This window comes from Muntiacus reevesi, chromosome X (genome assembly GCF_963930625.1).
Source record: "Muntiacus reevesi chromosome X, mMunRee1.1, whole genome shotgun sequence".
Lineage (NCBI taxonomy): Eukaryota > Metazoa > Chordata > Mammalia > Artiodactyla > Cervidae > Muntiacus > Muntiacus reevesi.
In genome coordinates this window covers 119399143-119471231 of record NC_089271.1, presented here as the reverse complement: position 1 = coordinate 119471231, position 72089 = coordinate 119399143, and the positions used below count along the sequence as shown (strand labels likewise).

Below are 72089 nucleotides of genomic sequence, written 5' to 3'. Positions count from 1 at the left end.
TGTTTGTAGTATATTTGATTCTTGGATTATCAGGTTTAAGACAATTATATTATTTGTAAATAGAAATCATCTTCTCTCTTCATTTCTAATTCACATAACACTAATTTCTTTCTTTTGTCTATTTAGATGGCCAAACATCCAATGAAACATTAAATAATAGTGCCCAAAGTGGGCATTCTTTTTTTTTCTCCTGACATTAGTGGGAATGCTGCCAGGGTTTCCCCATTAAGTAAAACGCTGGCTTTTGAAGGAGATATTTTCTAAAGTATGTTTAAACCTGATTGGGCAAAAGTGCCCAAACACCACCCTTTGTCTATACTGAACCAACTTATTCTATGTCACTAAACAGGCTGGTAAAATTAGACCAATGAAATGCTGTCATCTGATGGGCAAGAGTGCATAGCTTTGATAATATTTTGATTGCTCACAGCAGTCTCCACAACAAGTCCAAGTGGAGAGTCAGCTGTGAAGCTGGTGGGAAAAGCACTAGCTTAGGAGGAGAAGGGGGTGACAGAGGATGAGATGGTTGGATGGCATCACCGACTCAATGGGCATGAGTTTGGGCAAGCTCCGGGAGTTGGTGACGGACAGGGAAGCCTGGCGTGCTGCAGTCCATGGTGTTGCAAAGAGTCAGAAATGACTGAGTAATTGAACTGAACTGAACTGGTGGCCAAAGAATCTATTTAAAATCTTACAAGCAATGTGACCTAAGCCAGGGCACTTGAGCTCCCTGTGCCTTAGTTTCCTAACTTATAAAGTAAGGTGACAATTCTAATTCATAGAGTTGTTGTGAGAAAGAAAAGACCTAGATATGTGAAATCATATAATTCAGCACCTACCACATAGTAGGCACAGAATAAATGTTTGCTGAATTAATATTAAGGACATAAATATAAATTATTTACTTTTTGTTGAAGTTTAAAATGGTAAATCAAGAATGAGCTCTCTCTTTTCCTCTCTTTTTCCACCTAGACTTTATTCCTTCAGTTATTACTGGCAGAATGTTACTAATTGACTGTGATTCAAAACAGGAAACTGTCCTAAAGGAAATTTTCATATTCTACTTTAAAGTAAAAATCCAAAGTTGAGCTCACCCTTGGAAAAATTATCCTGGCTAGTCTGTTTTCACTTTAGTCCCTCCACACATGGGGAGGTGGAGAGGGAGAGCTGAGCGGGAGGCCAGAATAGGAGCAAAAAGAGATTGGGGGATGGAGTCCAGGACTGGTGAGCTAGGATGGAAAGAGTATACTAGATAGCTTTTACCATTACCATTTAAAAAGAAACCTAAATCAAAAATAAAAAGCACATCATTGTTTCTTCCTAAGATTATGAGTGATCTGTGATACAACTTTAAGGATAAGAGTTAAGAATTCTGACCAAAATTCTGGCCCCAGTTCCTGGCATTTTATCATTAGTATCTTATTTCTTTGGGGTTGGTTAAAGACTGTTCTTTTTCAAAATTTCCTTATTTTCTCCCAGCTTTATTGAGGTACAATTGACATATAACATTATGTAAGTCTGATGTATACTTGATTTGATACACTTATACATTGTGAAATGTTTACCTCAATAGGATTAGTTAACACCTCCATTACCTCACATGATTATCATTTCTTTTTTGTGATGAAAGCATTTAAGATCTACTCTCTTAGAAATTTTCAATCATATAATACAGTATTGTTAACTATAGTCACCATGCTGTAGATCCCCAGGACTTATTTATAAGTGAAAGTTTGCAACCTTTGACCAACACCTCCATCTCCTCCCCACCCAGCCACTTACAACCACCTTTCTACTTTGTTTCTGTGAGTTTGGCTTTTATAGATGCTATATAAATGATATTATACAGTATTTGTCTTTATCTGACTTATCTCACATAGCACAATGCCCTCAAGGTCCATCCACGTTGTTGCAAATGGCAGGATTTCCTTCTTTCTCATGGCTCAGTAATATCCCCTTGTGTATACACGCCTCACCTTCTTTATCCATTCATCTGTAGACTGACAGTAAGTAGGCTGACTGTATCTTGGTTATTGTGAATGATACTGCAGTTAACACGGGAGTGCAGTATCTCTTTGAAGTCCTGATTTCATTTCTTTTGGATATGTACCCAGAAGTGAGATTACTGGCTCATATGGTAACTCTACTTTTAATTTTTTGAGGAACCTTCACACTGTTTTCCATAGTGGCTGCACTAATTTACATTTCCACCAATAGTGCACCAGGGCTCCCCTTTCTCCATATCCTTGCAAAAATTTATCTCTTATCTTTTCTATAATAGCCATTCTAACAGGTATGAGGTAACATCTCATTGTGCTTGTGATTTGTATTTCCCTGATGACTAGCAATACTGAGCATCTTTTCATGTACCTGTTGACCATTTCTGTATCTTCTTTGGAAATATGTCTACTCAGTTCCTCTGCTCATTTTTTAATCAAATGTTTTGTGTGTTGTTTTTGCTACTGAGTTCCTTATAAACTTTGGATATTAACTCCTTATCAGATATATGATTTGCAAATATTTTCTCCCATTCCATAAGTTGCCTTTTCATTTTGTTAATTGTATCTTTTGCCATGCACTAGTTTACTTTGGCTTTTGTTGTTTGTGATTTTGGTGTCATATCCCCCCAAATCATTGTCAAGACCACTGTCAAGGGGGCTTTCCCCCTATGTTTTCTTCTAGAAGTTTTATAGTTTTAGGTCTTAAGTTTAATTTTTTAAATTCATTTCAAGTTAACGTTTGTGAGTGGTTTGAGATAGGGTCCCTTTTATTCTTCTGAATGTGATTATCCAATTTTCCCAATACTGTTATTGAGAGACTGCCCTTTCCCCGTTGAGTTTTTTTGACTCCCTTGTCAAATATTGGTTGTATAGGCAAGGGGTTGTTTCTGGGTTCTTGATTCTGTTCCATTGCTTTTTGTCTCTATTTTTATGCCAGTACCATACTATTTTGATTACTATAGTTTTGTAATAACAGTTTGAATTTAAAAAGTGTGATGCCTCCCACTTTGTTCTTCTCAGGATTACTTGGGTTATTCAGGGTCTTTTGTAGTCCCATACAAATTTAGTACTTTTTTCTCTATTACAATGGAAGATGCCATTGGAATTTGAATAGGAATTGCATTGAATCTATAGATGGCTTTCAGTAGCATGAACATTTTGACAATATTAATTCTTCTAATACATGAAGATATATTTCCTTCTGTGTCCTCTTCAGTTTCTTCAAATTGAACAATCACATGCAAAGTAATTCAGTGTTTTTGCAGATTATATTACAAGTTGTTACAAGACAAATGACTAAAATTCCCTGTGCTCTACAAAATATCCTTGTATCTATTTTATTCATAGTAGTTTGTATTTGTTAATCCCTTACCCCTAATTTGTTCCTCTCCCCTTTGTTAAACATAGACTTGTCCTCTATACCTCTGAGACTTTCTGTTTTTTAGATTCCACATATAAGTGATATAATACAGCATTTGTCTTTGATTTATTTCACTAAGCATAATATTTTTAACATCTATTATTAGCATTGCAGCAAACAGCAGAACTTCATTATTTTTTATGGCTCAGTAATATCCCATTGTATATATATATATATATATATATATATATATATACCATATATACATCCTATATATATATCCTGTATACACACACACACACACACAATATCCCATTGTAATATACAATATCCCATTGTATATATTATTTGTATAATCATCTGTTGATGGGCACATAGTAATCTCTAATGATCTTCTTTATTTGTATGATATCATTTGTAATGTCGCCTCTTCATTTCTGTTTTTTTTTTTTTTGAGTTCTCTCTTTTGAAATTAAGTCTAGCTATGGTTTGTCAGTTTTTCTTGTCTTTTAAAAAGCACAACTCTTAGTTTTGTTGATCTTTTCTATTTTTTTGTCTCTATTTTCATTTGTTTCTGCTCTGATCTTTATTTCCTTTCTTCTACTTAATTTGGGCTTAGTTAATTCTTATTTTTCTTGTTCCTTGCAATTTAAAGTTAAATTGTTTGAGGTTTTTTTCTTAATGTAAGTACCTGTTGCTAAAACCTTCCTCTTTTAAGTGTTTTTGCAGCATCCTATAAGCTTTGGTATGTAATGTTTTCATTTTTGTTTGTTTTCAAGATATTTTAAAATTTTCCTTTTGATTTCCTCCTTTGACCCATTGGTAATTCAGGGGTGTGTGTGTCAGTGCTTTGCCCAGATCCCCTCAGATACCTTTTACTATTTTTGTGAACCCATCTTCCCACTGTCTGTGTATTTTGCTTTTAAATGCCAGCACTTGCAAATGTTTTTAAGAAGACTGTACTTGGGAGACTGGAGCCATTTTTCCTAAAAATGCAGGATAATCAGAAAATCCTGGGAAATTTAAATCTCTCCAGGGCAGCCCTTAGCCAATGGCTGATGCAGAAGTGTAAAAGTTCAGCTTTGATGTATAATTTATGTGTCAGAGCTACCCTGAAGAATAAAGCTAAGAGATTGGGACTTACCTCAGAATTGCACTCCCCCCCCCTTTTTTTTCTTCTCCTTTTGTATCCCACTTGCCCTACTTTTTCCAGTTCTTCCAGGAGCAATTACCCAATAAACCACATGCACATGAAACTTTATTTGCTTGTCTGCTTGTAGGGTACCAGCCTAAGACATTCTGGCTGCTTACCTCACAGGTTGTTGTCAAGATAACTCAAGAAAGTGAAAATGGATACTTTTTGCTAGGCAAAGGGCCCTCCCATGGCATATTTCTGCTTTCCTTTTCAAGAATGAGGTATATATAGGACTGACTCTTTGCAGAATCACCTCTCTAGAAATAAGTCTCGGCCCGTATTTAGGGTTGAAGAAATTACCACTCTTTCTAGCCCATTCTTTCCTTCCAGGTGTTTTAATCCCAAGATACTAATAATTACAATGGCTGTATATAGAACTCTTACCATCTTCAGAAGGTTTGAATGCATTATCTCATTTTATCTTCAAAACAGCCTCCAGAAGTCAGGATTCTTATTATCATCTCCATATTATAAGTAAGGAAATATGGATGCCCAGAAAAAATAAGTATCAGCAAATACCAGGGCTGGAATTGTAACTCAGGTCACATATTCATGACTTCAGTGTCAAGCTCTTGATCATTACACATATTGCCTCCCACTTTTCACCTACCTCTCACTCAGGGAGCTCAGGAATCCTGGTTTTCCTCTCCATATGAGCATCAGAATCTCATCACTTAAAATATGCCTCCATTATATTTTAACATTCACCCCTGACCAAGTCTCTGAATTTCTATAGTATACATCCTTAATATTTCTTTTGGGGCTTCTATATAAAACAGTCTATCTTTACATGATTGTTTTGAGACTCCTGGGAAAGTGAGCTTTTCTTGAGTGTTCAATTATGAGTTAGGCACTTTGTTAGTCAGTTAGCTAACCAACTCATTTAAGTTCCACATAAACCTATGATACGGGTAATATTTTTATCAGACAAGGAATGAGGATCACTTAGTAGGCTAAAACAACAACAACAACAAAAAAACAGGATCAAAGAGGTCTTCCCTAGAGATCACCCAAGCAATCTGAAGTTTGGGGCCTGTTGACTACCAAGTTTAAATTTCTCTTTTCCATCAGGCTGCCTGTTAATTTTATTTGTCCAAATTTCAAATTTGACTTGTTGGCTACAAAGCCAACTGTATTGCCTCTGTTCTTACTGTGTGGTAGTTACTCAGCCGAATCTGACTCTTTGCGACCCCTTGGATTGTAGGCAGCCAGGCTCCTCTGTCCATGGAATTCTCCAGGCAAAAACACTGGAGTGGGTAGCCTTTCCCTTCTTCAGGGATCTTCCCAACCCAGGGATCGAACACAGGTCTCCTGCATTGCAGGCAGATTCTTTACCTTTTTAGCCAGCAGGGAAGTGTTACTATTGAAGAGGGTGTTTGATGTATATTCATGTTTAGCCAGGTGCTCAGTCTGATTTTTGCAAGCTCTGTCATAAGCCCAGAGGTTTTTGAGGTGAGAAAGAACTGATGAGGCCAAAGTCACTCCATCTGATGTCTTTTTCTCCCTGCATAGCCAGTCTCCCATTACACACTTAAGTGGTCTAAGAGAATAGCAGGAGGGATAACAAGATAGGTGGGTGAAAAGGGAGGACATAAGTCTTCTCCTGGGTGGGAGTTTTTATTCTTACACCAACAAAATATTGCTCAGTTTCCTGCAGGGTTTTAGTTAAGTAAAAGGCACAAAGATTTTGTTTGTTGCTTATTATGTGCCAGCCTTCTTCATATACTATTTCTCCATCATTCATTCAAAAATATATGTTGAGCCCTGTTAATGATAAAGCATCATTTATTGAAGACACTGGAAATGCAGCAGTGAACGTAACAGACAAAGTTCCTGCTGCTCTAGAGCTTACTTTTGAGTAGAAACCAAAGAGAAGCCTCCCTTTCTTCCCCCAGCTCCAGCTGCAGCTCCACTTCACTCATATTTACTTTTATTTATTCAATATATCAGGGTTCCAAGTGAGGAAACACTTGAAGAAAGAACCCTGCTGCCTAGAAGAAAATGAAGTTAGAGAAAAACCATGCTAAATAAATCAGATAATTAGATCTAAAGTAGAACTATAATTTAAATACGGTTCTTTGGATTTTTTGTAAAACCTTTTTGTTAGAAACTAAACAGATGCTTTTTTCAGACAACATCATTCCAAGTATGAATCAGTTCTGAGTAAAGTCTTCTGGTTTAGACAGCAAGAAAGAGATTTGAGCATTTTTATTGTGAAAGCTGCAACAAAACCCCCAATAAATTAAAATACTGTATTTTAAAATTATCAAGAGTGGGTAAATGACAGCAATATTGCTCTCTCATTTCATTTTCTTTATCATTGCATAAAGCAGCTGCTATGATTATGCTGTTTCTTAGATAAGGAGAGTAAAGCTCAGAGAGATTGAGTTCCTTGCTGCTGAAGAACATAAGTGGCAGGGCTTGCATGGAGACTTTTCTATGTTTCATCCACACGATCTGCATGTGCAAGAGCTGGGATTTGAATCTAATTCCCTTTAACTCCAAAGACCAGACATTTGTCTACTTGAGCAGATACTATCTTTTAGGACCCTATATGTTTGTGTTTCTGCTCCCTACCCTCACACTAATGAAAGACAGAGTTCAAGAGACTTCACTAATGCTTTTTGGCTAGAAAACAGGAAGAGCAGTGTGGATCCCACAGCACGCATCTAGGCTGAGCTTGCCAGGGTGTCATCTGACCCGAGGTCCTTTGGTTTGACCAGGCCAGGCGGGCCTGCATTTGAAGGAAAGCAGTCTCGCCTCCTGTCAGATTCCAGGGATTGAATTTCAATCAGCTATGAAGGAAAGAACAGCCATTTATTAGGTCCTTTCCACTCCTGGGAAATTTCCTGTGATCTCTGCAAAGACAATCCAGGTTCAAGGAGCCACGATGAAACTCTTTAAGAACAGGGCCATGGGGGGCCCATTGTGCTGCTGAGAAAAACCAATCAAGCTGTAGAGAGTGCTGACTGTGTGCCAAGATTTCAGCTTAGAAGCATGAAGCATAGAACAGTCTTCCTTACTTGCCCCTCAACTCTGGCTTCCTCAAATACCAGCCTCAGAGCCAGTGTACAGCTGGAATATCCAGCATGTCCTGGATGCCCTCAATTGGCAAAACACAGCCTGGTCTTTGAGAGCAGATACAGTGAAATCCACCAGATGGTGATGTTTCCAAACAAGGTGATGTGGCCCATGACTCAGAGCTGCCTGGGAGGTCTGGAGTGTTCGCTGATGCCAAACCAAAAGAAAGCTGCACATGTTGCTCAAAAGTCAAAGGGCATCTCATCTCTAGAAACCATGAAGGTGATGGGTCTCTGCAGAGACAACTGGGGCAGGCTGCTTGGGGCCAGGAATTATCCATTCTCTACACAAGGAGCCCTTTAGCTCTCTGCGGACTAAACCTACCCTCCCTGAGGCCCTGGGCCCAGTACTTGATGTCTTGGGGAAAAGGATACATGACTAAACATTAAGGCTGATGTCAGACATTTCAGCCAGAAAGCAAGATCCAATGTCTGTCCTAAGAGCAGCCCAGATGAGGCCCCATGTCCCACATGATCTATATCAGTGGTTGGCAAACTTTCAGAAAGGGCAGGCCACAGCTTTATTTAGCCCCTCTAATTTAAGGTTGTGCATGCCAGGAATACATTTGAGCATTTGAGGTCCCTTGACTCAACTCTTCACATATGTACAGCAAATATGATTTCTTTAAGTGTTCAAAGGCCTTCTTTTACAATTTTCAGCTGCAAAGGCAACTTGGCCACTTTTGTGTGATTCCCTGCTTTGATTTTCCTTGCAGAATATCTTCACGGATGCTTTAATCTACCTTGACAAAATGTAGCCCCCAGCGGTCACTTTCCCCCTGGGCTGTGCCCCTCTGCCTTGCAATTTCCCAGGGGATTAGAGGATTTGTTTCCATAGGGCAAACCGCTGGAATTCTCTTTTCCTTGGTCCTCAAGGCCTCTTAATTGTGAAGCACATGCAGTTCTTCTCTGTGGGCGGCCTCAATTCCTGCTAGGATTGTGGACCAGTAGGCTGAGCACCCTGGACCTCAGAGGCTAGCAAAGCATCCTGGCTTCTCTTCTCTCAGCCTCCTCCTATCTTTTAGCCCCCTTCCCTAGGCTAATTTACTCATTCTCCACACTGCAGCGGAGATGTCTTGCCTGATAACCTGGACTAGAACAGGTTTCTCTCTTAAGCATGCTCATCAGTCTTGTTGTAGCACTAATTGTAATTCTAAATTTAAAACTATTTTAATATTGCCTAACCTCTACCTTATGTACTAAACTGTAAGATCCATGAAGGCAGGGAAGTATCATTTTTACTCACCATCATATCCCGAGTAGGTAATAAAGTAAAGCATTACAATGTTCAGTGATAGTAAACACTTAAATGTGCCAGACATTGTTCAATGTGGTTATGTGTGTATTCTGTGTATTTTAATTCATTTAACGCTCACAACCATCTTATATGGTGTGCACTATTATTATCACTGAAAGGTGAGGAAATGAGAGCGTGGAGAGGTTAAGCATCGTGCCTAAGGTCACATAGCCAGGAAATGATAGAGTTCAGATTTAAACTCAAGTCATAGGGCTTCAAAGTCAATGTTCTTAACCATCAAACTCTTGTGCCTCTCCCTGAGACTAAGACATGAATGGAACTGAGTGAAATAATCCATCTCCAACATATTCCCCAGTTATGATCAAAAGTAGTTCTCTTCTTGGACCTGAGAAAAAATCTTCTGTGCTTGAAACTGGAAGCCAGATGGAAGTAACCACACATGTATTGGCAATCTTTGTTTAGAGAGGTTCATCCAAGTAGAATTGTTCTTTGCATGGTTAGCAAGAGACTAGCTTGGACTCAACTTAACTTCATTTCTCACATTGAAAAATACATTCTTAAAAATCAAACAGGGATTTAGGAAGATCTTATCTTTAAGAGAAGGCAGAGAAGGCTGAATAATACTGTATTATTGGGATTAGGTTTAGTTATAAGCAATGGTAAGTCCCCAAATAATAGATGTTTATTTTTCATGTTCAATAAGTCCAGAGGCCATCAGTTCAGGATGGGGACATGGTGTTTAAAGGAGCAAAGGACATGTATGATTAAGAGATCAAGGAAAAGGACAGTGGAGGAGTGAGTGGTTTAAATGGGTTTTGAAGCATGGGAAGAATTTTGTTGGGATAGATGAATTCTAAGAAGGGCGTTTTAGATAGAAGGAAGAGTAGAAGCAAAGGCATGAAGATTGAAATGAGCAGAACGTATTGTCTTATTTGTAGCTAAAGGTTCAAGTTGAGTAATAGGTGAGGCTGTAATGGAAGGTTGGCATCATTTGGGGAAGGGAACGTTGGAGCAAAAAGTTTGTATTTGATTTGATGCTCAAGAGGGAGTAACTAAAGGCGTTTGTGCAGAGCAGTGATGTGTCCTGAATACCGCTACAGCAGGAGTGTTAGACAACTTTTGAGCAGGAGAGGGAAGAGATCTGAGGCTATAGCAGCAAAATGTAGTTTGGAAAAGAGGCAACAGAGACGCAATGAGGCTATTGTAATAGTCAAAGCAAATGGTAACATGGTTCTGAATCAAACAGGCATAGTAGGCATGCAGAAGAGACACAGGCACACTGCAGAGAGGGAATCTACTGAAATTTACTACTGATTGTGGAGTGGAGGATCATCAATGATTTGACTCCTGATTTCAAATCTAAATGGCTTGAAGAAAATAAAAGCATTTGTCAATTAGAGAATACAGGAAAAAATGCTAGGACAATAGAAAATGGCAGGAGACCTAAACAGACATTTCTCCAAAGAATGCATACAGATGGCCAACAGACACATGAAGAGATGCTCCACAAAGCTAATTATTAGAGAAACAGAAATCCAAACTACAAATCAAAACTCACACCAGTCAGAATGACCTTCATCAAAATGTCTACAAATAATAAACTCTGGAGAGGGTGCAAAGAAAGGAAACCTTACCACACTGTTGGTGGGAATGTAAATTGGTGCACAACTATGGAAAATAGTATTGAGGCTCCCTAAAAAACTAAAAACTGGACTTCCCTGGCAGTCCCGTACTTAGGACTATGCACTTCCACTGCAAGGGGCCCATGTTCGAGCCCTGGTTGGGGAACTGAGATCCCATAAGCCCACAAGCCATGTGGCACAGTCAAAAAAAAAAAAAAAAAAAAACCCTAAAGCTAGAGCTACCATATAATCCAGCAATCCTACTCCTGGGCATATATTTGGAAAAGGTGAAAACTCTAATTCAAAAAGATCGGTGCATCCCAATATTCATAAGCACCACTATTCACAGTTACTAAGACATAGAAGCAACCTAAGTGTCCACCAGCAGATGAATGTATAAAGAAAATATATGTGGAGACATATATATATATTTATATGTATGTATGCATATACATGGTGGTGGTGATTTAATCACTAAAATTGTGTCCAACTCTTGTGATCCCATGGACTGTAGCCCGCCAGGCTCCTCTGTCCATGGGATTTCCCAGGCAAGAATACTGGAGTGGATTGCCATTTCCTTCTCCAACGATCTTCCCCACTCAGGAATTGAACTCGCATCTCTTGTGTCTCCTGCATTGTAGGCGGATTCTTTACCACTGAGCCACTATGGAAGCCCGTGTATATACACACAATGGAATACTACTCAGCCCTAAAAAGAATGAAATATTGCCATTTTCAGCAACATGATGAATCTAGAGATGATCATACCAAGTGAAGTAAGGCAGGCAGAGAAAGACAAATATTATATGATATCACCTATATGTAGAATCTAAAAAAAATAATGCATATCAACTTACTTATCGAAAAGAAATAGACTAACATAGAAAACAAACTTATGGTTATCAAAGGGGAGAGGGGAGACAGGAGGGATAAATTGGGAGTTTGGGATTAACAGATACATGCCACTACACATAAAATACATAAACAATAAGGATTTACTGTATAGCACAGGGAACTATGTTCAACATCTTGTAATAACCTAAAATGGAAAAGACTCTGAAGCTGTGTACCTGAAACCAACACAATATAGTAAATCAACTATAGTTACATTTAAAAAAAAAAAAAAAAAGGGAGAGATGTTGAAGTGGAGCATAGAGGGAAGATGATGCATTCAGTTTGAAGTATGCTGAGTTTGAAGCTCCTTTAGGGTATCTAGATGGAGATCTGTATTAGAAAGTAAGATATGTTAGAGGACTGGACTACAGATACAGCTTTGAGAGTCTTCATCAGAGAAACAATAACACAAGTCCTTGGAGGGATACAATTTCAGAATCTGAAAGTTTATACTTTCAGAAAAAAATGGTCAGTATCATGAGGTTTTTGAACTAAGAATTTCAGGGAGGAAAAAGAAGATCAATAATGTCAGCTGTTGCAGAAAGCTCAAAGCGAATGAAAGCTAGGAAAGTGACATCAGAGACAAGCAGCTGAAACTGCACTGAGCAATCTTGGGTGGTGAAGAGTTGTGGGGAGTGTTGCGAACATGCACGCGAGTGTGAAGGCAAAGTAAAGCAAGGAAGAAGGGGAAAGACCCAGATTGCAGGGTACCAAGAGTGGGTGAATGATAAGTAAGCCTGGGTCCAGGTTGTAGACCATGCAGTGCAGTAAGGCTTTGATGTGTGAGTGAGACGCAACAGAATACGCTCTCTTTTAAGAAAAGCATGGGATTTCAGAACTGGAAGTGCCTTTAGAAACTTCACCTAATCCTTATGTTTTTTGGAGTTGTTGCTATTTATTATCTCTTTAAGAATACTAACATCTCAGGAAAGGAAGGATTCTCCCCTAGAACTTTCAGCAGGAGCATGACCCCCTGACTACTCACCAAGTCTTAACAAAGTGCTTGTTGAATAATAGTTCCTCTCCCTCTCTGATGAAACATTTAAAAAGAAAAAGTAAAAGGAGAACTATCTTGACTAAAAACTGGATTTGATTTGTAAAAAACCACCCAAAATAAAGACATCAATTTTGATTTCCAGTTCAGACTTTAGGAATTATGAACCAAGCTAGCTTAAATATCTCCAAGAGCAAACATCATCCAGAATCCATGGAGTGACACAGATTTTCACCACTCTTTGGGTGGTGGTGGTTTAGTCACTAAATCATGTCCAATTCTTGCGACCCTATGAACTGTAGACTACCAGGGTCCTCTGCCCATGGGATTTTCCAGGCAAGAATAATGGAGTGGGTTGCCATTTCCTCCTCCAGGTGATCTTCCTGACCCAGGGATAGAACCTGGGTCTCCTGTATTGCAGAAAATTCCTTACCAACTGACCTACCAGGGAAACTCACCACTCTGCAGTTTGTCAGTTCTTCTGTCAAGTAGCCAGAGGTTTCAGCCTGAATGGAATAGTTATAGTAACTCCTCTTGTGAGGGCTTATTCTCAACTGGAAGCTTGTCCCTGGAGTAGTGGTATTCTTTTATACTCCCTAACTGTATGTTTTCAAAGGCCGCCCTAACCAATTATCACCAACAGGGTGACTTAAAGCAACAGAAATTGATTCACTCTTAGTTCTGGAGGCGAGAATACTAAAATCAAGGTGTCAGCAGAGTCATGTGCCTGAGACTCTGGGTAGAATCCTTCCTTGGCTCTTCCTAGCTTCTGGTGGTAGCCACCAATCCTGGGTATTCCTTGCCTTAAAGCTACATCACCCAATTTCTGCCTCTGTCATCACATGGCCTTGTCCCTATGTGTCTCTCTGGGTCTCTTCTCTTATGAGCACACCAGTCATATTAGATTAAGGGCCCACTCCACTCCACTATGACCTCATCTTAACTTGATTTCATCTACAACAATTCCAACTCTATTTCCAAATAATGTGCCATTCTGAGGTCCTGAGGGTTAGGACTTTAACATATCAGCTCACAATATTAACAGAATCATGAGGTCAAGTTGTGGGCATGTTTTGACTTTCAACCAGAAGTAAAGCCTTCTCAGAAATGAAACCTTGGACTTTCCTAGTGGTACAGTGGATAAGAATCCACCTAGCAATGCAGGGGAAACAGGTTCGATCCCTGGCCCAGGAAGATTCCATATGCTGTGGTGCAACTAAGCCTGTACACCCCAACTACTGAGCCTGTGAGCTGTAACTACAGAAACCTGAGCACCAAGAGCCTGTGCTCCACAACAAAGAAGCCACCAGCAATGGGAAGCCCACACACTCCAACAAAGAGTAGCTCCTGCTTGCCACAACTAGGGAAAGCCTGCATACAGCAATGAAGACCCAATGCAACCAAAAAAAAAAATCCCTCTTTAAAAAGAAAAAGAAAAAAAAAGAAATGATACCTTCTATTATTGAGAACAACCTTGGGATTCTAGATGGACCAAAAGTCCAATTCTTAATACCATGTACAGTCATGCTTTCTCAAACAACAGATGGGAGATTCATTCAGGGGTTCTCTATCTATAGGTTAATAGCTCTAAAGAGGCTTTTTAAAATTAGCCTCACTGGGCAGGACTGTGTAGCTCCTTGAGGCCATCAATCTAACAATTCACACCATATAGGTATCATCATCCAAAACCAGGCCTCGATCTGAATTATTCACAGCTTTAGTTCTGAACTTCCTGTCCTAGACTTCCCTCCCCACTTTTATCTGGTCCTTTCACAGCTTCTGATCTCATGATTCCTCTTACTGATGATGGTTATACTTGTCCTTTGGGTTTGATGCTTAGCACCATTTCTCTGGCTTTCACCAATATCTTTCTTCCTGCACCCCAATTTAAACTTACTGAAGACCAGGTTGTAATCATGTATAGTAGGCAAATACTCTGTAATGTCTATCCATACACAGCACAGTTATCTGCAGTTAGCACTTGCATTGGACTATATGAGTCAGAGCCAAACATCAAGCCATGACCTCTAAGGTTCTTGGCCATTCCTTATGCTACCGTGAAAAACTGGACCTTCTTTGTCTCAGGCAGAACCATCCTTTTCCCACTGGGAACATATTTCTGCATTTATTTTCAAAACTGAAAGTGCATTTTTGAAATAAACATTTTATTTGCTCATGGAATTCTGCAAGTTTTATACAGTTACGATGGAATGTCTTAGGATATAGAAATCTCCTTTAGGTTCTTAATGGTGTCAGTCTTCTGCCCTCACACCTTGCCAGAAATAGCCCTAGGAAAGGTCCCCAGTACCCTCTAACTACTGCATGTAATCACATGTTTTCAGTCCTCACCCTGCTAAACTTCATAATGCCATTTGACACCATTGACCCTTCCCCATATGTCAAAAATCAGCCCTCTCTCGACTTAAGACATAGAACCTCCGCTATTTTCTCTAACTTCAGTCTACTGCCTCCTCCGACTCTGACCAACCTTTAGACTTGGTCATTCTCTAGGCTCTCTCCTTGGCTTTTTGATGTCATGCTATACCTTATGTAGGTGATGTTATTTACTGTCAAGGCTTCAGTTATATCTGTTAGTGATTTCCAAATCTGTATATCCAACCTTGGCTTCTTTCCTGAGCTCCAGACCTATGTGCCCAATGGCCAACTGGATAGCTCAAGTTCAACGTGTCCAAACAAATATCATTGTTTATTTTGTCCACCTCAATGGAAGTACCATCAGCTTAGATTTGTTTCCACTTTTTACCCCTCACCTCTGATCTGCATGGTCTGTTTCTCTGAATTGACTCTTTATCTGTACTGACTAGCTTTACCCTAGTTGGAGCCTTTATTACACTTTGTCTGGACTATTTTAATAGCCTTTTGCATGGTTGGTGTCTCACTTCATACCATTCTCCATCTGGCATTCAGAGCGAAAATGTCACAGCATGAAAATCTTCAGTTGATTTCCATTGCCTACAGGATAAAGTTCAGTTCCCTTGGTGAGCCATTCAAGGGGTGGTCTTTTGCACTTTGAACCTCATCTTTTGGTTTGCTATGTCTCCTCACCAAAGCTTCAGTCATATGAAACTACTTCTAGATCCCAATGTGTATTATTGTTTCATGCCTTTACTTTGTTTTCTCTGCTTGGAAGGCTTCCCCTTCTCCACCCTTGACTACTTAGAAAAGGCTCCAGACCTCCCATCTGAATATGAGATAAGAAAGGTGGGCCTCTGTAACAGGTCTTCCCCATGGACATCCCAGCAGACACCATGCTGGGCAATCATCCCCTTTTTCATCTGGGCCCTGGAGCGCCGTGGCACCGTGACCCTGGATCTCTGTCAGAAGTTGCAGGGTAGAGACGACTTCTGTCGTGGTGGACTCTTCCAGATGTGTGCCAGCTCCGGGTGAGGTTTGGAGGCTGCCAAATTCTCGGGCTGGATCTCCGTTAGCAAGCTCACAGCTTCTCCATGCCCTAGGTGCCAGCATTGTGAAGGTTTCTGCTGAGGGGTTCCAGTTTTCCACAGTTCCACAGACAGCTAGACCTACCCTAGTCTTTGGCCTGACTCAAAAGCAGATGGGTGAATAGGACTGTTCCCATCCCCAGCGGCCCCTGGGATACTTTATGGCTAGCCCACAGGATCCATCCTGCAAGAGGCCTCTTTCTCTAAATAACTTATAAGATGGTCTCTCTCTCCTCAGCATCTATTTCATCAACCAATATTTAGTGACCAAGAACTATACACCAAGCAGTCTACTAAATACTGAGGACACAGCAATATACAAAAAACAGGAACCAAAAAAATCACTGTCTTTTTTGAGCTTACAGTCTGATGTGAGAGACAGACATTAAGTACAAAGACATGCAAATATTTCCTTAATAATAGTTGGGAAGAAAACAGTGCAATGAACAAGAAGTGCAGGGTTCTGTGAAAGAAGCTGAGTTTTTGTCAACCTGATTTGTTGGAGAAGTGAAATCCCTCAAGTGAATACAAAACAATAGCTTTTCTCTTGAAGTTTTAAGTTTTTCTTCTCTAGTTGTATATTTCTCACACGTGAAATCTATTAGCCTCTTGCATGATAAAAAACTGATAAATTTGAATATTACAGCCATGCTTTGTAGCTGTCCCCTATGTCAGTTTGTCTAATGTTTTCTCATGACTAGGTTCAGGTTATGCATTTTTGGCACAATTATCACAGAAGTGATGCTTTGCACTTTTCATTGCATCCTTTCAGGGGCACATGATTTCAATGTATTACCGATCATGTTCACTCTGACCACTTGGTTAAGGTTTTCCACTGTGAGGTCACTCTTTTTCCCCCTTGTCTTGTTATTTTGGGGACTCCTTTCTCATTTGGCATGGACTCCAACACCTTACACCAGGCTGCTCATCTATGGACGCCTTCACCACCCAGGAATGGACAACCTTCTCACCCCCTTCAGGCTCTGACACCCCATACTGGGCCACTCCCGTGTGTGGATGTCCTGCTCACCCTACCTGGGTCCTGACATCCCGTGCCAAGCCTTTGCTCCACACAGATGTCCTCTCTTATCCTGCCATGGCTCTGCCTCTGCTTCAGGGAGGCCCTTGTCATTCACTTGGGCTCCAGCACCCTATGGCAGGTGTTCCCTGTGGCAGGACACCCTCCATTTGGGCTCAGACATCCCATGCTAGGTCCTCCCCCTCCCCAGACACCTGTCCACACCAGTTAGGTTCTGAAACCAAACCTGCTTGGAGTCTGACTCCACACACATGCTGGGATTCTGCAGGGACGCCCTTCTCACAGGGACCTGGCTCTGACCTCTCACTCCAAGCTGCCTTGCCACGCACCTTACTCCATCCCTCTTAATGGCACGGGGACTAAACTACTCAGAAGGAAAAGAAAAAGGAACAGAAGACAAAAAAGTAGAGCTCTACCCACTCTGGTACCACCAGAGTCTAACTGGTGGTCAACTCTCATCAAGATTACCTGGATTACTCCAAAAAGCATCACCTGCTTAAAGGGTGCATTTAAATGCCATTTCTTTTCTGGGCATTTTCTTTTCATAAAAACATTATTTTATTGAAGTATAGTTGATTTACAGTGTTGTGCAACTTTCTGCTTTATGGCAAAGTGATTCAGTTATACACATATATATATTTTTTTCATATTATTTTCCATTACAGTTTATCACAGGATATTCAGTAGAGTTGTGCTATACAGTAGGATATGGTTGCTTATCCATTCTATGTATATTAGTTTGCACCTGATAATCCCAAATTCCTAATCCACCCCTCCCTCCCTCCCCTTCGCAACCACAAGTCTGTTTTCTATGTCTCTGAATCTGTTCCTGTTTCGTCAATATGTTCATTTATCTTATATTTTAGATTCCATGTATGAGTGATATTGTGTTATTTGTCTTTCTCTTTTTGTTTACTTTATGTAGTGTGATAATCTCTAGCTCCATCTATGTTGCTGCAAATGGCATTATTTCATTCTTTTTATGGCTCAGTAGTATTCTGCTGCATATGTCCCACGTCTTCATCTATTCATGTGTCGATGGACATGTAGGTTGTCTCCACGCCTTGGCTATTGCTGCTGTGGACATGTGGGTGCACGTATCTTTTCTAATTAGAGTTTCGCCTGGGGATGTAGGCCTGAGAATGTGATTGCTGGATCATATGGCAAATCTATTTTCAGGTTTTTGAGGAACCTCCACACTGTTCTCCATACTGGCTACACCAATTTACATTCTCATCAACAGTGTAGCAAGGTTCCTTTTTCTCCACACCCTCTCCAGCATTTGTTATTTGTAGATTTTTAAATGACGTCCATGCTCACTGGTGTGAGGTAGTACCTCATTGTAGTTTTGATTTGCATTATGAAATATTTTCTAATCAGTTCATCCAACTGTCAGTGATCTTCCCCCTTATTCAGAAGCTTTGAGACTCCCAAGACATTTATTCAACAAACATTTATTGCATGCCAACTCTGGTGCCAAGCACTGTATGCTGAAGGATGCCGAAGATAATGTGGCAAGTGAGACCCCAGCCCCAGTGGAGCTTACAGTGTAGTTAGAAATCTAGGCAAATGAACAAGGAATAATAGAATGTGCCAAATGTGCAGGAGAGAGAAACGCATAGTCTGTAGGTCATGAAGATGTGGAGGAGAAATGAGGCTGAAGAGGTAGGTGAGGCCAAATCATGTAGGGTTTTTTTTTTTTTCAGCTTACATTGATTCACCATACACTGATGCAGAATTTACAGATTGCCAGCCATGGTTCTGCACACTGAGAATACAGTCATACAAAACAGATAACACTTCACCCTCATGTAGTGTATATTCTAGTGGGAGGAGAGATCTGATGAACAAACTGAATGAAAGTTTTTTTTTTCATTTATTTTTATTAGTTGGAGGCTAATTACTTTACAATACTGTAGTGGTTTTTGCCATACATTGACATGAATCAGCCATGGATTTACATGTGTTCCCCATCCCGATCCCCCCTCCCACCTCCCTCTCCACCCGATTCACTCTGGGTCTTCCCAGTGCACCAGGCCCGAGCACTTGTCTCATGCATCCAACCTGGGCTGGTGATCTGTTTCACCCTAGATAATATACACGTTTCAATGCTGTTCCCTCGAAACATCCCACCCTCGCCTTCTCCCACAGAGTCCCAGAGTCTGTTCTGTACATCTGTGTCTCTTTTTCTGTCTTGCATATAGGGTTATCGTTACCATCTTTCTAAATTCCATATATATGTGCTAGTATACTGTATTGGTCTTTATCTTTCTGGCTTACGTCACTCTGTATAATGGGCTCCAGTTTCACCTTACTTTAAATGGTAACCAACCTGCCCCTCTGGACAGGAAGTGCCAGTGGAGGGAGGGAAATTAGCAGAAGGGGCAGGTTGGTTACCATTTAAAGTAAGGTGATTGGGGAGGGCCTCACTGAAAAGATGCTATTTTATTTCCTGCATTGGTATAAGTGAAAGGAATGAGCCTCCTCCACACAGAATGTGGCCATTTCAACCAGAGCGAAGAGCAGGCTTAAAGGCCCTGAGGCAGAAGTGAGAGAGAAGGAGCCTACCATACTGGGATAGAGGAAGGAGGGGCAGTAGGTAGCCAGCACGCTTAAGGCCTTGTAGGTGGACATAAAGGCTTTGGGTTTTATCCTATTCTGAATAGAATAGAAAGTCCTTGTAGAGTTTAACACTGGCAAGGTCTAGCTTGTGTCTTAGGAGAATCAGAACAGCTGCCGCACTGATAATAGACCAGAGAGGCCAAAAGCAAGGGCGGAGTCTGGAGAACTGGTCAGGAGTCTGTTGCAGCAATCCAGGTGAGAGGTGAAGTGTTTTCTGCTCTGGAGGTAATAGAGAAGGTGGCTTGGAGAAAGAGCCAATAGGATTAGTGAGTGATGGTATGGAGGATCAGGTGCTAGATAAGGCAAGGAAGGATCCGGGGATATCTCCAAGCCATGTAAAGGAGCTAGAGCTTCATCATGAAAAGAATGGAAATTCAGCAAAAGGATTTAAACAGAAAAGTAATATGCACTTTACGTTTTAACTTTTTTCCCTCTTTTTGGCATCACTGAGAGGCATGTGGGATCTTCGTTCCCCAACCAGGGATGGAACCCTCACCCTTCACCCCATGCGTTGGAAGTGCAGAGTCTTAACCACTGGACCACCAGAGAAGTCCCTGTAATTTACATTTTTTAAATGTCCCTCTAGCCAATTGGCGGAAGATGCAATGGGTGGGGGGGAGGTCAATTTTGAGTGCCGAGAGGGAAATTAAAGGGTTAATCCAGCAGGCAAAGTGAGAGATGTGCCTGTTCTGGACTAGACTGGTGACAAGGGAGATGAGGTAAAGTTGATGGGTATAGTGTATATGATGGAAGTACAGTTGACAGGACTAGCTGATGGGCTGGATGTGGAAGGGATAAAGAAGAATCAAAAATGATCCAGGTTTTTGGCTTCAAGAACTGGGTAGTGCCAATAACTGAGACGGGAAATCTTGGAAGAGAAGTAGGTTGAGGTGGAAGGTGGAAATTGAGAATTCTATTAAGATATCCAAGTGGAGATGCTAAGTAGGCAATTGGATATATGCTTGTGAAGCTCAGAGGAGAGAGCTCCACCTCAGAAATGTCTCTGTGTGACTACCCTCAGTCCCTAGTCACAATTTTCCATCCCTTTGTGCAGGGCTTCTCAGGTGGCTCAGGGGTAAAGAATCTGCCTGCCAATGAAGAAGATGCAAGAGACTCGAGTTCAGTCTCTGCGTCAGGAAGATTCCCTGAGGAGGAAATGGCGCCCATTCCAGTATTCTTGTCTAGAAAGTCCCAGAGACAGAGGAGCCTGGTGGGTTACAGTTCATGGACTCACAAAGAGTCGAACATGACTGACTCCTAATCAACGTGCTTTTTGGTTTCATCAAGACTTCAATTCTCATCTTCCATCTTCATTCTCAAAATGCAGCAGCCACCTTCTAGCTTCATTATTTTTCTCTCTAGCCCAAACCCAGTGCTCTACTTTGTCAAACATTCCAGTTGAAGTTTTCTCTACCTTGTAACTTCTGTCATATCTGTTTTGCTGATCTTCAATCCTGGACAAATACAGTCATGTTTCTTCCTTTTTTTTTCTGTTCCTAGTCCTAGTCTCTCTATGGGTTCATAACCTGGGATCCAAAGATGGGCTTCATGATCTCTCTGACTTGCACTATATATATGCATTTATTTGAATAGAGAACCCTTTGTATTTACATTTCCAGAAAGATTCAGGACCTTAAGAAAGTTTGAGAACTTTTATATTAAATGATACTGGCAAATAGTAAAAACAAGCAACAATAATTAGTCCCATCATAAATTCCTGCTATGGGAACTCAGCTGGTCCCTTAATGTCACTTACTGATACTTTTTACTCTTCACTGCTATTAAAAGTTCAAGTATTGAAGAAATATGAAGGGAAAACAGACTCACAAAATAATATTTGGGGTTGATTCTTTCACTTACAGATGCTTTTTAAGGCACAGTGGATATCCACCCAGGCAGAGTAGAACAGAAAGAACATGTAATGAGGAGGCCCAAGGTCTAGTTCCATCTCTGCCTAACACTACTAGTGTGTCTTTGGATTAGTCACCTAACCATCTCTAAGCCTCAGTTTTCTCATCTGTAAACAGAGATGATAGTATCTCCCAAATGTTTTTAAGGATTAAAAATTGTAACCAGCATATGGGAAAGTGTTCTGTACCTACCTAAACTACAGACCCCCATGTTACAAAGGAGAAATCCTGAAATCTCAAAAGCGCAGCATTTGTTTTTCTGAAACAAATTGAAAAGAAGGGTCAAAAGGGCAAAGGCCTGGAAACAATATGAAGTGGACAGAGAATTCATAATGAGCAATTGATTCAACATGTTTTGCTATAAACACACTCCTGGAAATATTTTTAAAATCTTCAGTTGTAAATCTCCAGGCACCAAGCTGAGCCAAACAAGGGAGAGTTGTCCTTGGGTGGGATGATGAAATCCAGGATGTCTTTTTGACCCTCCTCACACTTCCCCACCCCCACACTCCATTCTTGCACCCTGTGTCCCCTGCTGGCGAAGTCAGAAAGTATCTCACCCTGCAGCAATGCAGGAGCGTGGAATAGCCTGAGGGCAGAGAGGGGCTGAGAGAAGGCAAACCTGGGGAGTATTTTATCTTCTCTCTCTCTTTTAAACAACTTTCTTGAAATATAATTCACACCATACAATTCAGTCAATTCAGTGACTATAATATATAGCCAATTCCCCCTCTCTTGGCCTCTTGACCAAAAAGAAGTCCTGTCTTCACCTGGCTCTCTCTCCCTCCCTGTCAATTTCCTTTCTACCAGGGAGCTTTGCACTTTCTTAAGGAACTCTTGAAGACCTGTAATTTTTCCAGACCCTAGTGAAGGAATGTTTCATAGTGTTGTTCTAGTCACTGCGACAAGCAGTGTGCAGAAAAAAAAAATACCTTCTCAGCACATTGAAAATCCAGCTCAATATTTGCTTTCCAGTATTCCTGCTCTGAACATCAGCCTTGGTGGCAGCAAAAAGAACTACAAGCTTTGAACATTCTAGTCAAACATTCTCTTCTGAGAATCATGAGTCACCAGGATGGTTGGCTTAGCTAATAAATAAATATTGAAGCACTGACTTCTTGTTGAATCCTTACAGTTAATAATTCTTCAAAAATAGATAATCCTCAGTAGTGTCAAATAGCAAATATCCTTGAGGTCATGGTATAGTGCAGCAGTGCTCCATGCTGGGTACACTCTGGAATCCATTGAGGGAGGGGATTATTAGAATCAACTAGGACCCAACCCCAGGGAGTATGATTAATTTGCTCAAAGAGTGAGGGATGAGAAGGGTGGGCAGGGCATAAGTATATTCTAAAAACTCTCCAGGTAAAACAGTCTAGTAGTTCCTTAAATGATTAAGATAAAGAGTTGCCATATGACCAGCAATTTCACTCTCAGGCATATACCTAAGAGTAATGAAAACATATATCCACACAAATACTTGTACATGAATGGTTTTTAGCAGCACTGTTCATGAAAGCCAAAAGGTGAAAACCACCCAATGTCCATCAATGGATGAAGAGATAAATGTGGTATGTCCATACAATGGAATATTATTCAGCCATAAAAAGGAAAGGAGGATGAATATATGCTACAATTTGAATGAACCTGGCAAGCATTATACTAAGTGACAGAAACCGGTCACAAAGGTCCAACTATTATATGATTCCATTCACGTGAAAGTCCAGTATAGGGAAATCTATAAAGACAGTGGGTAGATTAGTGGCTGCTTAGAGCTAGGGATGAAGAATGGAGGAATAGCAAGGTGATAGCTAATGAATATGGGTTTCCTTTTTAAGGTGATTAAAATGTTCTAAAATTGACTGTGGGGAGGGTTGCACATATCTATAAATATATTATAGTCATTGAATTGAGTGAATTGTATGGTGTGAATTATATCTCAATAAAGTTGTTTAAAAGAGAGAGAGAAGATAAAATACTCCCCAGGTGATGTGCAGCTGAGGTTGAGAATCACGGGTGTAGTTGAAGGAGCATGCAATTGAAGTTAGACAGACCAGAACAAAATGACTGTGTCATTAGGTTACCCAGCTGTGGCTCTCTGAGCTTCATTTTCCTCATCTGGAGAATAAGGATAATAATTTCTGTCTCATAGGCTTGGAAGGAGGATTTAGTATGGAAAACAAATGAAAGTACGTGTAGCGTCTGACACTTAGCAAGGCGGCACTCTATTAAAGGAAGCTATTGCCATCATTGTTTTTCTTTCTTGCCTGAAGGCTCAGAAGGACAGCATTAGAAATATCAGTTCTCAGTTCTCGCTTCACAAGCTGGGGGAAGGCGAGTTGAAGAGCGGAGGGGACTAAGCCAAATGCATTATCTGAACATAGACTCAATAAATGTCCTCTGTGCTGCTAATAATTTTTTTGGCCCCATCTCAAAGCCCACATTCTTCCCATGAGTAAGACTGCAGTGTCATTGTTCAAGAAGGAGATGGGTTCCTTCTTTTTTGCCTTTAGAGCTAATGGAAGGCCAACACAGGTCCATAGTGAGATCTATCACCTTTCATAATCTATTTACTGTCTAATCTATGATTGCAGGGGATTCCCGGGTGGTCCAGTGGTTAGAACTCCATGCTTCCACTGCAGGGGGCCCAGATTCGATCCCTGGTCAGGGAACTAAGATTGGCCAAAAACAACAACAAACAAATCTATCACTGTAATATGCTTCTCAGATCCCCTCACTTATATCCATTCCCACTGTCATTAACCTAGACAGGCCTCTAACACCTCTCCCCTAACGACAGCAACCTCCTCCTTAACCGTTTCTAACTCTTTCCCCTCCCACTCCTTCTCCACACCACAGTTAGAGTGATCTTGAAGTGCCATTCCGATGGAATCTCTTATTGAAAGACCTCTCAATGGCTTCAAGCCTTTCAAATAGTTCCTGCTGTATGGCAGGTTCTGTTAACAGGATCATCATCCACTTAACTGAATTCGGTTCAGCACATCTTTATCGATTGTCTCCTTTGTGGTAGGTTTTGCAATAACTAGTAAACAAGACAGAGTCCTTTCCCTGTCAGAGGTTATCTTCTTGAAAAGGCAGGCAAACAAGCAATTTTGATGTAGGTGTAGGAGGTGGGCAAAGAAGAAGAGGTTAGGGGTTTCAGATGGAAGAAAGAAAACAAGCAGAGACATGGGAGAAACTTCAAAACCGTTGAATATTAAATGGACAGGTGTGATGACAGAATGGGGGAAACAAATAGGCAGGGGCCAGGTTATGCTAAGAAGTTTGGACTCAATCTGATAGTGATGAGGAGCTCTTGGGAAACTTTTGGGTAGGGGGAGAAACAGGTTTATATTTGCATGTGTAAAAGATCACTCTGGCTGCATTATAAAAGAAAGAGTATAGTGGGTCAGGAGTGGAGATAGGAAAGCTATATGGAAACTAGATTATTTATGACTGTTCAATTACCTAAGCTAGAAACTACTTAGTTTCAATTCTCCCTCTTCATCATGACCAATAATCGCATCAGGTCCTGTCAATTCTACCTCCAAAATTGACTTAATCACTCAGCATTTATTGAATCCTTCTACGCATAAAATGTTGGGCTTGGTGAAAAAGAACCATTTCTCTCCTAAGAGAAGCTGACTGTCTTGGGGGGGGGGGTAGACAGATATGTAAATAGATTAATATGAAATAATATGATAAGTACTCACTGGTTGCTGTCTATGTTGGAGGCAGGAAGAGGGAGGGAGAGAAAGAGTGAGAAAAACAAATAATCACCTCTGCCTGAGGGGAATGACAGAGAAATCAGGGATCTACAGATATGAGGGATGAGTTATGTCCTGAAAGATGAGTAGAATTCTCTAGAGGGAGGAGGTTTGGGGAGAAGGTATTGCACACAATGGGAATAGATCCTGCAAAGACATGGAAATGTGCATGAATAGGGTTTGTTTGGGAACCAGAAAGAAGTTTGGGGTCATGGGAACTGGAGCTTAGGTTATGAAAGGAGGCATAGAAATAGATGAGGTCAGAGAGGTAGGCCAAGTTGGAATATGAAAACCCTTGTTTAAGACATTGATCCTGCAGAGTCATAATATAATTTTAAGCTGGGGAATGTGATATGATCAGATTTGTGGAGTCCCTCTCTTAGGCCATATTCATTTATCACCATCTCATCATTCGCCCTGATTTTGCCCTGTTAGCAATATTGCTCTTTCCCATTCATGTGATTGCAGTGGTCTAACAGGTCTCCCTGCCACAGAAATCCCCTCTAATTTATTCTCCACTCTGGCATCTTTCTAAACACCATTCCTGCTATTGTCCTGCTGCAGCCTGCCAGGGGCTCCCCATTGCTGCCAAGAAAAATCTTTAAATGCCCGGTATAGCACGCAAAACCCTTGCATTCCAGCCTGTACTGCTTTCCAGCCTCCTCTGTCCCCCCTTCTTCCCATCCTTTTTTTCCAGTCTGCCCCTTCTGCTAGCTTTATTAACATGAGGACTCCCCAGCCTGCCAGGCACATTCAGGGCTCCACATGCCTTCTCATTATCCTCCTTCAAAGTCTATCTGAAATGTCCTTACTGTAAACTTCTCCTTAGCTTTCAAAAATCAATCCACAAGGCAAATTCTTTTGACCTTCCCTCGACCCCCTACAGGGAGAACAAACCCCACTTCTATGTACTTTCACTCTAAGCATCTTTGCCACAAGCATTTTTGCCATAGAAGTAATTTGCCATAAGGCAATTTGGCCTGAAAGATTAAAAAAAAAAAAAAAACAAAAAACCAAACTGGTTGACAGTTTTCAGTTTGACAGTTTGGTTCCAACAAGTTGAAATGCATTCCCTCCCATTGGTGATGTTATTGATGGCTTTATAGAAGTGATGGATGATCAACGATGATTAGCACCAAGAGTTGGTCTTTCATTTTGAAACACACTATATTGGAAGAGAAAGAGGCCAAGGGCCTCAAAGGCACAGACTTGAACCTGAATTTCCCACAGAACTTTGGAACATCTATCAAGGGACAGGTGACAACATGCCAAGAACACACAACAGTGTAGATGCTTTCACAATACAATACGGAGCTCAGTTATGAATATGCATCTGAGCATTTGAAAAAATTGATACGTCTCTTAATGAAGGAAGACATTTTAGCAAAAAAGAAAAAGTGCAATGCCAAACAAGGAGAGGAATCAAGTTAAAAAAAAAAAAGGAAAAAAACATTATGAAGAAGACTTGGGAGATAACTACTTAGGTACAACCCACAAAATAAAATTGATTATTTTTGCAGTATTGCTGAGAATTTACACTCATATACTTTGCATTTCTAATAGTCTTTTACATTTTGTTATTCATTTTGTATGTTTCACTATGTCCTTCTTAATGTCCCACTTTTATTTTTCATTATCTTTTCTGGCAAAATTACCTTATGGCCAATTTGTCATGCAGTGAAACTGTTTGTGGTAAAAAAGCTTATGGCAAAGATGCTTATGGTGAAAATGCTGGATACACAAATCCTTTCCCTTCTCTGGGTTCCCCAGCATCTGGTTCATGCTGATATTAGAACATACATCATACTGCCTCATAATTATTGCCTGCAGGGCTATCTCCCAGGCTGGAATGTAACCTCCACCAGAGGATAAGGCCATATCACATTCCTCTTATAAACTCAGCTTACAGCACAGAGTCTGGCATATACATAGAAGCTCAGTTAAATGAAGTTAAATTAAGGTATTGATTTTCTTGTCCCTTTTTTGCCTAGAATGGTTATCCTCCCCAACCAAGCAACTATTTACTGTCAGATGAATATCGGTCTTTTCTGGGCCAGATTTCCATTCCTAGGTCATTGCAAACATTCTTTTTAGCCACCTGGAGAGCCAAAGGCTTGCAGCTCAGACTTCTCTTGGGTTAGAGGACAAGGTTAATTGCCATGCCATAGTGGTCAGAAGACTCAGGCATCCGCCAGACTTAGCCTGTAATCAAGCAGCATGATAAAAAGGCTTGGGTCTGACATTTAATTGTCCATCCTTACTACCCACCCCTGCACCACCACTTACTTCTGTATATTTCAGGGCCTGAGCAAAGGACCAAAACACTTGTAGAGATATCCTGGGGGCATGGCATAATGTCTATGCTTCGGTTGGGATTTTTCTAAGGATAGCCATACAAGTGTTCAAAAGAGGAACTGGTGTGCAAAAGAGGAAACCAGAGAAAACCATGCCCATTGGTATAAGGGCTTCCTGGGGCTCCCTCTTAAACAATGAACCCCCAAATTCAGATTTACTGAAGATCCAGAACCCCCAGAGATCCTTACATTTCTTGAAAGTGGACATTACCTGTCCACTTTCAAGGTCCAAGAAAAAGTTCAGATGAGCTTAAGCTCCTCCCTCCTTTGCATCCGCCTTCCAAACTTAAAGTTTACAGCAGCTGGTAGCAGCTTCAGACTAGTCAGTCTGGGGCATTCCCCGAGGCTTACAGCATGAGGAAAAGTATCTCAAGCCTCAGGAGCCAATTTCTGGAGGTCTTTTGGGGGCACCTGGGAGTCTCTGATTACATGGCAGACCACAGAGATCACTGATATTGGAGCATATGCATGGGACTGATCCTTGGGGAATAACCTGGCATTGGTTTGAGGCCAACCAAAAGATGTCTCCAATTATCAGTGTGGATAGAAGGGGAAAAAGTGACAGATTTTATTTTCTGGGGATCCAAAATCACTGCGTATGGTGACTGCAGCCATGAAATTAAAAGACACTTGCTCTTTGGAAGGAAGACTATGACAAATCTAGACAGAATATTAAAAGGCAGAGACATCTCTTTGCAGACAAAGATCTGTATAGTCAAAGCTATGGTTTTTCCTGTAGTCATGTATGGGTGTAAGAGTTGGACCATAAAGAAAGCTGAGCACCAAAGAATTGATGCTTTTGCACTGTGGTGTTGGAGAAGACTCTTGAGAGTCCCTTGGACTGCAAGGAGATCCAACCAGTCCATACTGAAGGAAATCAATCCTGAATACTCATTTGAAGGACTGATGCTGAAGCTGAAGCTCCAGTACTTTGGTTACCTGATGTGAAGAGCCAACTCATTGGAAAAGACCCTGGTGCTAGGAAAGATTGAAGGCAAGAAAAGGAGAAGGGGGCGACAGAGGATGAGATGGTTGGATGGCATCACCGACTCAATGGACATGAGTTTGAGCAAACTCCTGGAGATAGTGAAGGACAGGGAGGCCTGACATATTGCAGTCCATGGGGTCACAAAGAGTCAGACACGACTGAGTGACTGAACAACAAATTGGTGTTTAAGGATTTGGAGACTCAATCTTGGGGTTTAGGGAATCAGAGTAAAGAACATTTATTTCTATTAGTTTTTTTTATTCATAAATCTATTGTAAGATTCATATGGAAAAAGGGAGGGGACAGGGTAGGAGTTGTTTATGTGGGGTACATGTTAACTGATAGGTACAACGAAGGAAATGGGGACAAGGATTAAAGGAAAGGCCAAGGAGATGACTGTAGGGGTGTAGGTGGGCAATCACTTGAAGGTTTTCAGGGAGAATAGGAATTATTGCCTATTATTTAAGGGTAAATATTTGAAAGATTGGGGAACCTAGTCTTTTCCCAGCCTAAAAATGAGGCTGGGAAAGGTCTGGATCAGCTTTGAAATCTATTGGAGAGGAAATCCAGGCATGAGCAAGCAAACACTCTTTCTTGATTGTATTCTTCTCCCTAGAGTCTTGGGGAATTTAATCTTAGAACTCAAGGCTCTTCAGTCCATATTTACAGTATGCATGCATGGGCCATCTCTTTATGGTAAACATTTCTCTTGAAAGTGAGTTTAGAAACAATTACTTCACTCATAAACAAAAACAGAAAACAAAATAAATGAGCAAAAAAAAATCACCTTAGTACTGCTGAGGATGAAGGAAGATGGGGGAAGAAAATGTATTTCCCATACTACCTACTATAAATAAAAAAGACCAATAGGAAATGGCAGAGTTAGAATTTTGTAAAGAGTGAACACCTATCTGCCATACTGATTCTGTGACTATGATTTCATAAAATATTTATTGAGCACCTATAATACACTAGAGGTTAAGAAGTGACTTAGGCAAGGCCCTACCTTCAAGGAGCTCACAGTTTATGGGAGAAAACTCATGAATGGGTCCTGTAGAATGACATGACCATTGAGTTTGTGAATGGGGTAGCCTGGGCCATAGACAGTAATGCCTGTAAGCACAGAAGTAGGTCTATTTACTAACAAAGGATGTGTCTGGGATCAGTTGCACTTCTGATCCTCCATTCAAAATCTACGTTTAGGTAGAAAAAGGGTGCAGCTCAGCTTTGCAATGGATTTAGGATACAGCTGCTAAATCTAACTACAGTTCTTTTGGCACTGGTAACTGGGCTGTATTCTGCCTGGCGGCCAACGGCCAAAGACTGCCAAATCTTGATTTAAGACATTGACTTTCCAAAGAAAAATAGCTATAATGAAAATAGCTTATGTCTTACATAAACTCTTAGCAATATAACAAACACATTACCTTTAAATAGGACCCATACTATTTTGTTACATATGAACTGTCACTCTGACTCAAAACAGCTATTTCTTACTGTGTGTCTTTTGTTTCCAGGAGCTTTATGATTTTAATAGCACCTATTTGACTCTACCCAATGATGAATTCATTTTAAAACTTGTCCCAAAGTACCCTCCTCAACATTTTAATTCTTTGCCTTCATGATCTTAAGTCACAACTTTTCTGAGCTTTGGTTTCATCAACAAATTGGGGACAATGATGTTCAAGGCACTAGATAGTTATAAGGTTCAAATGAGATAAATATATGTGAAAGCGGGAGCCTATCTGAAAAATTGTCCCCATTTTTTTTAATTGGAGGATAATTGCTTTACAATGTTGTGTTGGCTTCTGCCATTCAACGTCGTGACTCAGCCATATGTATACATACACCCCCTTCCTCCTGATCCTCCATCCAGCCTATGTCAGACCACCCCTCTAGGTTGTCACATGCCAGGCTGAGCTCCCTGTGTTACACAGTGGCTTCCCACTAGCTATCTCTTTTACATATGATTATATATCTCAATGCTACTGTCTCAATTTGTCCCATCCTCTCCTTTCCCCATCGTGTCCACAAGTCCTTTCTCTGTCTCCATCTCTATTCCTGCCCTGCAAATAGGTTCATTGTATGTACCATTTTTCTAGATTGCTGGTACATATATACATCCCCTGATTAAAAAAAAAAAAAAAAAAAAAACAAACAATGGAATATTATTCAATCACAAAAAGGAACGCATTTGAGTCAGTTCTAGTGAGGTGGATGAATCTAGAGCCTGTTACACAGAGTGAAGTAAGTCAGAAAAACAAACACTGTATATTAACGCATATATATGGAATCTAGAAAAACTGTCCCTGTTTTTAATCTGAATGAGAAATCTTATAGCCTTGGATCTTGACTTCAAGCCATTATGTCCTGAAGGATGAATCTTCTCCCTGGATAAGAATATGAAAAGGGCAGAAAAGTTGGTGACATAAAGGTGATCTGACAGAGTACCCTACTGATATTGGTCATCAGGCATTTACCCTATTCCATCCTCTCCTCTCTCTGTTGTTCACTTAGTTAAAAATGTTGACCTTGCTGGATGAGGGATGCTACTCCTTCAGCGGAAAAAAAGGGGAAGGGCCCTGAAGTCACGAGAGCCTTTCTTTGAAAAAAAAAAAAACAAAAAAAACAGGCTTTTGAATTTGAAGGACAGCATTTAGTATGACATATATGGGATATTTAGAGCCCAACTAAAGACTGATAATCAATGATAATAAACAATAAAATATCTTCTGTATGTTATGACACAGATATAAATCTGTCAATTATTATAATTTTTAAAAATCCAGTTCATAATATATTTGGACATACAGAACTGTCCAACTTGAAGAAAACATTGTGGCTTTTAAAAAAGTTGAGATTAAAACAACTATTCAGTTCAACAATTTAAAAATATTGAGTAAAGCAGTGAATTAAAAGTGATTGGCAAAAGCCTTTCACTGGATAAAACAAAGTGATAATTGTGTTGGATTTTAACTCATTATTTCAGAATTTAATTATAAAGCATAATACTGTCTGGAATCTCCTACACATGGACAATTCCCAGCCAACAGATTTGCAGCTGGGCCACTTTCTCCATATGGGATGTCATTATTCTTTTTTACCCATTATTTTGAATTTCTAATTTACTTACAAGTTATTCAATTGATTAAATATTACATTTTAGGATATAGCTCAGTTTTTTCCCACATATGCCAGAATGGTGACTAAGAATACAGGTGGACATTTAACTTGTTTAAACATGTACTGCAATACACATTATTATTTTGATAATGACTTTTTATCAAAAGTTTAAAAAAAAGTTATGAAAAAGATTTACAAGTTAGCAAATAACAAGCAGTAACGCACCAAATAATTCAAGAAACCAACCTCAGTAATACAGATGTCTATTTTATTAAAAAAGTTACAAACATGTGGACTGCAGGGTCGTCTTACAAAATGACAAGAATGAAATCTATTGGAAAAATTTTACTTTTACAAATATTTATAGGTCATTGTTCAATGTTTGTACTTGTTATTCGAGATTTTTTAACTTTCATTGATAAAGTTACAGTACATTAGATCCATGATAATAGGTTACATGATTTTATTTGCAGAGCCCTACTGCAGTGATTTGAACAACTCCTAAACAGATGCCATAGTAAAGACGAGACATATATTGCATTTAATTTATTATCCTAATAAGCAACTTGACATGCAATCTATTGAGGAAGCTAAAATAACTTTTGGTCCCTTTTCTTAAAATGTGCTGGAGAAATCACCTTTAAATCACTTTCCCCTGATTCCTGTGATCCTAAGTGAATTCAAGTTAAATTTGCTGCTGAGGTCAGTGACAGAGCAAGAGAGCGAGAGAACAAGAACTATCCATAGAAAAGAAACACTGTATTTAAAAAAAAATCCATCTGCAGAAAATTTAAATCATCATGAATTATTTGATTCCTTTAGAATTTCACAAAAGCTAATAAAAATGAACCACAATCACTTAACCTACTTTGAACAGAGCTTTTGGTTTTAAGTTTGGTATTAAAGTGCAAACTTAAATTAGGTATTCATTTCAAGCAGTTTATAAATAAGAAACTAAGTTTCAATTGCCTCCACCCTTACAATCTCACCATAAAATTCAAAATCTAAGATCAAGAGTCCACTTTGAGGGAATTTGATCAGGAATCAAATGCAACACGATTTTAAAAAAGGAAAACAAAGTTTAATTAATTTCTACACAATAATTAATGGTCATACTGACCAATAAATCACATGAATGTAGATATCACTTTATCTGAACATCACACACAATATAAATTTAAAATTGCCACACCCTTCCAAAAACCATCACTGCATATATTAGAGCTTTCCTTGACAAAGTTATTGAGCTATTATTATAGATCAAAAGTCTGGTTTTGGTTTTTTTGTTTTGTTTTATTTAGAAGCATGTTCAAATGACTAAAGCTGGGCTCCTATAATCGAGAACTTTGGTGCAGTAGGTGAGCTGCAGTTACTAACTTCTGCAAATTAAAAGCACACAACTAAAACCAAGTAAAAACCCAACAACAAAATACTGTCAAACTTACAAAATTTTAAAATCATTGCTAGAAAAAGCGCTCATTGTCATGATGTTAGAACTGAATCACAAGATTACTCTTTATAAGTTTACTTTCTGTTTCTATACCTGTGTTACTGTTAAATGTTCAAGTATTCAGACAAAATGTGCTGATTAGGTAAACAACATGGAAGGCAATGGCTATTAGAAGCACATTTGAAAAAGAAAAAAACAAAAACAAAGGAAAAAAACGCCCAAAGACTTGGCGCTATCCTCCCTCCTGTTACACAGATTTTTGTCTCTACTACAAACATGCTTCTTGAGAAATAACTAAAAAGCAATTGTGATAGTGCAAGAAAACTTTAACAAATATTGCTTTAAACTATTATTCAGAAAGACAAATATTAAGAACTACAAAGTGTATATGATTTTATTTGAGTTTAATTTTACATGTGCAGAAGTCTACTAGATGTCACAAGCCTGACAGGCGAAGCTGAGCTATCTCTGTTTAGGTATACAATTAATTTACCATGGATACAATATCCCTTTTCAAAGGCATTGCTAAGTAGGTCATAACTAAATTTAGAACTTCACAGAAAGGAAAATGTTACTGCTGCAATTTGATGCTGTAAATGAGATTAACACATGTGAAAACCTAATGGAATCAAATGCTTAACTCTTTAGCTAAATGCGCTACAGTCAATTTCAAATATCAACCGTAAGTTTCAGAACATGTTAACACAAAAACACATCACAAACTGCACTTGAAGAAAAGGGATAGTCCATCCACACAGGTAAAATGTGATCTTTAGTTTCTTTTTACAACACTGCCACACGTAAACAAAGTCTGAAAGTATTAACCAATCACTTAAAGGAGAAAGATTTTACAAATAGAATGAAGCACTGGCGCGAGGTAATATACAGAAGTAACCATTTGTTTAAGGCTCAATTTTTTTCTCCATTATAACTTTCTTTTAAAAGGCATTGAGTAGGTAATACTGAGTTTGAGTATTTAATAAATACAAGTTGAGCAACTGATTAAAGAAATCAATTAAAATATTAAAAATTAATTCTTGCATATTAGCCATCATTAAGAACTTAGAAAGCTACAAAAGGACTGATTGATAAAGAACAGATCTTAAACATATGGTAAACGTGCTAAGCATTCCTGTTTCAGGTCAATGGATCTTGAAGGCCAAAGACCTTATGCACTTAATTGGATGTATGGCAACATGCTGTAAGAGAGACAGGTTTACCAAGGCTCAGTTCTGCAACCCAGGTTGTAAAGTTCTCCAAAGCAGCATCTGTGCAAATTTCCTCTGAGTTTTATCTGCAATTAAGATGAAAATATCATAAAAATGCAGAAATATAGATTACAGTTTAAAATGAGAACAATGACAACAGATCTCTATACACATGCAAGTGGTACCAAAATCGTAAAGTGGAATTTCACTGTGTTCCTCATAAATTTAAGTAAAAATAATCTTCTGTAGTTCAAGAGTCAGTAGATTATAGCAACACTATAATGATGCATTGGGTGAAATACATACTTTATTGTATAAAGTATACAATATTTAAATTCTTACATGTTTAAAAGATCTTAATAGTATAAAAGTGGCAAATGTTACTTCTACTTTGATCTCTTCATATTTTTAATGGGAAATAGTATTAAATGTATAGTGATTATGAACTTGATAATATGCAAAACTTCAAAAAAATTTTTGCATTAAAATAAGTTGTTAATCAGGACATTGATTATTTAAGCTTAGGAAAGTCCAATTTTCTCATCATGAAAATAAGGGTAAAATTCTTTCTAAAAGGGTTGTGGTAATAAATATCACATTAGGCACTATGTGAAAGCACTTGGTATGTCAAATGTCAGGTAATTTTTTCATTTCTCAACTATGTTTAAATTTCTAGAGGACCAGGATTATGTCTTTGATATCCAAATTAAAGACCTTTATATTTTTATTTTTAGACCCATTTGAATTTTTATACCTATTTGAACACAACAGTGTTTCATTCTATATGTAATTCATTGTGAGGATTTTTCTGTAATTCAAACTGGACTTTCCTCAATTAATATGAATTAATAAGTTGACTATAAATTTTAATCCACACTTTTCAAAATAAGCAATTACAAAGAGTTGGGGATTTTTGAATATGAATATGTCTCAAATAGGGAAGCCCTGGATGATTTAATAATTCAGGTATTCTCTGAAATCAAATTGAGGAAGTAGTAATTATTTCTAGCCAAAATAAACACTAAGAATACAGATCAGCTTCTTAACCATAATCTACATTAAATAAAAGGTGATATATGTGATATTTCTCACTCTCTAAATACCTGGTTAACATTTGGTCTATCCACATTCCATAGGATGAGAATACTCCAGTGAAATCAAGAGACACAAATAAATCCCAGGTCAGATTCAACAATATTAATATAAATCATACTATTAAAGTATTAATACCTACTACTTTTCAAGAGAGTACTACATTTTAATTCTCTGCAGCAATAAATCCGGGGCAAAAGCATGCATTAGGTGAAAAACGACAGTCTTTCTAAGATTAGAGTACACAGAATGCAAATGTTACTGCTCCATACTGTGAACGCAAAATTTCCAGTGTACTAAAACTCTCATTCATTTAAAAAACATTCCAGAAGCTTTGAAGGCAGCTGGTCAAAGTCATACTTTTTAACTCTCAGGATATCACATCTAGACACACTGCAGAAGTATAACTTGCTGCTTGTGAGATAGAACACAAGTGATCCTTGTCCTCACTCTCAACTTTCCAGCCAGACACCCAACAAATATGAACTCTGGAGGCTTCTGCTCAAATTCTTGCTTAACTGGTTTCACTTTTCCACTTTTTTCTAATTAGATTTTGTTATGAAAGAGAGAGGAAAGAAAAAAACAGAAATCCCAAACAGTCCAAACCTTTTGCTCAGGAAATTATGAAATAGGGTCTCCCAAGTGGGGTAAATTGGTACACAAGAATACCAAACATAGAACTGAAAGAACAAAGATCATTATTTATGTCAGCATGAAGAAAAAGGGAGACTCTTGATTCAAGACCAACACATCATTTCACATGGCAGCAGAATGTCTGGGATATTAACAAAGGCTCCTGAAAGGCTTAGCAGTTTTTGAGTGTCTTTTTAGCTTAACTGGATTTAGCATTTCTAAACACAGTGGTATTTACTACCATTCTTTTTAGCAAAAATAAATGTGCAATCATAATCAATTTTAATTTTTTCCAGTTTTATACATATGATATTCTGGGGACTTAACCAAAGGAACTTTTTAAAAACTAAATTTTGCTTCACAATTTTTACTTGGCATGTTCACATGCAATTTAAATATCAGTTATATTAACAAAGCACTAGGCTAGAATTCTGTTGACAGTTAATATTTCTGTTAATTATCTTGTTTGTTTCTCCACTGTAACTTGCATAACACTGATGAAGCTTATTGGGGGGTGAAGTGAGAGAACTCGGGTCAAACAGAGAGCAGAAGCTGAACCTATGGCACAGAATCTGCAAATGGAAGGGGACCTGTGCTTCAAGGAGAACATGCACGCTAGAAGTTTACAGTAAACCCAGGGTAGAAAGAAAAAAAGCTATCTTTCTTACATCCTAGACCTAAAATCTCTAAGTTAAAATTAATATGATGAATACAATTCTGAGATTTCAAATAATATGACCATGCCCACTGATAATAAGCAGCAGTGTGAGCCCAATGATCTGATCCCAGGAGCCAACTTCAAATTAAACAGGTAAGGGACTGTTTCCTTCAACCCTAAATTGCTTTTTCTGAATCCGATATTCCTAAGACTGTGGCTAATCAAAGGAATTTGGGAGTATGTTTTTAGTAGGATAAGTTTTTCCAACGGCTGACAGGATTTAAGTTTTTCTTGGTGACAGTATCTTCTGGATTTTAGAATTCCACTGTGAAGTAATCCCACGAGGAGAATCTTTCCTGAAGTATGGCTAGAATACTTTCTCAGTGGCAATTCTCCAACTCCATGATGCAATTTTGGTTAATTCTACCGATGGTTCATTCTAAGCTAGAGAGGTAATAGAGTAAAAGTGAATGGCTCAAATGCATTTCATTCTGCAATAAAAGCCTAATCTTGAGGTTAAAAGGAAACAATTAAAGCAAGAACAGATATACAGTCATTCTAGTCACCAGACACCTCCACACCTAGAACAGGTCTAACTAGGCACCTATCCATTCTGAACAGTCCCAAACCATGAGCCCTGTAGGGGTCAGTGAAGGTCTGGGAGAAGTAGAGGGCAGAAAGGACGAGGCAACTCTCTTCTCTCCTTTACCCCAGGTCCATTGCAGGTCTACAGGGTACATACTACCCCAAGGCGTGCTTCCTCCTCCGTTCAGGGCTGCCGTGTCACAGGCTCCATTTTGGCTCATTATGTGAGCTGGATGACAAACAAGCATTTAAATAAGCTTAGGTATTTTCTCTAAAGTGACATGCAAGATGTGGGGGAGGGGGAGGAAGTATCTATCTAAAACTGTAACTTCAGCAACAGAATTCCACCCTGGTGTTTTACTGATATGATTAATATTTAACTTGGACATGAAAATGCCAGCATTTTAAGTATACAATGTGATTTAATTTTCATGATGTCCCTCTCACATCTGCTAAATCCCCAGCACGTCATATCTAATTAAAAGGTGGAAAAAAGATTTGAAACAATTCTGATTCCACACACTTATTTATTATAAACAACTGGAAATGCTAATTGATTTCACTGTGTTTAGAAATAGTAAGGTCAGCTAGACTAAAATGACATTCATAGATGGTTCAGCCTTTCAGGAGCCTTTGTTAACATCCCGGGCATTCTGCTGCCACGTGAAATGATGTGCTAGTCTTGAATCAAGAATCTCCCTTTTTCTTCTGGCTGACATATATAATGAACTGAGGCTGACATAAATAATGATCTTTGTTCTTTCAGTTTGATTCCTGGTGTTTGGTACTCTTATGCACCACTTACTCTCATTGGGAGAACCCGTTCATAATACACAGAGAAAAATACGATAAAATCCTGCAGGAGACCTTCTAACTGTAGTGAAGAACACCTTTTTATATTTCTGTTTTTTTAAAAAAAAAAAAAAAAAACAACAACAGTAACTTCTGTCAATACTGGACTGAGATATAGGGATCCTTGAAAAAATAATCTTTAAAAAAAAACCTATATGCCCAAAGAGTATTTACCAAAAGCTCACATTTTAGGAATAACTTTACTTCCCACTTTTCAGGGAATTAACAGAATATTTTTAGGATGTTATTTTGCTTCTTTTTGGTATTCCTTGTTTCGAAACCACCTCTACCCTTCCCCCATCTATTCAAACCCTACCCATTCTTCAAGGCCTAACTCAAATGCTACTGCTCCCCAGTTCCTCTACATACCAGTGCTTCTTAACCAGGGGCAATTTTGCCCTCCAGGAGACACTTGGCGATGTCTGGAAATATTTCTGTTCATCACAACAGAGGGGCATCTGATAGGCAGATGCCAAGGATGCTGCTAAACATTCTGCAATGCACAGAATGCAATGCTTCCTACAACAAAGAGCCCTGAATGTTGAGAAACCTGCTCTCACTTTGGTCTCTCCTTTCCCTGAACCCCCACAGCACTGTGATTTACTTCTGTTACAGTATTATGGGATTGTTAAGAAAACATTAATCATTCTCAACAACAGTATATCACAACAGCCAAATGTCAATTCTTTACATCAATAGAAAGGAGCTATGATATAGTTAACAAAATCAAGATAAGGCTGCAACACTGTATCACAGTAATGAAGTCCTTCAAAGCACTTGATGGCAGGCTCCTCAGGTCAGTAAGGAAAGCAGCCATGAAAGTAGCATGTAAGGAATCTGGCACTGCTTCCAAACTTACACTAAGATTACCACCAATGGGAGGGTGAAAGGTGGGGAAACCATCCTGGGAGACATGCAGATAAACAGGTGTTGGGCAAGAGACTGGTGACTCCAATTGAAGGGTGATAAGAAATAAATGTGAGGTATTATCAGAAGTAATTCTTAGAGCATTAATAAACTTTCCCTTTCAATTAAAGAGAAAGCTATTTACAACAATCACAGTCCTTCTGACTTATCTGAGTCTTACTGTCTCTAACGTGGACAAGGTTCTCTTCTAAAGATTAAAGACAAACATTTCTCAAGTCACCTTTACTTGTCCAAGTTTTATCTTCAATCTAGATCTGGGACTGATGGACCTCAGAGCTCTGTGACTCAAGCTACAGGACTCAGAATCCATCTCCTACTTTTTAAAAATAAACAGTAAGCAAGAACAGCCACAACCTTTATGGACCTCTGATTACAGATACCTAACCACATCAGTTCAATCATATTTGATAGCAAAAAACTCCACTGCATATCGTGTGGTTTGTTCAAAGAGATCTTGGTCAGGGGACAGACAACCTGTTAACATTTTCAGAAATCCAGCTGATTAGATATTTTATTTCAAGGCTCACACCTTTAATTGTGTGTTCTGCTTATAAAAACCAAACAAAAACTACCCAGGAAACTTAACCCAATATTATAAAAGAAGCAATTATTGATACTATTATTTTCTGATTTTGGTACAAATACTTAGTACAAATATTCTGATTTTAGTTAACAAATATAAACATAGTTTGCTTGAGATATTAAAAAGTCTATTTAATCATTCCTGTAAGTAATCAAACAGATTAAAAGTAATTTAGATCACAAAAGCTACAAAGTGAAATAAACTCAGAAATAACTCAGAATAAGAAAGCTTTTTTTTTTAAGAAAGCTTTAAAAATAGCTTTATACATCGTTCATTTGTCAACTTGACTAAGATAGTGGCCCTCCACATGTATGAAATCCATTTTATTGTTTCCTTCCAACAGCTGTCTGCAATAATTATGGGGAAAAAACTGGGAATGTTTTGCGGGAGCTGGTTAATTTTTTATAAAGATGATAAAACTAAAATGCATACAACATGTTATTTGCCTGGTTAAAAATGTCAGAGAAGTAGAGCATAATGGTAAAGATGCAATACCACACACAACATGTTCAAACTTGAAGCTGGCTTGAGATTTAAGAAGAGACACTGTGGAAACAAGAACACTGGACTCAATCACCTACATACTGCCTCAAAAAACTATATTGCAAGTATGATGCTATCAACAAAACATACACTGGGCTACAGTCTGCAGAGTGACGCTATATGATAACAGATGGAGCGAGGTATAAGACAACAAATGTGTTTTCATCACATTCTGGTATGCTCAAAACTTGATGAGTGAAAGCATTTTGAATAAAGCACTGTTGTCATCCTTCATTTTCAAAGATGACACTAGCTGACAGGAAATCTTGTCTGAAAAGATAAATTAGGGACCGTTAGTCTTTTCTCCAGGGAGCATGTATAAAGCCAGACCTTTGATTAGGAATCATTTCTGGGATCTGAAATGGCTGTTGCCATTTGCAACACTGCCTCTTAGACTTGAGGTCAGTCTTGGCTCAAAACAATCAATTCCATTCCTGATATTGTCCGGCTAGTCTGGCATTTTCTGCAGTTTCTCAGTCATCCAGGATATTGGTTGTCTTATTATCTAGGTATTATTGTCTAGGTGAGACTATCTGCCCAATTACAATCTAGATTAAAAGACCATGATATGAATAAAGTTATCTTATTTTAAATGATCAGTAAGTTTTACAGAACCTTACTTTTCAAAAAATGCATTCATTTAGAAAACACCTTTTTTAAAAAAAGTAAAAAAAAATAAAAACCACCTTTATTAAGTTATTTAGCCCAATGAGAGGTTTGAAGATTTTGCCCTTGTTCTTATTAACTCCATTATTTATTAAGCTGAATATGTTTCCTAGGCTTGGGATTGTCCATTCTAAACACATTGCAGATGATTTCACCAGCTTCTCATCTGGACCATATTATTCATAATGAGTCAAGGTACATTGTGGCACTATAGTTTGTTATTATCAGAGGTCACTTAAGTCCCTCCAGTGTAACATACATGTGAACTTGATTAAATAATCGTTCTGCTAAATCTAGCACTTGGGTGATTAGTAAATTGATGATTTCAATTAAAGCAGCTCTCCAGCTCGTGATAGAAAAGCACAGAAAATACAAAACTAATCATCTTCTCAAGTTATTACTGGATGTTCTCCCATGCACTCTGAATGCTAAATCACCCAAACAGGGAAAATTATCCTTTAACTCACCCCACCCCAAAGGAATGTTACAGATCAGAGAGAGAACAGTAAACTCACTTTAAAAAACAAATCTTGGTATTGGGAGTACAGACAATTTCTTACCTTCATTTTACTGACCTGTCTCTTTTTCAATTATCTATATTGAATGTTGATTATTTTGTGCTAAGGGAAATGTTTTTTTTTTTAAATAAAGAAATTTAAGGTAGCATGTGTATTAATATTCAGCTTTTTGTTATACCTGATCAAAAACATAAGGTTCCATCAACAACTAACCTGCTCGGTATGGCCATGATTGAGGTTATCTTTTTATTTTTTACTGGACAACGCAAGTTGTACAACATTGATCTTGCTTCTCGGGTAGGGAAGAATAGTTCATTTGCCTGACGATCTCAGCAAAAAGTTCATCCACCATTGATTTACTTTTTGCCGATGTCTCCATGAAAGGACAGCCCCATTCTTGAGCCAGAGCTCTGCCTTCTGAAGACATAACCTCTCTTTCTGGTTCCAGATCCACTTTATTTCCTACTAGGATCAGTGGGACTTTTTCGTATCTCTTCACTCTGACAATCTGATCTCTCATTGGCTTGATATCCTATGTAGACAATCACAAAGAGAAAGAAAAAAAAATAAATTATGCTGTTTGCATAACCATAAAAGAGATATTACAATATCCCAAGAGGTCATCCCTCAGTGAGTAGAGAAAGCTGAATCCACAATAAAACCACAGACCCAAATGGAGAAAATGTCACTTTCTCCGTTGAAGTAGGAATAGATAATTTCCACAGGCCCTACCTGCTGGCTTTGTCAAGAATGTAAAATGTAGGTTGAACAATAACTTTAGGAATCATTTACTCACTTCTTTTCCTCAGTCGACACTGATTTCAAAAGCAAACCCCCAAATATGATGAATCCAAAAGGGTGTTTGGCCATGTCCTCAAACCTGCCAGCTTGTCATAACTCCTGGTAACACCTGTTACCCCAGCACAGATGCATTCCTAGCCATTTAGCAAGAGCACTTGAGAGAAAGTGTTTTAGGTGGGAAGAAAAATACGGCCTTGTGCCTAGACCAAACACACTTCAGCGTTTCGTTTTAAATGTAATGGTATGCCCTGATCCTTAAAATACCCTTCAGTATTAGAAATTACTGTACACTAGTGAGCAGCTCCTGGGAGGGACAATGCCGGGGAGGGGGGGCAGATTTGGACCGGAAGAAGTCAAATTTTCCTTTGCCTATGTTCGGGTATATTATGTGAATTTTCTCCCTCGTATATATGACTTTTTCTAAGCAATTACAACTAATTACAAAATATAAGAGCCTTAGCAATTCTCGAGGAGGGTCAATTTTCAAGGGGTAGTATCGATTTAACACAATGTAATAATTGTATAGTTAGTGTAATTTACTAATACATTGCACTTCTTGAAATTTTTTGTAACTAAGTTGAAAAGTTTGACTTAAATATAACACATGTGCTTAATCTGAACAGTTACAGGACACAGTATTTACATGCAGGATGAAGGAAAAAGAAGGGACTGAAAATTTACAAGAACATACAGTTGATAGTTGCAACAATTTTGTTGGATCACGTATCAATTCAGTCTTCTCGGCTTCGTTCCCCTGTGTCCTTATAGAAACAAGTTCAGCTGAGAATCCAAATTGATGGTATTTGGGCTTAAAAGAGTTTAAGTATCTACTGAAATAATGGCAGTTTTTCACTCCCTATATATGTGTATAAAATAAGTAGCTATAATGGATATCTTATGAAAAACCCTTCAAAAGACTGCCAGCCTGAAGAGAGTCAGCTAATAGAATAACAAATGTTCCAAGGATCCTGTAGAAAGAAAACGCCTGTCAAATAGCACCTTTAGCACATTGGTACTTTCTGGAGAAAAATGCTTTTATAAAAGTTGTGCTTTGGAATTTAAGTCTGCATAAAATGAACTTTAGTCTGATCACAACAACTTTGATTAATTTACCCATTACTTATCTTTAAAAGAAAAAAAAAAACTCTGAAGTTGCTACATCAGGTCACTGGGAAAGTTCATTTTAAGATAAAATACTAAGAAAACTGAAATTAGCACAACGACTTGGCTAAAGCACTTAATGTCTCTTAAGTAAGCAACATTAAGTGCATACCTTTAAATGCAGAAAAAATATCCATTTCCTAAATCAATGAAGGTCAATATAGTGAGTCAATACAAGGTTATTTATTTTCAAGGAATAAATAGCAACATTTATTGCATCTCTTAAAATAATGTTAAACCTCCAGTCTGTCTCCCAGTGAAGGACACGACAGATTTTTCCAGAGAAACTGGACCACCACCTAGCCGGGGGGTTAAAAATCTGCACTTGTTCAGTGTTCCCAGATCCACATATTTTCTATAAATATAGTCAATGTTATCAGAATCAATTTGGCTGAACTGAAAAAAAAAGTCATTCTAGATTTTTGTTTGTTATTAATTTTAGATACTAGTCTTTTCAATTACTAACTTCCCTTCACACACTCCAAGTAAGTAGAGTACCTAGAAGGCAGGTCTTGGGTTCATCATCTCGCAGCCCTAAGATTTAGAAATCTGGTTGAGAGACTTGGGTGAGAACAGAAACGGGGAGGGCGAAGCAGACGCAGAGGAATTTATCTGTGGAACAGATAATCGTCTCCAAATAATTTTCCTTACAAAGTGCTCTATTTGCCCGAGACTATCTTTTAAATGTTGTTTGCTTGAGTACCTTAACGAAGCCTTGTGGACTTGAACAAGCAACTTTAGAAGGCTATAGTCCAGGCTAAACATACACAAGCTGACATTTCTTTTTTCACTTCTCTTTCACTTAAAAATAACTTTAAAACATTTGTTGACGGTTGCGACTTTAGTCCTCTCTACAGAAACAACTGGATACTTTTCCGTGCCAGGAGTAACCTCAAAAATGCGCCATGTCTAACTTTCAAAAGCAAAACAGTCATTTACGCACGGTGCAAGCAAACCAGAAGTAAATGTAGGATTACCACACCCCCTTCTTACAAATCATAAGACTTGGTTTGGTTACCTGAAAAGACTGCTGATTAACCAGACTGTAAACCAGGATGAAACCTTGGCCGTTTTTGATGTAGAGATCTCTCATGGAAGCAAACTGCTCAGTTCCTGCGGTGTCCAGAATTTCCAGCACGGACGGGGAAGAGTCCACTTCGATCTCTTTGCGGTAGAAATCTTCAATGGTGGGGTCATATTTCTCAATGAAAGTCCCAGTGACAAACTGCACAGTCAGGGCGGATTTGCCAACCCCTCCGCTCCCTAACACCACTACCTTGTATTCCCTCATTGAGTCTCACCTTCACCAACTCCTACCAAAGGGAGGGAAAAATAACACCCCGCTCGCTGCTGCGGCGCGGCTGGGAGAGGCGGAAGGTGGGCGGAAATCTGCGAACCCGGGAGGAGAGTGCAGAGGAGCCCAGGGCCCGACGGGGGAAGAAGAGGAAGTTAAAGGAGGGGGAGGGGAAAGAGCGAAGTGTCGGGGTGGGTGGGGATGGGATGGTAATGCCCTTCCTATAGGAACTGAAGACCAGGCAGGGGGCGTGGGGAAAGGGCGAGCCCTGAGCAGCCCGGAGGAGGGCGGGGGGAGGCGAGACGCGCCCCCCGAAGGGAAGTTGGGGGTGGGGGGACGCCGCAGGACCGACGGGGGCCCCCGCGGGAGGACAGGCGTCCAAGGAGCCCGCGGCCGGGGGCTGCCCCGCACCCCTCCTTCGCCCTTCACACAAAGGGACCCAGGGACCCCGCTTCCTGCTCGCGCTGCCGAGCCGGCCCGGGCCTGTGGGCTCCGCTCCAGTCACTGTCGCCCGGGCGGGTCTCTGGGCCGCGGCTCCCGCGGGTGTCGTCCGGCCTGTGAAGCGGGGGGTTGGGGGGAGAGGGCGCGCGTTACCAGCCTGACCCCCGGCCCCAGCCGGACACCACGGCCGGCCGCCTCCCGCGGCTCCCACCCGGACCCGGCCGCCACCGCCGCCGCTTACCCTGCCGTCCGCACCCGCCCGGCCGCCCGGGAAACTCTGTCACGCCAAGGCCATGGCGAGAGGCCGGTTCCTCCGTCTCACCGCCTCCCCTGCGCTGCCGCTCGCAGAGGGGAAAGGGGCGGGGGCCGTCCGGCGGCGGCGGCGGCCGCTGGGACTCCAAGCGAACCCACCTCTTTTTTTTCTCACCCCCCCACCCCACCCCCCCAGCACACACCCGGAAGGGTTTCCCTGACACACTGGTTGAGGTGCCCCAGTTCCCCGAGACTGGACGGGATCACTTCCGGTGGGGAAAGTCCCACCTCTCCGGGGCGAGCCGGGTGGCGCTGGGGCCGCGCCCTGCTGGGCGAGACGGCGGGGACGGTTTCGGGTCGGGGCTACGGCCTTGGGCAAAGGACCTCTCTCGGGACCTCCGGAGTCTCCTTTTTCCGTCCGGCCGCCCGCAGCTGCTGTTTCTGCTGCTGATGCTGCGGACAGTCCCACCCCGACCTCGCGGAAACCCCTCCGCGTCTCAGCGGCCCCCAGCCCGGCCTGAAGACTCGATCGGCTCGTGGCGGATCTGACGACCCGGAGCACAAGCCAAACATTCCCGGACTAGAAGCGGCAGGGGAAATAAAACAGCCAAGAAAGTGGATTCTCTTTGCTGGTCTTCCTTCCACTTGGTATTTTTCGAAGGAACGCGTGCAAACTAACCTTCGACTTCACTAATGGTTCTGATTTCCTCTGTGGTGTGTTTTCTTTAGCTGTGCTGACAAATAATTGAACACACACACACACACACAGGGTACTTAACACCTGGCAAATCTGCCTTGTCTCCACCAGCAAATGCCAGAGTCGCTCCTTTCTTTTTTATCACCAGGCTCAAAAAACAACAGGATTAAAAGTAGACTCTAAGATACTCTAACTCAGTTTTGCCTCTTTTTTGATTCCAACCGCTACGCAGCAGGGAAGCGTGGATTGGCAATTGTTTAGGCCAGCAGACTAACTCTTTTCATTATCTTGTAAGGCACAGCAATTTGCATGACTGGCTCTCCCAAGTTAAAGTTTGTTTTAATGACCATCCTTCATATCTTTGAAATTCAAATCAAAGGACTCTAAGGTTAAACACACTTAGTTTCTATTTTTAGATAAAATTGTTACTTCTTACATCTCTTTCCCTCTGCTTTCTACTTGCAAATTTTGTGTCACATCCACAGAGCCCCGGGGTCAGATGCCTAGGTTATATTTTAGGCACGTTACTCCGTTTTTGACTCGGGCATGCACCCAGAAACCTGAAAGAGTCAGTAGCCAGTGGAGTTAAAAATGACCTCAAATCCCCCTTGCAAGCCCTAATGGCCCAGCTGTATAAAGAGATTACCAAGCCCCAATTGTTAGATATTAGAAAACAAGCAAATTAGTGTGAAGTCCTCATGTGTCTCTCCCTGAGTACTGCCCAATGCCACTTACAGTATCCAAAGGACAGTTCAGTTCAGTTTCTTCTCCGCCTAGGGCTGGTGTAATCTGTCCCGCGAAGTCTCCAGCTCTGGCTCCAGCTGGCCCGAGTCCCGCCTGATATCTGAGGCACTGCCCTCTGCTGGAAGAGGTTTGGTCTATGAATTATGCGTTTCCTCATAAGTCACTGCTGCTCTCGCACGTGCTGTTGCCTGATTTGGAGCTCTGCTGCCCATCCTTGTCTGTTTCCAGACAGTGTGGGGGTGGGGGGGATCCACAGGGAAATTCTTCTTCTGAGCTCACAATCAGTCCTGAGTAATCGCCTCAAGTCTCTGCTGTTACTGAACTGTCAAAACAGGGTGCGCCTCTTGCTAAGGTGGCTTCACCTGTTGACAACTCTAATATCTGAATTTGTTGGCTATAGTATTTTGTAGAGAATTGTTTGTTTCTCTACTCAATGAAACATATTCCTCCCTTCGCTGCAGAGTCTGTTTGGGTCACTCTCATCGACTACAGAGTTGACAAATGTCACACAGCCCGAAGATCCTTCTAAACTTTCTTAGGAAGGGTATTCATTACAGTGTTTAGGAAAGTAAACAATTGGAAGTAACTTAAACATCCTTCAATAGATGATTTAAAAAATAATGTGTGTACACACTCAAAAAATAGGATACTATTAAAAAGAGAAAAGTATATTGGTAAATGCTGATATGAAAAGATGGCCAAGATATATTGTAAGGATGAAGAAAAAGCAAGATACTGAACAAATACATGTGTGCTCAGTCGCTTCTGTTGTGTCTGACTCATTTCGACCCTATGGACTTGTAACCCACCAGGCTCCTCTGTCCATGGGATTCTCCAGGCAAGAATACTGGAGTGGGTTGTCATGCCCTCCTCCAGGAGATCTCCCCAACCCAGGGATTGAACCCGCATCTCCTTCACTTTCTGCATTGCACGCAGATTCTTTACCACTGGGCTACCAGGGACAAATATGTAGTCGCCCCCATTTGTGTAAAATATGTGGGAGTGGTGCAACATGTAGTTATATAGCCATTAAAACCTGAAAGTCATTAATTATTAGTGAAGGATATTGTGAAAGGATTTTCATTTCCATGTGGCATTTTAATTTTAAAACAGTAATCAGGTATTCTTGGGGGAAAAAAAGGAGTAAATATAATTTCATAATATTTTAAAGGAGAAAAAAAATTTGTTGATCATCCTTTCTTCAAAACCAAACCAAACCCAATATCCTAACTGTCTAGGGGTCAGTGGACAGGCCTGGCCCATTTAAACTCCCTCCTCCTGCTTCTCCTGTCCTCTCCAAACATCTCTATACTTAGAAAAGTATTTTCACATACATTATCTCATTAGACTCCAGTTGCTCACCAGTTTACTTTTATTAGGCAGTGAGAATATAAAGACCAGTGACAAGAGCACAGTCTGGCAGTTGAGAGTCAAGGGCTCCAAATTGAGGGGACCAAGCATTTAAAATAGCAGTTCCCCCACTTCCTAGCTGTGGGACCTCAAGCAAGTGATTTCACCTGAGCCTCAAATGCCTTACCTCGAAAATGGAGCTAATCATTAAATGTGAGACTATAATGAATTATTATACGCAAAATGCTTAGCACAGTCCCTTGCTCATTATGAAACTTCAATAAATGCTAGCTATTAGGGTTTTTTTTCAAGATTTAATAAAATGTTTTTCTTTTAAAAACAACAACAGTGAACATGAAGAAAACAAAACTTTACAAGTCCAAGTATCTCTAAATGGCACAAAAATAGTAACTCAGTTACGCTTTCCAAAGGTTGAAAGGCTTTTTGTTGAAAGGCTATTGTTAAAGGTTTTTTGTGTTTCCTTTTGGGGCAAAATGTTTATATGCTAGTATAGCTATCAATCCATCTTCCATGTGCATCCTTTTACGTTACTACAAAAGTAATCTTACTACACACACCATTCTGCACTTTGCTTTTTCCACTTACCATATCTTGGTGAGTTTTCCATTTCAGAACATATGGACCCACTTCAGCTTTTTTAAATGGCTGAACCATGAATTAGTTAACCAGTTTCCTATTAAACAATGCTGGTTGCTTCTAGTTCTTTGCACTGAACATCTTGCATGTGTTCTTGCCAGTTTAATGTTTAGGGTGAATTTCCAGTAGCTCAGTAATGGAAACAAAGTGTACTTGCATTAAAATTCTTCTCATAAACATTACCAAATTGTCCTTCAAAGAGATCACAGTAATTCACATTTCCTGTGAGTGCAGTGTGACCAACTCAGGAACGCATCTGTTTCTTTATAACCTTGCCCTAGGCATTATTAATTGTAGTATTTTATAACTATTGTTACTTGCTTTAGGGTATTTTCCAGACTAACAAATGCAGGCTAGTGTTACAGAAGGAATTTGGGTGTCAAAGTCAGACAGTCCTAACATTGCCCTTTGCCAGCTAGATCTCGATTCCCTTATTTGTAAAGCTGGGCATAATAGCAGTATCTAACTCATAGGGCTCCTCTGAAGAATAAATGAGTCAATCCATTAAAAGCTCTTAGCCTTCCAATCACTAACTGCTCAATAAATGTAACTGCGCAAATAATAACTTTCCACTCCCAAGGCTCAAAGTCGGGAGGAGGGGTCACTTCTCCCAAGAGTGTGCCCTTGAGATTTAGAACTTTTGCTTTAATTCTGTATGAATCTCTACTCCAAAGTAACTATTGCTGGGGCAACCATTTTCAAGAATACAGCCGATTTTTACCACAGCCAAGAAATCTTAGAGTGTAAACTGTATGCAGTATATGTAAGTTACAGGTACATAATCTCATTTTTATGCAATTAGCTTGGCACAGGTTTCAAGTGCTAAACAGTTTGCTTCAGGCACTAGTTGTTCATTTCTCTTATTCCTTGCTTTTAGTTTATACTTCCTTTCGTTGTGATTACTGGAGTTATTAACTCTTCTCGATAATTGAACCCTCCACTTTCCAGGTCCTGGGAGGTGGGGGTTGGGGTGGGGGTAGGGGGAAAGACCAAGCCATGTCCTATCCACCTTGCAGGCTCTTCTCTTTTGCTTGAAGTTGCCTTTGAGTTAAACTGCAGAAGGCTGAGTCGGTAGTGTCTTTGGTCTTTGCCTACAGAAATCTTTAGCAGAGCATTGCCTCTTCTTATTTCAGTGTTTTCAGGAGGCCTCTTGCTATCAGATTGTCCTGGGTTCTTTCCAGCCTCAAAGATTCAATCTTCTTTTTAAAATCTTGCCTCTGGCTACACCACCTGTCAGTTCTGCATGTCAGTACCCGCCGGGTACACACAGAATCCATTTTATACCTTTGTTATCTTTTCCTCATTATTAAAAAATGCTTTGGTAAAATATTTTGAAAAAAAATTAAAGGCCATCCCACTAGCCAAAGGAAAAATCACCATTATATTTTAATGCCATTCACATATTTTTTTTCCTCTGAGAATGAAATAATACTTTTTAAACTAAGAATGGGGTCATATAATTTGGCAAGCTGCTGCTTTTACTTACCGAATCTTCATGTCTGTGTAAAGTGTTTAAAATGCTCATGTACCACTCAATGCCTGAGTATGTCTTTTCCCCCGTACCTTTAGCTTTCCAATTAGTATTTAATCACATTAAACCTTGCCCACCTGGAATCCTTCATCCACCCAATGGGATTTCACCAGAAGGACTGCTCATCGTGTATGCCGCTACCCCAGCCCGGCCATGCAAACACTCCTCTGGAAACATATAACTCTTGTTTTCCAGATGTGACAGCTCAGAGAGCTAGTTCCTTGGAACTCAGAGGCCTACCAGATAGGTATGTACCTAAAACAGATCTGAACTCCTTAATCATTTTCCCTTTTCATTTCTTTTTTAACTCCAAAGGTAGCAGTCAGGAAAAAAGCCTTTTCTAATTCATCAAGTACTAAATAAATGTAAGGAATTAGTTTTAATAATAACCAGGATCTTTTTATTGTTTATATCTGCATGTTTATTGAAAATTTTAATCTGGTGTTTAATCATACTCTTTATTTCCATGCATCTGAGTCACCTGGAGGTGTTGTTACATTACAGATGGCTGGGTCTCAGTCCCAGAGTTTCCAACTCCAGGGCAGGGCCAATAATTTGCACGTCTAGATTCCCGGATGACATGGCTGCTGCTGATCCTAGGAGCACACTTTAAGCACACTGTTATAAAAAGTGGTAGGACTTTGTAGTTAGACCTTCCCTGATCAAAATTCATTAATTAATTCACTCATTCACTCAACACACATTAGTTGAATTCCTACTCCATGCCAAGTCCTTTGTTAGATGGTGGGAATAAAAAGATGGTTAAGACAGAGTCCCCTAAAGAGTGCGTGGCCATTTGAGGAACACAGACAATGAAGCCAATATTTATATTAAAGTGTGGTGAGAGCCATGATAGAGACATGGCCGCGGTGCTCTGAAGGACTTCTGTAGGGCATCAGGGGAGGATTTGGGGAGTCAGTGATTCGCCTGTAGGCACCGAGGCCCCACAGGATAGTAGGGGCCATTCGCAGATAAAGAGAAGCCTTATGTAGTAAGCTGAGGGGTTTGGCTTTTGCTCTGGAGGCTGTAGGAAGTCATGGAAGGCGGTTTCTGGAAGGTGGAGCAGTACTGCCCTGAGCAAAAAGGGGATCAGAATCCAGACCTAAGTTCTAATATTGGCTCTGCTACTTGTATGACCTGGGGCAAGTTACTTAACCTTCGTTGGCTTTCCCTTTCCTCATGTGTAAAGGGGAAAATAGCATTTACCTTAGTTAGGTGTTGTGATGATTAAGTAAGAAAAAATTACCTAAATGCCTGGCATGTGTTTAATGAACAGTGATTATGATCAGGTTTGAACTTTAGAAAGCTAAAGACATGAAAGACATGCCTCTCAGATAATTATTCATTTCAAATGAATATCATTCATTTGAAACTACCAGGCTAGTTCAAATATCAACTAAGTATTATTCATATTTATACATATTTTATGTTTTTTATTTAATATGTGTAAAATAAAAGACTTCTCAGTCACAAAAAATGAAGGAAATACTGACATTTGTGCAACATGTATAAACCTAGAGGGCATTATGCTAGGTGAAAAAGAAGTCAAACGGAGAAAGACAAATATGGTATGACCTCACCCATATGTAGATTCAAAAAACCAAAAACCTCACAGAAACAGTAAATTGATGATTGTCAGGGGAAGTGTATGAGGGAAATGAGTGAAGGTGGTCAGTGTTCAAACTTTCAGTTATAAGATGAATACATTCTAGAGTTGGAATGCACAGCCTTGCAACTATAGTTAACGATACTGTATTGTGTACTTGAAAGTTGCTAACAGTAAATCTTAGATGTTCTCACCACACATACACACAAACAAGTAAGTAAGTGAGGTGCAGATGCGTTAACTAACCTTATTGTGGTCACCATTTCACAATATATCCATATATGGAATTACCTCATTGCACACGTTACCTTTACACAGTGTTCTGTGCTAATTATATCTCAATAAAACTGGGGATAAAAAGAAGTCATTTCGCCCTCCCCCATTTACTAGTTCATTCTTTTTTGCACATGGTAGTTTACAGTAGTTCCACGCAGGCTAAATTTCACCTGTTTAGTATAAACCCTTAATGTGTACTTGAGGATTCTTCAGTAGTTGAAAGTATGGTTATGAAAACATTGCGGATTTCAGTCCCATCTGACTCAACTTCCAAGGGGACTTTATCCTATATGTCCACAACTTACAGAAAGGGAAATTCAGATTTACTTGGGCCTTCATGTGCTTTCAGGAACTTCCCCAGCAGGTAACCAAAATTGAGACTAGAAAGAAATTGCCTAAACATTGAGTTCTTAGTCATTTATAAGAACTGGTGCCTGAATGCTTTAAAAGGCTGGTACTGTATAAATCCTGTTAATTTTTTTAGAAAAAAATTTGGAGCAGCTAGTTGAATATTGCAGAGTTCCAGCACTAGGTGTCAGCAATAGATTAAATTAGAAACTCCCACTTTTTTTTCTTTTATTTTCAAAGTTTTTATAACAATAAAAATAAAATACATTTCCGGGATTCTAGAAAAGAAGACACAACACACTTCCTTGCCGCTGTGACATCAGTGGAAAAGAGGCCCCTGAGAGAATAACGGTGGCTCTAGAGAACTGTAAGTCTTAGTTTGACCTTCATATTTGAATGGTGTGGAACTCAATTTTGTGTCAACTGCAAAGCTGCAGGATTAAAGTGTTGAGGTAAGGGTGAGCCAGTTCCTAAATGTCTAAATAATGAATTACTTCACACACAGAAATCTAGTTTTCAAGCTGACCACAGCCCTGGTGCCATTAACTCATTGAATACTCTTCCCATGTGGACAAGATGAACAAAATTAACATAAAGTTTCACTTTGAGCCCTGGGAGTTTGTCCCATCCTATGTCTGGTCTGGTATGTGGAGAGATTTGAGAAGCATTTGTGTGACAGTTCTTTCCTAAACTTTGTAATAGCCTAGATAATAGTGTGTATATCTCTAATCCTCCTACACTGCCACCAGTGTCATGAAGCAAGTGTGTTTGAAGCAAGTCTGACTACATCTTTCTGTTGATTTCAGCAGTTCCCTATCAAGATAGACTGCAAATACGTATGCATAGACTATAAGGTCATCTATAATCTTGTCCCTGCTTACCTTCTGCATCTATTGAGATGATCATATAGTCATTTTCTTCAATTTGTTGGTGTGGCGCATCATACTGATTGATTTACACACATTGAAAAATCCTTTCATCCCTAGGATAAATTCCACTTGATCATGAATGTATGATCCTTTTAATGTATTCAGTTTGCTAGTATTTTATAAGATTTTTTGCATCTGTGCTCATCTGTGATATTGGCCTGTAATTTTCTTTTATTATGCTGTCTTTGGTTTTGGTATCAGGGTGATGGTGGCCTCACAGAGTGAGTTCAAATGCATTCCTTCCTCTGCAACTTTTTAGAATAGTTTCAGAAGGATAGGCATTAATTCTTCTCTAAATGTTTGGTAGAATTCGCCTGTGAAGCCATCTGGTCCTGGACCTTTGTTGGGAGTCTTTAAGTCACTGATTTAATTTCACTACTGGTAATTGGTCTGTGCATATTTTCTTTCTTCCTGGTTCAGTCTTGGGAGGTTGTACCTTTCTAAAAATTTGTCCATTTCTTCTAGGTTGTCCATTTTATTGGTGTATAGTTGCTCTTCCCTGCTTGCCTTCTAAGTACATCCCTCACCTTCACATCCTTTATGTTTTAGTACAACTAAGCTCATCATGGTTTTGGTTTTAGTAAATTTATACCCAGTCTCATGGCCTAAACACCACCTGTTATTCTGCAGAATCCCAAATTTCCACATACAGTCCAGACTACTCCCTTCAGCTCTAGATTCACTCTTACTCTATAGTTATATTTGTCTGTATTCAGCCATCTCAGATTTAACATATCCAACACTGAACTTTGACAACCACCTCTCCTCAAAAAAAAAAGGAGAAGAGGAAAAACCCATGCTCCTCAGTGATCTTCAGAATCTCAGTAAATGACAGTTTCAGCTTCCAGCTATTCAGATCAAACCCTTGCAGTGATCCTTGAGACTTTTATTTCTCTCCTGCCATATCCAATCCATGTGGAGATGCTAAAGGAATTAACTTCATAATATACCCAAAATTTGCCTACTTCTGTTACCAAATCAAACTTGAGTCCACTCATCCATATGCAGTAAAACCAACTTACTGACACTGGCTTAGAAGATGGGTTAGGTAGAGAATTAAGAGGAACAAGAGACTTCGAGACTTTTACCTGAAGGAGGCGAATCTAATTCGGAGTCACTACCAGGGATAGTCTCCGAATTTACAATCTCCAAAGACTCTGTTTTTGCTAATCCACATTTATGGGCTTCCCTGGTGGCTCGGACGGTAAAGAATCCAGCTGTAACGCAGGAGACCTGGGTTCGATCCCTGGGTTGGGAAGATCCCCTGGAGGAGGGTATGACACCCCACTCCAGTATTTTTGCCTGGAGAGTCCCCATGGACAGAGGAGCCTGGTGGGCCACAGTCCATGGGGTCACAGAGTTGGACGTGACTGAGCACGTGGTGGCTCACAGCATGTTTTCATGAGTTAAAAGACAAGATGTTGAAGGTTTGTGGCAGTAGATAGTTGTGTTATTTAGAAGTGCTAGCTTGATGATTTGAAAAGTGACCCCCAAACAACTAGCAAATTTGTACTTCAGGCTCCTCTGTCCATGGAATTTTCCAGGCAAGAATACTGGAGCTGGTTGCCAGTCCCTTCCCCAGGGGATCTTCCCAACCCAGAGACAGAACCCTCGTCTCTTATGTCTCCTACATTGGCAGGCAAGTTCACTGGCACCACCTGGGAAGCCCTGGTGTATTATTAAATATTAATTATCATGTGACATCCCTTATGTTCAGAATCTAAAAAGAAATGATACAAATGAGCTTATTTATAAAACAGAAACAGACTCACAGACTTAGAGAACAAATTTATGGTTGCCAGGGGGAAAGAATGGCAGGGGGGAAAGGATAGTTAGGGAGCGTACACGATTGACATGTATGCATTGCTGTATTTAAAAATGGATAACCAACAAGGTCCTACTGTATAACACAGGGAACTCCACTCAATGTTATGTGGAAGCCTGGAGTTTGGGGGGGATGGATACATGTATATGTATGGCTGAGTTCCTTTGTTGTCCACCGGAAACTATGACAACACTGTTAACCAGTTATACTCCATATAAAATAAAAGGCTAAAAAAATACTGCAGAGAGAAAAAAATAATAAAAGTAAAAAAATTTGGTTCTTCTGGTTGGACTTTTGCCTAATGTAATCATAATATAATCACATTACATAATCACATCGTTTAAACCAACATTTTGATTGAGCACAACTTCATATTTTGGGTGTTACTGGCAATTGGACAATGTTTGCTTACTACTCCATATGGGCTGAAGGTAAACAAGCTGCATTATTTGTTTATTTTTATATCTGCTTATATTGATCCAAACAAATATGTCATTAATATCTGTTAACACTATTATTTGAGTGAAGTAAAATTGGACATGTATTATTATGAATAATGGGGATTTTTGTGAAGTATTTGAGACTGACTGCTAGGTATTATAAAAGAGATTCTGCTGATTTTTGCCTGTACATCAAGAAAAGCACATATGCAGTATCATGTTAGGAAATGAGTGGCTGGGGCTTGAACTGGGACCATTATACCAATGTGTAATGTATTTCCAGCAGTAAATCAGAAGTCAGAGGAGTTACAGAAATAAGGCTGCCAACCCATGTTGGATATACAAAGTTCACTCTAATAATAAGCAACCAGGAGATCTTATCAACCACTGAAATGTGGCATGCTGGCTATAGCAGGGCACAGAGAAGTATGAAGGTCTGGGTTTGAAAGCCTGCTTCTAAAACAGCACTCTAACTTCTTACACAACAGACCCATCCCTTCTTCTCTCTGAGTTTCAATCTCCTGACGCTCTTTCTAGCTCTGTTGTCTATGAATCTATGATTCTACTCAATGTGAGGCACTGGGCTAGGTGCCCCAGGGGAACCAAAGTTGTACAAGACACTGTCCATGTTCTTAAAAATCAAAATAAGGATTGAATGGTTCTATGCATATTTAGCAGATGTGCTACAGGTACTCAAGAAGGCTTCAAGTACTGAGGTAGAGATGGAGTGTTTGTATATGTGACAATGACACAATTCCAACAGCATAACAAAGCTATGATATTTGTCTTAGCTTCAGTTTTGTTTATTCTGCTCCAAATATCTATTTATACATGGCTAATATGAAGTGATAACATTGATTTAAAAACAAACATGCCAGAACTGAAGCATGTGTTCGGTCTCTTTGAAATAATATCCTTGAAAGATTATTCAGATACTTGATAAGTCCCATCATAGCCTGTGGCACATGTTTAAATTTACTGGGTTGGAATAGATCTTGGTCACTGGAGAATAGACAAGGTGTTTGGGAATAGCCGTGTGTCACTTAGAGTGAAGTCAAATGAATAAGACGAGTGATAGAGCTAGGCCATACATTTTGAGTTGAAAATGAAGTGTGACAATTAACAAATGAGATTGGTTTTCTTGACGGCCATGTAATTGACTCTGAAAGCAATTCTTATTCCTAGAGATGTTTTGAGCATCACGAGAAAAAGTAGATATTCTCCCGAGGGAAACAGTTTGAAAGGCAGCAGTACTCCTCTGGCTTGCTTGTGATTTCAGGGTTTCTTTCATTAGACACACCAGCTACATTATAAGCAGTTATATATTATACCTGACTGATTCTTGCTGTTATAGTTTTGGGACAAATAGCATCTTTCATCTGAAGGAAGACCTCTTAAAGTAACACTTATTGAACCTCTCCCTCCACTCAGGAATCCGTTGTGCTAAATGAGCTAGATAACTCCCACAGCAGTCCTCTTTGAAGTAGGCATCATATCCCCCATTTTATAGGTGAAAAAACTAAGGTTAAAAGAAGTTAAACGGCATATCAATAGTAATCAAGATCTTGGAGTTCACCAAGTATCATAAAAGAACCCTTCTCCATAGTGTATTTGAAGAGTTCTTGCACAGTTAGCAATGTTGGCATTCTTAGCACACTTTCTTTTGTGGGGTGTTGTAACACTAGTTTAACCAACCCAAGTATACCACTGCTTCCATACTTGCCTGCCAGAGGGTAACGTAATCAACATGATTTTTTTTTTTATTTGCTACTTGTTTCTCAACACTAACCCTTTCAAATTTGCCAGTTAGTTACAAAAGGGTTTTCCCCTCTTTTGTTGCGTGGTTTGCTTTCTGTTATCTCATTTCAAGTCTCTTGATCCATAGCATATATTTACCTTGGTCCCTGGTAATAGTTCTTTTAACTCATCTCCAGACTTCTACCATTTTGTACAGCCAAGAAAATGGTAACTATCCAACCCTAGGTAATTCACTGATTACCTAGGTGATAATTCTGAACTATTTTCTTATCTTGCACCTGGGGATAAAAATATTTACCTTACCTCCTGTTTCAGGATTGAGGGATGGTCTGAATGCAGTAATGTATTTGAATGGATGTTGAAGTATAATGCATGGTATAAAATGCACAGAATTGTTTTTTCACATTGATTATGTGATTGACTAACTACTGAACCAATGTGGATATTGATGTAATTTGATCTAGGCTGGCACAAGAGAAAGATTACTTTCTTTGTCTCAGCTCCAGAAAGCAGGAAGAAGTCACACATTACTAAAGACCAGGCCCTGTCAGATGTCCTTTGGACACTTTAGTATGGCAGCTGTTACTACTCATTGTCAAAACATTCAATTACATTTTGCGATTTATACAAATACTGAATCATGATGTTGTCTACCTAAAACTAATATAATGTTATATGTCAATTATGTCTCAATTTTTTAAAAGTTTAAAACATGCAAATTATAGTTTTGAGTTGAGAAGTTTTCTTAAAATCTACATTGTTGCTGCTTCATGAAAAACATACAGAATGTGGTATAAGACTTGCTTTAAGTTATGTTACAAGACAATAAAAGTTGAAATGAGTAGTACACACAAGCCCCAAAACCCCATTCATTTAGATATTCTACATCAATGAACCAAATGGAGACTATTCTCCCAAAAAACATCCCCTGCAGAGGGAAGCTGGTTGGTCTAGATAGGGAAAACCAGGGGAAAGATCAAAAGATCTCAGCTCAAGAAGCAGGGGCCCTCCCAGGGCTTGCAGCCCTAATTCTTGCCCACCACTTGAAGGCAGGCAAGGCTCTGGTACATTCAGATCATCAGTTTCTTTTAAAACTGAAACAAGAGGAGGGACAGAGAATAGTGCTTTGCTTATCTCATTGGGTCACTGTGAAGAGACTTGTCAACTGTGTAGAGCTATGCACAAGTAAGGAACCAACAAATGGTTATTGAGTGCCTATTGTACACACCAATGAAACATTCACCTACCCTCAAAAACTGGCAGTCTATCAAAGAAAGAATAAAATATATAAAAATAAGAAATGTGAGATAGACAATTGTCAGTGCTAAAATAGAGAAAGACATTATTCTTAATGTCTACAAATAAATAAATGAGGTGGTGATTGGGATTGATCAATAAAATGATTAAAATGATGAAATGATCCTTGGCAGACTGCTTTAGCATATTTGCTTTATTCTTTGTACTTAAGTAATGTATTTTTCAATTAACAAACATTTACTGAGCAACCACTATGTGCTGGTTCCTGTGCTAAAGGCGACAGATATGATAGGAGTTAAAAATTCACATTACTGCTTTCAATGAACTTATACTTAAGAGATAAGAAATAAACATGCAAAGACATGATACAAAATTTCAGGTGTAATGGTGGACACTTGGACAGGCTCCAGTAAGGGGTAGCACCGAGGAAGCAATGATTAGCTCTTGGCGGTGGGGGGTGAGTCTGGAAACCTTCATGGAGAAGGTTCCCCTTAAATATTAAATATTTAAATATTAAAGAAGAAGGAGGACTCCCTCAAGCAGACAAGAGGCAAGGAAGGAAGAACATCTCTGGCAAAGGAGAGGGCATGAACAAAAAAGGTGGGGGTGCAAAGATCCTGGGGAGTAAGTGGCACTACTGAAATGAACTGTGGGAAGGGAAGGGGCACATGGAAAAAGATGAGGTGGCTTTTTTGAGGTGGTGTATCACTTCATGGCAAATAGATGGGGAAACAATGGAAACAGTGAGACACTTTATTTTCTTGGGCTCCAAAATCACTGCAGATGGTGATTGCAGCCATGAAATTAAAAGACACTTGGTCATTGGAAGAAAAGCTATGACCAACCTAGACAGCATATTAAAAAGCAGAGACATTACTTTGCCAACAAAGGTCCATCTAGTCAAATGTATGGTTTTTCCAGTAGTCATGTATGGATGTGAGAGTTGGACCATAAAGAAAACTGAACATAGAAGAAATTGATGCTTTTGAACTGTGGTGTTGAAGATTTTTGAGAGTCCCTTGGGCTGCAAGGAGACCAAACCAGTCAGTCCTAAAGGAAATCAACTGTGGATATACATGGGAAGGACTGATGCTGAAGTTGAAGCTCCAGTACTTTGGCCACCTGATGCAAAGAACTGAGTCATTGGAAAAGACTCTGATGCTGGGAAAGATTGAAGGCGGGAGGAGAAGGGGACAACAGATGATAAGATGGTTGAATGGCATCACTAACTTGATGGACACGAGTTTGAGCAAGCTCCAGGTGTTGGTAATGGACAGGGAATCCTGGCGTGCTGCAGTCCATGGGGTTGCGGAGTCTGACACGACTGAGTGATTGAACCGAACTGAACTGATTATTATCTATTGCATAGTTTTCCCAGTTGGTTAAAGTCTCTCTGTGAATTCTTTTCCTTTTTGGGAAGAAAACAGTCATGAAAACTTCAAGTAGCCATTCAGGTTTCTAGAATTCCAAAGCAGTTATTACCTCCTTAAATGTTAGTATTATTCTGGAATATTTGTTAACTAAAGTCTGCACCTTCTATAGTACCATTCCTCCTGCCCCCACCCCTGCCAGTGTGTGTCTGTATTTGCAATATAGTTTACCAGTGTGCTGAGAATGGGTTCCTTAGCTGGGGAATCACCTATCGGCTACTGTGTAAGAGTTCACAGGAATGAGTGTTTGATGCTCCTGAGAAGCCGACATGTTAGTGCTCTTTTGTGATCTATCTCCCTCTCAAAATGGCAGAGTCTTTATCTACAGTTGACTCCAGGCTATCTTGCAGGAGCATCATTCCTGCCTCTTCAAAAGGAACTAGTCCTGCTTCAATAGCCATTTGCCATAGGGGAATTCCATTACCTCCCCTTACCAGCAGGATAGATTTTGTCTGGTGTTTACACTGAAGATGGGGGAAATGTAATTAAATTCTTTCAAGTGCTAGATTTACTCACACTATCAATTTACCACTAAATGCACCATTCTCATTTTGGAGAAAGAGAATAGGACCATATGTCTCAAACTTATCAACTGTCGGCACTTGTAGTAATAGCTTTCTGCTTAAAATCAAAGAAAGATTTGAGTTTTTGAGTCCCCCTGAAGCCCTCTAGTTAGAACCTTATGGACTTCGTGATTTGGAACTGAATTGACTATACACTTTTGTTTAATGGAATGAATTTTGCAGTAAATCCAGTATCTTATTTGCAAAATGTCTTAGGGCAAATTTTGGCAACTTCTCCAAAGGGTAGTTCTCTCCTCCATCATTGCCCAGTGAAAACTATATAAGTATTAGATTAAACAATACCACTGCCAATAAATCATGTACATGTTTGGCCCAGTGACAAAACACTGGCCTGTGTAAGAAAAACAGAGAAAACAAGGGTAAGTATACATATTCATTGCCATGGAATATTATAAATATACAGAGAAACTTGGTAAAAATTTCTGACAGCAAAGGGAATGATTTCACAATTTTGTCAAAAAAATATTATGGGAAGCTTCTCCCATTGAGTTTAGATGACTAATTTATAGATGGAACAGAAATACATATGCATGTTCACATTTCTCTAATTTGTATACAATATGTCTGATATTTGGATAAAAACTCAAAAAAAAAAAAAAAAAAAAAAACCACAACCAAAATCTAATGGGGCATGGGACCTGTCCTCAAGTAGCATATAGTGCAGTTGAAAAGATAAGACTTCCAAAAATATCATCGTTAAAGTCAAAGAAAGTTTATGAAGAGTGAAATGGATATAACTAAAAGTAAAGCTTCACAGTGCAGGCACACATCAGGTGCTCTGGGAAGTTAGGAAGATGAACAAAAGACTAACAGTAGCTCAAGTCTTAAAGTTTCATGAAGAATATGTGATTTCAAAGGCTAGGCACAGTTTGAATGAGGCATTCTGATTGAAAGGCGGGGGGGAAGAGCAAAAGCATGAGAGAGTGAATATGATGGGCTGAAGGCAAAGAAGAGGCCAGGCTGACGAGGATGGAGTATGTGAGAATGTTGGCATGCTAGGGTAGACTCAGACTTGTCAAAGCAGGCTGAAGAGTTTGGTCTGGGTTCCACAGGCCAAGAAGAGCCATCAGAATCCGTTGAGCACTGTGCTGACATGATGAAAGTAGTGTTGTGGGAAAATTAGACCAGGATTTATGGGATTACATATGGCCATCCAGATGGCAAATGCACCAATTGCAAAGACACTTACTTGCCAGAACTGTGAGCAGTGAGATGAGTGTGAAAGCAGAGAGGCTGAAGGCTGGCATTGAAATCAGGCCATGATGGAGGCTAGGATCAACCTGGATGAGTTCAGATGGGGAGAACAGATAGTTTCAACTGGCAGTACAGAAGAGTTGAGATGAAACATTCTGATCATTCCAATACAGCATACCCAAAAGAAAACATGGAAATAGAGACACTAAAGAGAATAAGAGAGCTGGAATAGTGAGGTCTCATTGTTATCTGACCCCTGCCTCTCTTTTCAGACTAATTTTGATTCTTGTGCCAGTCATATTGAACTGCCTACAGTTTTCAGAAAACAATGTTTTCTCATCTCTCCAGGCCTTGCCCTGAACACTCTTTCTCCCATTTTTCCTGAATGCAATTGTTGTAGGCAGTTCAGTTCAGTTCAGTTCAGTCACTCAGTCGTGTCCGACTCTTTGCAATCCCATGAACCGCAGCAGGCCAGGCCTCCCTGTCCATCACCAACCCCTGGAGTTCACCCAAACCCATGTCCATCAAGTCGGTGATGCCACCCAACCATCTCATCCTCTGTTGTCCCCTTCTCCTCCTGCCCTCAATCTTTCCCAGCATCAGGGTCTTTTCAAATGAGTCAGCTCTTCGCATGAGGTGGCCAAAGTATTGGAGTTTCAACTTCAACATCAGTCCTTCCAATGAACACCCAGGACTGATCTCCTTTAGGATGGATTGGTTGGATCTCCTTGCAGTCCCAGGGACTCTCAAGAGTCTTCTCCAACACCACAGTTAAAAAGCATCAATTCTTTGGTGCTCAGCTTTCTTTATAGTCCAACTCTCACCTCCACAAAAACCATAGCTTTGACTAGATGGACCTTTGTTGGCAAAGTAATGTCTCTGCTGCTGTTTAGGTTGATCATAACTTTCCTTCCAAGGAGTAAGCGTCTTTTAATTTCATGGCTGCAATCACCATCTGCAGTGATTTTGGAGCCCAGAAAAATAAAGTCAGCCACTCTTTCCACTGTTTCCCCATCTATTTGCCATGAAGTGATGGGACTGGATGCCATGATCTTAGTTTGTTTTAGGCAGAATGGGACCCAAATATATCCAGTTCCTAACCCCTGGAACCTGTGAGTATGCTACATTATATCATAAAAGGAACTATGCAGAAATAATTAAGATTATGGACCCCAAGATAGGTTAGATAATCCTAGGTTATCTGGGTGGGCCCAATCTAAGCACATGAGCCCTTGAAAGCACAGAACTTTCTCTAGCTAGAGTCAGAGATATTTGGCAGAAGGAGTCGTCAGAGAGAGCGGAAGTGTGACAGGAACTCAACTCACTCTTGCTGGAAGGAAGCCACATGGAAACCATGGGAAAGAATGAAGGTGGCTTCTAGGAACAAAGACTGGCCTCTGGCTGACAGCCAGCAAGGAAACGGGGACCTCGGTCCTACAACTGCAGAGAACGGAATTTGGCAATCAACTTGAATGAGCTTGGAAGTGAATTCAACTCCAGAGCCCCAGAAAGGACTGTAGCTGCTGACAGTTTGGTATTACCTTATGAGGTTCAAAGTATAGGAACCAGCCAACGTACCCTGTACCCACACTTCTAAACCTGCAGAACTAGGAAATAATAAATGGATGTTGTTTTTAAGGCAATGGTATTATAGTAGCCATAGAAAATGAGTATAGTGCCCTTTAACACTCAGCTTAAACATCATACCTGGGAAGGCTTCCTTAAGGCCCTCTTCTGGGTTCCCATATTACTCTATATGTTTCTTTACAAGGGCAGGGGTGACATTATATGGATGTCATCTGCTGTATAGCTGTTTCCTTCCCTAAGTACTGAATGCCTTGAAGGAAGGGACCATGTCTTATTCATTTTGTATTTGTTAATGTAGCAGTTAGCATAGTGCCTGACAGTTAGCAGGTGCTCAGTAAATACTGCAGTGGAAAGAGAAGGAAAATGAGAGGAGGAAAATGTGGGCAGAATAAAAATAATATTTTCAAATATGCACTTAAAAATGTTACCTATCATGAACCCTTGCTCAGTTGGTGATGCTCAACCAAAATAAAAATGTAAACCGAGAAAGAGATTCACAAAACAGGAATGCCATCCAGGGGAGAGGTGAAAGGGATTTATAAGATAACAGCTGTGCAGCAAGTTTAGAAAGAAAAGGATTCAGATTGGAGCAGGGCAGAGGGCCCCAGGAGGGATATTTCTAGGGAGTAAAAGGCCTCAAAACCCAAACAAAACTAAACAACAACAACAAAACTCAGAGAGAATCTGAAAGCTCTGCTTTCCTAGTTAACTGCCTGGCTCACCAGTAAATAACATTTGTGTACTCATGAGGCAAACTTTAAATTGTGGTATAACTATCGCAAGAAGAGAGGAGGGGGGATTTGTAAAAAAATTGAATCCCCATCTATGACAACATGACTCCAATAGATTAATCATAATGATTCAAAAGATAACAATGCATGAATGTTATTTAGCAATATGGAAGTAAATGTCAGGAAAGACAGTTAAAACATTGAAAGTGAGGTAGGGCAAGTTGGGAGGAAAGGAAGGAAGACAAAGAGATGGGGTCTTGCTTTTTTTTTTTTTTCTTTAGTAGTATAAGCCTTTAGATACAGTAGTATGCTATTGTAAATCAGCATATATTAGGTAAAATAATGATTGATTTTAAAAAGAATCAATGGGGGTTAAGCATAAGGACATCAGGTTTTTTAAACCTCCAGTCTCCAAATCCTCTTCCCACAGATAACCTGTGGTTTTGTACTGCTCATTTTCAGAAAGGAAAAGTCTGATAAACTCTTTCATGCTAACATCCTAGATGCTTAAGGGACTGTCCTTGAGGGGGAGTGTCCTGGGGAGTGGGGTATATGTTTTTTAAATAGGACTTTGGAGCAGGGCAATGCTAAGCAAGGAATAATTTCTGAATATATATGCATGGGCATTAGCACAAGTCCTGACCAGTATGGGATTTGATCACATGGGTTAGTGAGTGATATACTTTGTAGCGTGGAAGATTTCATTGTGTTCTCAAATAGAATCATATAACAAAACCAAACATTTGTATTGCATTTATAAAAGGTTTTCACCTAGGTTGTTTTATTTGAGGCCCATAAAGTAGAATTTTCCCTGGTGTCTCAGTGGGTAAAGAAACTGCCTGCAATGCAGGAGACGTGTGTTCAATCCCTGGGTTGTGAAAATCCACTGGACGAGGGCGTGGCAACCTACTCCAGTATTCTTGCCTGGAGAATCCCATGGACAGAGGAGCCTGGCGGGCTACAGTCTATGGGGTTGCAGAGAGTCAGACAAGACTGAGCAACTAAGAACACATACATAAGATCAAGATGATCCAGTTGACACATGAATAAAGATGGAGCAGCAGTGATCCTTGGTATAACTCGACCAAGGTGCTTTCATATAAATATTCTGTGCCTTCCTCCTTCCTGCCCTTAAAAAACTCCTTGGCATTGAACTAATGCTGCACATGGTTTAGCTCTTCCAAAATGTCTCCACTAATGTGCCCAGGCTCCTTATCCTTTTGTTTCCAAGGTAAGCAAAGGCAAAGTAACAGCATCAGCAAAGAGAAGTCAGGCAGGTGAGGCTGAGTCGAGAAGCGGTTGGGGAGAAACAGGGCCCCAGTGTCCTTTCTGTTTGATGGCTGGACCTCTATATACTCAATGCTCATCTCTTCTCTGTCTTAGTGACCAATCCAGATGGCTGTAGATCACAGATTACCCCCTCTGTCCATCTAGCAAAAACAATGAGATGAACAGACACTCATTCACATACAGATTCACAGACTTTAGCCCTTTCCAGCGCCTAGTACTCAAGGCAGAAGATGGGCCTTTAGGGTCCTACGTACTAAGAGAAAAACGTGAACAAAGGCATAATTGATGCCCTTTGATCAGCAAACCTCCCAGAGTGCATGTGTACCAATCTTCATAGGAAGTTTATCTGTCTTCCCAGCAAGGAACCAAAATGGCATGCAAGGTCTGTCCCATCAGGGCTCCTCTGATTGCTCCAACCAGTTACCTGGCAAGTTGGAGGCCATCCAGAGCAGTGTCCCAATCGGCACCTCAAGCAAACCTGCCAACCCTAGTGAACAGCCTGGAGGGTTTCCCACTGTGGGAATATTGGGAGGTGCCAAGCCTGGGAAGTGAAAGAGAGACGTGATGAGAACTTTGCTCCAAAGTTCTTCAAGGGGTGGCCTCTGGGAATGCCCTTGCATCCACTATTTGGTCCAGTTTTGAGAATCTGATTCAGTTATCTGTTGACCCACTGGTGGTTGCATCTCCTCAGGCTGGCCTCCCTATGAAGCTAGGATAGAGGCTGATGGTTCCTGAGCAGTAAAGATGCCTCTGTCACATTTCTTCCATTTTCTGATAGCTCCTTCTTCTCTGTCTTAATGACCAATCCAGATGGTTATAGATCACAGATTACCCACTCTGTCCATCTAGCAAAAACAATGAGATGAACAGACACACATTCACAAACAGGTATTTGAGACTTCCCCTGGATGCTTTGCCTTTTCACAGAGGAGACATGAGAGAGAGAGCAACTCTTTACATAGCCCTTCAGACATTCAAAAACACATGGAAGTTTACAGCTAGCAGAACTCCTGGAAATCACTTGTGCACACCCTCCCTTTATGGAAGGGGAAACTGGAGCCCAGATAGAGGAAGGGACTTACTCATAGTGCTTATGGAGTTAGTGGCAGATAACCCAAGTTCTTCTATTTGTGGTTCCATCATCCCTTGAAATATTTTCCTTCTCTAAGTAGTAAAACTGTTTCATCACTGCTATGTCTGTGGTTTTGCCCCTGGGAAGGGAGGAACAAAAAGGAAGTACAGGTTAAGTAATTTCCTCTTTTTTTATTTCTAGGATGGATTTTATTTAATCAAAATTGAAAAAAAGTTGTGAACAATGTTGTGAACCATTTCATTTTGAGAAAATAACTCAGACATTGCAGGTATCACCTCCCTACACATACTTAGTCATATGACCACACATAGCTGCAAGGGAGATTGGGAAATGTAGTCTTTATTCTGAGGAGCCAGGTTCATTGTTAAATCTCAGAGATTTATGTTACTAAAAGAAATAAAACAAGAAAATGAACAGTGGTAGGAACATTGCAGTCTCTAGAATGTGCTTATTTGCTTCCCTTGTATAGGAAAAGGCAATGTTTTTTTAGAGGGAAAGTGATCTGATGGTAGGCAAGGCCAACCAAAGAGTTAATAGTGCTTCAAGGTTGCTGGCTTGGGTAATAGGACAGCAAAAGTATGCTTACACATTTTGGATTGGCTACTCCCTAAAATTTAGCAGGATAAGGTGACACAATCCTGATCAGAATGTCCGCAGTAGAGTCACTGCTACCTTTAAACTGCATCACTCAGCCTTCCTTCTCAGTTTCACTTTGCCTGTTATGAAAATGTCAGGTCGGTCTCCTTGTCCATTCATATTCCCTGACAAGGGCGTATTCTCCCGATGGACAGATAAGTCTGAGTAGGGGGATCCGAATATTTTGGGTCTGGTCCAGATCACTGATATCATTCTTTTAGGTTGCAATATCAATTGCTGGGAGTCAGTAACATGGCACTGCTGTAGACTCATGGCAATACAGAGGCAGAGATGTGGGCTACATCAGTCCACTGAAATGAGATGTAAAGCAGGGACAGGCACATATTCAGGCAAGCAATCAGCACTAAGAGGTCTGAGATTAAGGGGAAATGTAGCCCAACAGAGGAGTCCATGGAATAGAGTAGTCTGATTAGTGAACTGGAGTAGAGGAGTCCAAGAAACTGACAGCCATCTGTCCATGGGGAGCAAAGCCTCAGCCGCTGACAAGGGCCCTGAGATAGGGCTCTGCCCCCAAGCACTGGGACAGATGTGAGCGCTTCCGAGATTGCAGGAAATGAGTCAGAAGGAGACCAAAGCAGATGCAGAGTATTATGAGCTCTGGTGTTCAGGTAAGGAAGGAGGGATGGTGACTCAAGAAGCAAGTATCCCAGGGCTTAAACTTTGTCATACAGGCAGGAGAGAAAGGAGGTTATGCTTGCTTCTGAGAAGGCAACCCCCTCCCAGTCCATGTTGTCTATTATCCTCTATGTTCAAATTAGAAAACTGGGTATCATCTTCTACTCTTCCTCATCATCTTAGCCTATCCTATTTATGATTAGCAAATCCTATGTATTCTATCTCCTGATGTTCTCTTGAAGCAATCCAATTATTTTCAGCCCTCTGCCATTACTTAGTTCAAACTATAACAAAATCTCTCTCCTGAATTAATGCAACAGCTTTCTCCCTGGCCTCCCTGACTCCCCTTTTGCTCCGCTACAATCCATTTGTTATGTGCTGAATTGTGTCACCCCACTAAAATTTGTATGTAGAGGTCCTAACCCCCAGTAACTCAGAATGCGACCATATTTGGAAATAGGATCTTTAAAGAGGTCAGTCACTTCAGTCACTCAGTTGTGTCCGACTCTTTGTGATCCCATGAATTGCAGCATGCCAGGCCTCCCTGTCCATCACCAACTCATGGAGTTTACTCAAACTCATGCCCATTGAGTCGGTGATGCCATCCAGTCATCTCATCCTCTGTCATCCCTTTCTCCTCCTGCCCCCAATCCCTCCCAGCATCAGGGTCTTTTCCAATGAATCAACTCTTCGCATGAGGTGGCCAAAGTATTGGAGTTTCAGCTTCAGCATCAGTCCTTCCAATGAACACCCAGGACTGATCTCCTTTAGGATGGACTGGTTGGATCTCCTTGCAGTCCAAGGGACTCTCAAGAGTCTTCTCCAACACCACAGTTCAAAAGCACCAATTCTTCGGCGCTCAGCTTTCTTCACAGTCCAACTCTCACATCCATACATGACCACTGGAAAAACCATAGCTTTGATCAGACAGACCTTTGTTGGCAAAGTAATGTCTCTTCCTTTTAATATGCTATCTAGGTTGGTCATAACTTTCCTTCCAAGGAGTAAGCGTCTTTTAATTTCATGGCTGCAATCACCATCTGCAGTGATTTTGGAGCCCCCAAAAAATAAAGTCTGTCACTGTTTCCACTGTTTCCCCATCTATTTCCCATGAAGTGATGGGACCAGATGCCATGATCTTAGTTTTCTGAATGTTAAGCTTTAAGCCAACTTTTTCACTCTCCTCTTTCACTTTCATCAAGAGGCTTTTTAGTTCCTCTTCACTTTCTGCCATAAGGGTGGTGTCATCTGCATATCTGAGGTTATTGATATTTGTCCAGGCAATCTTGATTCCAGCTTGTGCTTCCTCCAGCCCGGCGTTTCTCATGATGTACTCTGCATATAAGTTAAATAAGCAGGGTGACAATATACAGCCTTGACATACTCCTTTTCCTATTTGGAAACAGTCTGTTGTTCCATGTCCAGTTCTAACTGTTGCTTCCTGACCTGCATACAGGTTTCTCAAGAGGCAGGCCAGGTGGTCTGGTATTCCCATCTCTTTCAGAATTTTCCACAGTTTATTGTGATCCACACAAAGGCTTTGGCATAGTCAATAAAGCAGAAATAGATGTAATTAAGTGTAAATAAGGCCATTAGGCTGGGCCCTAATCCAATATTACTGGTGTCCTTATAAGAAGAGATCTAAGAAATAGGTACAGAAGGAAGACAAAGTGAAGGCACAGTAAGAAGATGGTGACCTACAAACTCAGGAGAGAGGTGCCAACACCTTGATCTTGGGCTTCTAGCCTTCAGAATTGTGAGAAAATTAATTCTGCTGTTTAAGCCACTCAGTCACTGATCTTTTCTTGTGGCAACCCTGCCCAAACTAGTACACAATCCTCCATACTGCCTCCAGAGTGGCTTTTATTAAATGCAAAGTCCATCATGTTGGTTCTCTGTTTAAATCCCTCGTGCTTTCAGTCTCCAGTAGCAACTAGAGATGAAGCTAAAATTTAAGCATGTGTGTGTAAAGGCATTGGAAACTGGAAGCAATCAACATGGTGGGGGGCAAGATTTCAAAGCATGTTGTGTGTGTATATACACACATATACACACACACATATATACACACACAATGAGATATTATTTCACACCTGTTAGAATGACTATTATCAGAAAGAAAAGAGATACCAATGTTAATGAGGATGTGGGGAAACTGGAACTCTCGTACAGCTTCTAAGCTGCCTTAGAAGTAGGGACGAAAGTAAAGTAGATGGGGTTTTCCAACATTGAACCTGGCTTTGATTCAGCTTAGTCATGAATTCAGCAAAGGTAATCTGCCATTACCTGACCTACTTAACAGAGAAAAGAGTGCATCTTCTCTGAGGGAAACAATATCATCTGGATGATTACTATACACAATTGGTTAACACTCATTCAAAACTTTCTAGGAATTGTAAGAGACAGGTCATATGACTGAAAACCTAGGAAGAAAATACAGACAGTAGACACAAACCCACAAGTGATCCAGATATTTAGGTTAGCAGATAAAGAATTTCTAATAACTATGTGTTCAAAGAATAGAGGACATGGTGGAGAAATTATATGAAAAAAAATGAATTTAACCCAATTGTTGAAATCTATAAAGAATCAAATGGAAATCTGGCCTGCGACTGGCAATAACCAATAGAATGCAACAGAAGTGAAATGCCAGTTCTAGGCATAGTCTTTAAGAAGACTGGCAATTTCCACTCCCTCTTTCTTAGAACACTCACTTTGGGGAGCCTTGTAGGAAGCCTGGCTCCTCTGCTGAAGGTACCATGTGGAGAGGAGAATCCTTGAGCTTTTATGTATAGGAACAGAAGGCCAGACATCTCAGAGATGCAGTTTAGCCTCTGGATGACTCCAGTTGCCATCTGACTACATCTGCAGGTTAGATCCTGAGTAATACTGGCAGAAGAAGTGCCCAGTGGAGCCCAGTCAACCCACAGAACAGTGGGAGAAAATAGATGGATGATTTAGCCATTATATTTTGGGGGTAGTTTGTCAGGTGACAATAGGTAATAGATATACTGTTTTTCATAACTGCTCCATACCCCATACTATGAGCTAGGGTGCTGGGGATTTGATATCTGATGCTTCCTCAGAACACAAGGCCAGTTTTCCTTGCTGGAAAACTGTTCAATTCTCCATGAAAAAGGCTTTGCCCCTAGATCATCCTCACTTCCATCTGAACCAAGCCTCAGTATAATTTCTTCCCAGAAGGTAGAAGGTATTATTCCAAGTCTCCTCTTGAGTTGTGCAAGAAAGACTTCAGTCCCAGACACTGGGATTTCTAGCATCAATCAGCAGGTGAGGAAGCTCACTGAATGATTCCTAACCCATTGCCCAATCATCTCTTCCCTCTACTTGTTTGCCTGTCTAAAGGCTGATAATTGCTCAATGGTGGCTTCCCTGGTAGCTCAGTTGGTAAAGAATCTGCCTGCAATGCAGAAGACCTGGGTTCTTCTGCAGGTCCCTGGGTTGGGAAGATCCCCTGGAGAAGGGCATGGCAACCCATTCCAGTATTCTTGCTTGGAGAATCTCCATGGACAGAGAAGTCTGGTGGGCTACAGTCCATGGAGTCACAAAGAGTTGGACACAATTGAGTGACTAAGCACACTGCCTTTCTAGGGCACCATATCCATCCATGACCACTGCATACCCTTACAAGTGCTGGTTTCACTCAAAAATTCTCCCGTATGAATGCCTGATGTCATCCTGAGTGAGGTTTGAATCAGGCTGAGTTCAGAGGCATAATTCTGCTGCTTATTTAGTAAAGACATATCTGATTTTCATTTCCCTAAGAGTTCTACTTCAACAGGTCCTGTGAAAACATTAATTTGCTACTGTGATAATTTCAGTGTATCTTCTTGAAATACATGATAGGCGTATAATCCAAGAAGATCACTTGTATAAGGAAATCTTCCTTGCATGGTTTTATTTATTATGCACATCTTTATTTTGTTAATATAGCCAACTCGATTATCTAGGCTATGAAAGGGCTAAGTGGTGTAAATAATCCATAACATTGGAGAAAAGGTCATTTATATCTGCCTTAGGGATGTAATATAGTTCACAACCCTCAGCAGCAGCAGGTGTGCCTAATTGATTTTGCTTAGACTAATACTAGAATTAACTCACACACTCTGAGCACATTTATATAAAAACATTGGTAACT

General features: G+C 40.1%; 1 protein-coding gene across 2 annotated transcripts; it reads right to left on the bottom strand.

Moving 5' to 3' along the window:
* Positions 1-31921: 31921 nt before the first annotated feature.
* RAP2C (RAP2C, member of RAS oncogene family) lies at positions 31922-46873 on the bottom strand. Of its 2 annotated transcripts, none has more exons than XM_065914980.1 (4): positions 46764-46873; positions 44363-45193; positions 41596-41914; positions 31922-34411 (listed from the first exon to the last, which is right to left on the bottom strand). In XM_065914980.1, exons 2-3 carry the CDS (start codon positions 44633-44635, stop codon positions 41636-41638), a joined length of 552 nt encoding a protein of 183 aa, XP_065771052.1. In that variant the 5' UTR covers positions 44636-45193; positions 46764-46873; the 3' UTR covers positions 31922-34411; positions 41596-41635. The 2 variants fall into 2 exon arrangements, with proteins under 2 accessions (XP_065771052.1, XP_065771051.1); XM_065914979.1 differs by lacking the exon at positions 46764-46873 and adding an exon at positions 45321-45463.
* Between the last annotated feature and the right edge of the window lie 25216 nt (positions 46874-72089).

Coding starts and splice junctions, on each gene's coding strand:
- RAP2C (XM_065914980.1), bottom strand. CDS start 44,635: ATGAGGGAATACAAGGTAGTGGTGTTAGGGAGCGGAGGGGTTGGCAAA. Junction 41,915..44,362: donor TTAATCAGCAGTCTTTTCAG/GTAACCAAACCA, acceptor TTGTCTACATAG/GATATCAAGCCAATGAGAGA.